At 27.5% G+C, this 72,089-nt stretch overlaps 2 protein-coding genes and 1 long non-coding RNA gene across 7 annotated transcripts; 2 read left to right on the forward strand and 1 right to left on the reverse strand.

The window, feature by feature from the left end:
* Nucleotides 1-33,690: 33,690 nt before the first annotated feature.
* On the reverse strand, nt 33,691-41,427 carry LOC103314477 (uncharacterized). 5 transcript variants are annotated; one of them, XR_010335855.1, is made up of 10 exons: nt 37,431-41,427; nt 37,169-37,381; nt 35,957-37,111; nt 35,122-35,909; nt 34,757-34,957; nt 34,635-34,703; nt 34,515-34,576; nt 34,344-34,457; nt 34,208-34,266; nt 33,691-34,159 (listed from the first exon to the last, which is right to left on the reverse strand). XR_010335855.1 is itself a non-coding variant. In XM_064359636.1 (6 exons), exons 1-6 carry the CDS (start codon nt 35,339-35,341, stop codon nt 34,087-34,089), a joined length of 954 nt encoding a protein of 317 aa, XP_064215706.1. In that variant the 5' UTR covers nt 35,342-35,515; the 3' UTR covers nt 33,691-34,086. The 5 variants fall into 5 exon arrangements, 1 of the variants encoding a protein (XP_064215706.1); XR_010335853.1 differs by having other exon boundaries at nt 34,757-35,909; nt 37,169-37,357; nt 37,431-41,421; XR_010335854.1 differs by having other exon boundaries at nt 33,691-34,164; nt 34,757-35,909; nt 37,431-41,421.
* Nucleotides 41,428-49,840: 8,413 nt separating this feature from the next.
* On the forward strand, nt 49,841-55,174 carry LOC135267425 (uncharacterized). Its single transcript, XR_010335856.1, has 5 exons — nt 49,841-50,049; nt 50,103-50,976; nt 51,029-51,319; nt 51,374-54,919; nt 54,985-55,174. It is a non-coding gene; the product is annotated as an uncharacterized LOC135267425 (long non-coding RNA).
* Nucleotides 55,175-63,763: 8,589 nt separating this feature from the next.
* LOC135267430 (uncharacterized) lies at nt 63,764-68,778 on the forward strand. Its single transcript, XM_064359637.1, has 2 exons — nt 63,764-65,567; nt 65,622-68,778. Exons 1-2 carry the CDS (start codon nt 63,764-63,766, stop codon nt 66,395-66,397), a joined length of 2,580 nt encoding a protein of 859 aa, XP_064215707.1. The 3' UTR covers nt 66,398-68,778.
* The last annotated feature ends 3,311 nt before the right edge of the window (nt 68,779-72,089 follow it).

Below are 72,089 nucleotides of genomic sequence, written 5' to 3' on the forward strand. Positions count from 1 at the left end.
AAAATTGATAGGAGTAACTGTTTTCGAGATATAAGCTAGAAACCAAAACACTGTTACCTTATTAAGCGTTTGCATATAAGCAAATTTAGTACTATTAGTATTATTATCATTAATGTTATTGTTATTAATATGACGACTAAAGACGACTCTGAAACCTTTAGTGACTTTTATGTCTTTTTTTTTTCCTCTACTAAAGTGTTAGACCCAATTAAATTAGTTTAATTTCAGTTTTTCAAACATTTTATTTTAAAGCAAATTTTTGTTAAATATTATTTATATCCAACTCTATAACTCGCTTATGGTTGGTCCTACATGAAAAATGCAAATAACGATTTTGTAGGAAATTTTATCAGCTTTAATTTTGAAATAAAGATAAAAATTGATAGGAGTAACAGTTTTCGAGATATAAGCAAAAAACCAATAAGAAAACTGTAACTGTTACTGAACAAAAATGTAATTCAGTTTTCAATGTTTGAGACGAAGACGAAAATGCAGCATTTAAAATCGACTCTGAAGACTTCAGTGACTTTTATGTCACCTCCTTTTTCTTCTAATAAACTATTGGACCCAATAAATTAAGTGTATTTTAAATCCCAAGACATTTTCTGTTAAAACACTTTTTTTTTAAATATTAATTATTTTCAAACTTATATCTCACTTATGGTTAGTCCTACATGAAAAATGCAAATTACTATTTTGTAGGAAATTTTATCAGCTTTAATTTTAGTAAATAGATAAAAATTGATAGGAGTAACTGTTTTCGAGATATAAGCAAGAAACCAAAAAACTGTTACCTTAATTAAGCGCTTGCATATAAGCTAATTTTGTACTAAAAACAACCCTGAAGATTTTGGTGACTTTATGTCTTTTCCTTTTTCCTCTACTAAAGTGTTAGACCCAATTAATTTAGTTTAATATCGGTTTTTCAAACATTTTATTTTAAAGCAAATTTTTGTTAAAGATTATTTATATCCAACTCTATAACTCGCTTATGGTTGGTCCTACAAGAAAAATGCAAATAACGATTTTGTTGGAAATTTTATCAGCTTTAATTTTGAAAGAAAGATAAAAATTGATAGGAGTAACAGTTTTCGAGATATAAGCAAAAAACCAATAAGAAAACTGTAACTGTTACTGAACAAAAATGTAATTCAGTTTTCAATGTTTGAGACGAAGACGAAAATGCAGCATTTAAAATCGACTCTGAAGACTTCAGTGACTTTTATGTCACCTCCTTTTTCTTCTAATAAAGTATTGGACTCAATAAATTAAGTGTATTTTAAATCACAAGACATTTTCTGTTAAAGCACTTTTTTTTAAATATTAGTTATTTTCAAACTTATATCTCGCTTATGGTTAGTCCTACATGAAAAATGCAAATAACTATTTTGTAGGAAATTTTATCACCTTTAATTTTGGTGAAAAAGTAAAAATTGATAGGAGTAACTGTTTTCGAGATATAAGCAAAAAACAAAAAAACTGTTACCTTAATTAAGCGCTTGCATATAAGCAAATTTAGTACTACTAGTATTGTTATTATAAATGTTATTGTTATTAATATGACGACTAAAGACAACTCTAAGACTTTAGTGACTTTTATGTCTCCTCCTTTATCCTCTACTAAAGTGTTAGACACAATTAATTTAGTTTAATTTCAGTATTTCAAACATTTTATTTTAAAGCAAATTTTTGTTAAATATTATTTATATCCATCTCTATAACTCGCTTATGCTTGGTCCTACAAGGAAAATGCAAATAACTATTTTGTTGGAAATTTAATCAGCTTTAATTTTGAAAAAAAGATAAAATTTGGTAGGAGTAACTGTTTTCGAGATATAAGCAAAAAACCAATAAGAAAACTGTAACTGTTACTGAACAAAAATGTAATTCAGTTTTCAATGTTTGAGACGAAGACAAAAATGCAGCATTTAAAAACGACTCTAAAGACTTCAGTGACTTTTATGTCACCTCCTTTTTCTTCTAATAAAGTATTAAACCCAATAAATTAAGTGTATTTTAAATCACAAGACATTTTCAGTTAAAACACTTTTTTTTTATTATTAATTATTTTCAAACTTATATCTCGCTTATGGTTAGTCCTACATGAAAAATGCAAATTACTATTTTGTAGGAAATTTTATCAGCTTTAATTTTAGTAAAAAGATAAAAATTGATAGGAGTAACTGTTTTCGAGATATAAGCAAGAAACCAAAAAACTGTTACCTTAATTAAGCGCTTGCATATAAGCTAATTTTGTACTAAAAACAACCCTGAAGATTTTGGTGACTTTATGTCTTTTCCTTTTTCCTCTACTAAAGTGTTAGACCCAATTAATTTAGTTTAATATCGGTTTTTCAAACATTTTATTTTAAAGCAAATTTTTGTTAAAGATTATTTATATCCAACTCTATAACTCGCTTATGGTTGGTCCTACAAGAAAAATGCAAATAACGATTTTGTTGGAAATTTTATCAGCTTTAATTTTGAAAGAAAGATAAAAATTGGTAGGAGTAACAGTTTTCGAGATATAAGCAAAAAACCAATAAGAAAACTGTAACTGTTACTGAACAAAAATGTAATTCAGTTTTCAATGTTTAAGACGAAGACGAAAATGCAGCATTTAAAATCGACTCTGAAGACTTCAGTGACTTTTATGTCACCTCCTTTTTCTTCTAATAAAGTATTGGACTCAATAAATTAAGTGTATTTTAAATCACAAGACATTTTCTGTTAAAGCACTTTTTTTTAAATATTAGTTATTTTCAAACTTATATCTCGCTTATGGTTAGTCCTACATGAAAAATGCAAATAACTATTTTGTAGGAAATTTTATCACCTTTAATTTTGGTGAAAAAGTAAAAATTGATAGGAGTAACTGTTTTCGAGATATAAGCAAAAAACAAAAAAACTGTAACCTTAATTAAGCGCTTGCATATAAGCTAATTTAGCACTACTAGTATTGTTATTATAAATGTTATTGTTATTAATATGACGACTAAAGACAACTCTAAGACTTTAGTGACTTTTATGTCTCCTCCTTTTTCCTCTACTAAAGTGTTAGACACAATTAATTTAGTTTAATTTCAGTATTTCAAACATTTTATTTTAAAGCAAATTTTTGTTAAATATTATTTATATCCATCTCTATAACTCGCTTATGCTTGGTCCTACAAGAAAAATGCAAATAACTATTTTGTTGGAAATTTAATCAGCTTTAATTTTGAAAAAAAGATAAAATTTGGTAGGAGTAACTGTTTTCGAGATATAAGCAAAAAACCAATAAGAAAACTGTAACTGTTACTGAACAAAAATGTAATTCAGTTTTCAATGTTTGAGACGAAGACAAAAATGCAGCATTTAAAAACGACTCTAAAGACTTCAGTGACTTTTATGTCACCTCCTTTTTCTTCTAATAAAGTATTAAACCCAATAAATTAAGTGTATTTTAAATCACAAGACATTTTCAGTTAAAACACTTTTTTTTATTATTAATTATTTTCAAACTTATATCTCGCTTATGGTTAGTTCTACATGAAAAATGCAAATAACTATTTTGTAGGAAATTTTATCACTTTTAATTTTGGTGAAAAAGTAAAAATTGATAGGAGTAACTGTTTTCGAGATATAAGCAAAAAACAAAAAAACTGTTACCTTAATTAAGCGCTTGCATATAAGCAAATTTAGTACTACTGGTATTGTTATTATAAATGTTATTGTTATTAATATGACGACTAAAGACAACTCTAAGACTTTAGTGACTTTTATGTCTCCTCCTTTTTCCTCTACTAAAGTGTTAGACACAATTAATTTAGTTTAATTTCAGTTTTTCAAACATTTTATTTTAAAGCAAATATTTGTTAAATATTAAAAACTATAAAATGGCTTAGATTGCCTAAAAACACAGATCACACATGATCTTTTGCATAGAAATAAGAAAACGCTCATGTAACACACAAAATAAGCTCCATTTTTCCTTATTAAAAGTATTATTATTATTATTACTTATGTTACTATTACTATTATTATTATTATTATTATTATTATTATTATTATTATTATTATTATTATTATTATTATTATTATTATTATTATTATTATTATTATTATCATTATTATTATTATTATTATTATTATTAACTTTTGTATAGTAAATGTTTTTATACCAGTTTTAAAATGAGTTATTAATTTTATTCAATTTCTTGCCTAAAAACACAGATCACAGATTATTTCTTGCATGGAAATGAGTAAACGCTCATATAACACACAAAATAAGCTTCATTTTTGCATAGAAAACTAAGCTTACTTTTATTACTATTATTATTATTATTACTATTATTATTATTATTATTATTATTATTATTATTATTATTATTATTAACTTTTGTATAGTAAATGTTTTTATACCAGTTTTAAAATGAGTTATTAATTTTAGATAATTTCTTGCCTAAAAACACAGATCACAGATGATTTCTTGCATAGAAATGAAAAAACGCTCATATAACACACAAAATAAGCTTCATTTTTGCTTAGAAAACTAAGCTTACTTTTATTACTATTATTATTTTCATTATTATTATTATTAATATTATTATTATTATTACTATTATTATTATTATTATTATTATTATTGTTATTATTATTATTATTAAAAACTTATATTAAACAGACAGAAAACGTCGTATTCTGTCACAAAAAAACGAATTACGTTATAGACTTGACGAGAACGGCGTATCTCGGACACTTATAGGACTCTTATAAGGTCAAAAAGTATCAGTTTGGATTAAAACAAATTATTTTTGTTGAGTCTCAGTCTGAATTGTTTATCAGTTTAAACAAAAACGGCTTATTTTAGACGATCTTTTGCTTTGAACAAGAAAACTTACATCGAACAGACTAAAAACGTATTAATCTGGCCTAAAAGAGCAATTTATGTATCACTTTGGATAAAGGCAGCTAATCCTATTCGTTTCATTGCTTAAAATAGACAAAATTGTTAATAAATCTAACAAAAACGCTGTATTCTAGCACAAAATACTAATTACATTATAGTTTCGACGAGAATAGCTTATTTGGAATGATTCTATGCTTCCAAACGAGTAAATTTTTATTAAACAGATGCCAAACATAATGTTTTGTCCTATAAAGACATTTTATATTGCAGTTTGTATTAAAACAAAATATTTTCGTTGATTCTTTGTTAGAAGCAGCAAACCTAACATTAAAGAATCTGAAAACTTTGTATTCGGACACAAACCACCGAATTTTGTATCAGTTTAGACAAAAACGGTTGATTTTCGACAATATTTTGCTTTGAACAAGAAAACTTATATCAAACTGACTAAAAACGTCTTATTTTAGCACAAAACAAAAGATTTGCGTTATAGTCTTAAAGCTGATTCATGCCACAGTTTGGATAAAAACCAATTATTTTTGTTAATTCATTGTTACAAACAAGAAACCTTACATCAAAGAAACTGAAAACCCCTTATTTAGGCACAGAAATTCGAATTACGTTTCAGTCTGGACAAAAACTGCTTACTTTAGACGATCCTTTGTTTTGAATACAAAAACTTACATTAAAAAGATTAAGAACGTCTTATTCTGGCTGAAAACTGCAAATTATATATTACTCTAGATAAAAGCAATTTATCCTGATTACTCCTTTACTTAGAATAGAGTAAACTTGTATAAAACTTAATGAAAACTTTAAATTTCGTCTCAAAGAAATAATTTACGTTATAGTTTTGACCAGCACTGTTTATTTCAAACGATTTTATGATTCGAAACTAATGAACTTTTATGGGGCAGATGCAAAACCACATATTACAATATAAAGCGTTGTTTTAAAGCAAATTATTACCTTTTGCAACAAGAAATTTCACGTCAAAGAAACTGAAAACATCGTATCCATGCACAAATATCGAATTACGTATCAGTTTAGGCAAATACAGCTTATTTTAAACGATTCCTTGCTATAAACAAGAAAAATTTTATCAAACATATTGAAAATGTCTTATTCTTGAAAATAAGAGCAAATTATGTATCAGTTTTAACAAAAGCGGATTACTCTGTTAGATTCTATGCTTAGAGTAGAGTAAACTACTATAAAACGTAATGAAAACTTTATATTCAAGCTCAAAAGAACAAATTACGTTATAGTTTTGAGAAAAAAAAATTGAACAAGTGCAAAAGCTAATACTTTGCTTTAAAATAACGATTTATGTGGTAATATGGTATTTTGCATCTGTACTATAAAAGTTTACTCGTTTCGCTCCATTGAATCATTCGAAATAAATTATTTTGACACAACAACGAAAATAATTATTTGTTTAAACTGTAACATGTCGTTTATATAAAACGAACTAAGACGTTTGGCATCTGTTTAGTGAAAGTTTTCTCGTTTGGGGCATAAAATCGTTTGAAATTAACAGTTCTGGTCAAAACTAAACGTAAATTATATCTTTGAGACGAAATTTAAAGTTTACATTAAGTTTTATACAAGTTTGCTCTATTCTAAGCAAAGGAGTAATCAGGATAAACTGCTTTTATCCAAAGTAATACATAATTTGCAGTTTTGAGCCAGAATAAGACGTTTTTAATGTTTTTAATGTAAGTTTTCGTGTTCAAAAGAAAGAATCCTCTAAAATAAGCAATTTGTGTCCAGACTGAAACGTAATTTGATTTTCTGGGCTTGAATAAGAGGTTTTCAGTTTCTTTGATGTAAGGTTTCTTGTTTGTAACAATGAATAAACGAAAATCATTGGTTTTAATCCAAACTGTGAACTCTTAATTTCAAACGATTTTATGCCCCCAAACGAGAAAACTTTCACTAAACAGATGCCAAACGTCTTAGTTCGTTTTATAAAAACGACTTATGTTACAGTTTAAACAAAAACAAATTATTTTCGTTGTTGTTGTGTCAAAATAATTTATTTCGAATGATTCAATGGAGCGAAACGAGTAAACTTTTATAGGACAGATGCAAAATACCATATTACCACATAAATCGTTATTTTAAAGCAAAGTATTAGCTTTTGCACTTGTTCAATTAAAGTTTGCTTACTTCGAAATATGTAGTCGTCCGAAATAATTTTTTTTGTCAAAACTATAACGTAATTTGTTCTTTTGAGCTTGAATATAGAGTTTTCATTACGTTTTATAGTAGTTTACTCTACTCTAAGCATAGAATCAAACAGAGTAATCCGCTTTTGTTAAAACTGATACATAATTTGCTCTTATTTTCGAGAATAAGACATTTTCAATATGTTTGATAAAATTTTTCTTGTTTATAGCAAGGAATCGTTTAAAATAAGCTGTATTTGCCTAAACTTATACGTAATTCGATATTCGTGCATGGATACGATGTTTTCAGTTTCTTTGACGTGAAATTTCTTGTTGCAAAAGGTAATAATTTGCTTTAAAACAACGCTTTATATGGTAATATGTGGTTTTGCATCTGCCCCATAAAAGTTCTTTAGTTTCGAATCATAAAATCGTTTGAAATAAACAGTGCTGGTCAAAACTATAACGTAAATTATTTCTTTGAGACGAAATTTAAAGTTTTCATTAAGTTTTATACAAGTTTACTCTATTCTAAGGAAAGGAGTAATCAGGATAAATTGCTTTTATCTAGAGTAATATATAATTTGCAGTTTTCAGCCAGAATAAGACGTATTTAATCTTTTTAATGTAAGTTTTTGTATTTAAAACAAAGGATCGTCTAAAGTAAGCAGTTTTTGTCCAGACTGAAACGTAATTCGAATTTCTGTGCCTGAATAAGGGGTTTTCAGTTACTTTGATGTAAGGTTTCATGTTTGTAACAATGAATTAACGAAAATAATTGGTTTTTATCCAAATTGTGGCATGAATCGTTTTTAAAAGGCGAAATAAGATGTTTTTCCGCTGTACAGTGAAAGTTTACTTGTTTCAAAGCATAGAACCGTTTGAAATTAACAGCTCTCGTTAAGACTATAACGCAAATCTTTTGTTTTGTGCTAAAATAAGACGTTTTTAGTCAGTTTGATATAAGTTTTCTTGTTCAAAGCAAAATATTGTCGAAAATCAACCGTTTTTGTCTAAACTGATACAAAATTCGGTGGTTTGTGTCCGAATACAAAGTTTTCAGATTCTTTAATGTTAGGTTTGCTGCTTCTAACAAAGAATCAACGAAAATATTTTGTTTTAATACAAACTGCAATATAAAATGTCTTTATAGGACAAAACATGATGTTTGGCATCTGTTTAATAAAAATTTACTCGTTTGGAAGCATAGAATCATTCCAAATAAGCTATTCTCGTCGAAACTATAATGTAATTAGTATTTTGTGCTAGAATACAGCGTTTTTGTTAGATTTATTAACAATTTTGTCTATTTTAAGCAATGAAACGAATAGGATTAGCTTCCTTTATTCAAAGTGATACATAAATTGCTCTTTTATGCCAGATTAATACCTTTTTAGTCTGTTCGACGTAAGTTTTCTTGTTCAAAGCAAAAGATCGTCTAAAATAAGCCGTTTTTGTTTGAACTGATAAACAATTCAGACTGAGACTCAACAAAAATAATTTGTTTTAATCCACACTGATACTTTTTGACCCTATAAGAGTCCTATAAGAGTCCGAGATACGCCGTTCTCGTCAAGTCTATAACGTAATTCGTTTTTTTGTGTCAGAATACGACGTTTTCTGTCTGTTTAATATGTTTTTAATAATAATAATAATAACAATAATAATAATAATAATAATAATAATAATAATAATAATAATAATAATAATAATAATAATAATAATAATAATAATAATAATAGTAATAATAATAATAATAATATTAACAATAATAATAATGAAAATAATAATAGTAATAAAAGTAAGCTTAGTTTTCTAAGCAAAAATGAAGCTTATTTTGTGTGTTATATGAGCGTTTTCTCATTTCTATGCAAGAAATCATCTGTGATCTGTGTTTTTAGGCAAGAAATTGTCTAAAATTAATAACTCATTTTAAAACTGGTATAAAAACATTTACTATACAAAAGTTAATAATAATAATAATAATAATAATAATAATAATAATAATAATAATAATAATAATAATAATAATAATAATAGTAATAATAATAATAATAGTAATAAAAGTAAGCTTAGTTTTCTAAGCAAAAATGAAGCTTATTTTGTGTGTTATATGAGCGTTTTCTCATTTCTATGCAAGAGATCATCTGTGATCTGTGTTTTTAGGCAAGAAATTGAATAAAATTAATAACTCATTTTAAAACTGGTATAAAAACATTTACTATACAAAAGTAAATAATAATAATAATAATAATAATGATAATAATAATAATAATAATAATAATAATAATAATAATAATAATAATAATGATAATAATACTTATAATAATGAATTTCTTTCTAAATTAAAGCTTAGTTTTTCTAAGCAAAAATGATGCTTATTTTGTGTTATCTAAGCGTTTTCTCATTTCTATGCAAGAGATCATCTGTGATCTGTGTTTTTAGGCAAGAAATTGTCTAAAATTAATAACTCATTTTAAAACTGGTATAAAAACATTTACTATACAAAAGTTATAATCGGTTTTTAATAATAATAATATTAATAATAATAATAATAATAATAGTAATAATAATAATAATAATAATAGTAATAATAATAATAAAAATAATAATAATAATAATAATAATAATAATAATAATAATAGTAATAGTAACATAAGTAATAATAATAATAATACTTTTAATAAGGAAAAATGGAGCTTATTTTGTGTGTTACATGAGCGTTTTCTCATTTCTATGCAAAAGATCATGTGTGATCTGTGTTTTTAGGCAATCTAAGCCATTTTATAGTTTTTAATATTTAACAAAAATTTGCTTTAAAATAAAATGTTTGAAAAACTGAAATTAAACTAAATTAATTGTGTCTAACACTTTAGTAGAGGAAAAAGGAGGAGACATAAAAGTCACTATAGTCTTAGAGTTGTCTTTAGTCGTCATATTAATAACAATAACATTTATAATAACAATACTAGTAGTACTAAATTTGCTTATATGCAAGCGCTTAATTAAGGTAACAGTTTTTTTGTTTTTTGCTTATATCTCGAAAGCAGTTACTCCTATCAATTTTTACTTTTTCACCAAAATTAAAGGTGATAAAATTTCCTACAAAATAGTTATTTGCATTTTTCATGTAGAACTAACCATAAGCGAGATATAAGTTTGAAAATAATTAATAATTAAAAAAAGTGTTTTAACAGAAAATGTCTTGTGATTTAAAATACACTTAATTTATTGGGTCCAATACTTTATTAGAAGAAAAAGGAGGTGACATAAAAGTCACTGAAGTCTTCAGAGTCGATTTTAAATGCTGCATTTTCGTCTTTGTCTCAAACATTGAAAACTGAATTATATTTTTGTTCAGTAACAGTTACAGTTTTCTTATTGGTTTTTTGCTTATATCTCGAAAACAGTTACTCCTATCAATTTTTATCTTTCTTTCAAAATTAAAGCTGATAAAATTTCCTACAAAATAGTTATTTGCATTTTTCATGTAAGACTAACCATAAGCGAGATGTAAATTTGAAAATAATTAATATTTAAAAAATAAGTGCTTTAACAGAAAATGTCTTGTGATTTAAAATACACTTAATCTAATGGGTCCAATACTTTATTAGAAGAAAAAGGAGGTGACATAAAAGTCACTGAAGTCTTCAGAGTCGATTTTAAATGCTGCATTTTCGTCTTTGTCTCAAACATTGAAAACTGAATTATATTTTTGTTCAGTAACAGTTACAGTTTTCTTATTGGTTTTTTGCTTATATCTCGAAAACAGTTACTCCTATCAATTTTTATCTTTCTTTCAAAATTAAAGCTGATAAAATTTCCTACAAAATAGTTATTTGCATTTTTCTTGTAGGACCAACCATAAGCGAGTTATAGAGTTGGATATAACTAATCTTTAACAAAAATTTGCTTTAAAATAAAATGTTTGAAAACCCGAAATTAAACTAAATTAATTAAGACTAACACTTTAGTAGAGGAAAAAGGAGAAGACATAAAAGTCACCAAAGTCTTGAGAGTCGTTTTTAGTCGTCATATTAATAACAATAACATTAATAATAATAATACTAATATTACTAAATTTGCTTTTATGCAAGCGCTTAATTAAGGTAACAGTGTCTTGCTTATATCTCGAAAACAGTTACTCCTATCAATTTTTATCTTTTTACTAAAATTAAAGCTGATAAAATTTCCTACAAAATAGTTATTTGCATTTTTTATGTAGGACTAACCATAAGCGAGATATAAGTTTGAAAATAATTAATATTAAAAAAAAAAGTGCTATAACAGAAAATGTCTCGTGATTCAAAATACACTTAATTTATTGGGTCCAATACTTTATTAGAAGAAAAAGGAGGTGACATAAAAGTCACTGAAGTTTTCAGAGTCGTTTTTAAATGCTGCATTTTCGTCTTGGTCTCAAACATTGAAAACTGTATTACATTTTTGTTCAGTAACTGTAACAGTTTTCACTTTGGTTTTTTGCTTATATCTCGAAAACAATTACTCCTATCAATTTTTATCGTTCTTTCAAAATTAAAGCTGATAAAATTTCCTACAAAATAATTATTTGCATTTCTTTTGTAAGACCAACCATAAGCGAGTTATAGAGTTGGATATAAATAATCTTTAACAAAAATTTGCTTTAAAATAAAATGTTTGAAAAACCGAAATTAAACTAAATTAATTGAGTCTAACACTTTAGTATAAGAAAAAGGAGAAGACATTAAAGTCACCAAAGTCTTCAGAGTCGTTTTTAGTCGTCATATTAATAACAATAACATTAATAATAATAATACTAATAGCACTAAATTTGCTTATATGCAAGCGCTTTATTAAGGTAACAGTTTTTTGGTTTCTTGCTTATATCTCGAAAACAGTTACTCCTATCAATTTTTATCTTTTTACTAAAACTAAAGCTGATAAAATTTCCTACAAAATAGTTATTTGCATTTTTCTTGTAGGACCAAGCATAAGCGAGTTATAGAGATGGATATAAATAATATTTAACAAAAATTTGCTTTAAAATAAAATGTTTGAAATACTGAAATTAAACTAAATTAATTGTGTCTAACACTTTAGTAGAGGAAAAAGGAGAAGACATAAAAGTCACTAAAGGTTTCAAAGTTGTCTTTAATCGTCATATTAATAACAATAACATTAATAATAATAATACTAGTAGTACTAAATTTGCTTATATGCAAACGCTTAATTAAGGTAATAGTTTTTTGGTTTCTTGCTTATATCTCGAAAACAGTTACTCCTATCAATTTTTATCTTTTTACTAAAATTAAAGCTGATAAAATTTTCTACAAAATAGTTATTTGCATTTTTCATGTAGGACTAACCATAAGCGAGATATAAGTTTGAAAATAATTAATATTTAAAGAAAAAGTGCTTTAACAGAAAATGTCTTGTGATTTAAAATACACTTAATTTAATGGGTCCAATACTTTATTAGAAGAAAAAGGAGGTGACATAAAAGTCACCAAAGTCTTCAGAGTTGTTTTTAGTACTAAATTTGCTTATATGCAAGCCCTTAATTAAGGTAACAGTTTTTTGGTTTCTTGCTTATATCTCGAAAACAGTTACTCCTATCAATTTTTATCTTTTTACTAAAATTAAAGCTGACAAAATTTCCTACAAAATAGTTATTTGCATTTTTCATGTAGGACTAACCATAAGCGAAATATAAGTTTGAAAATAATTAATATTTAAAAAAAGTGCTTTAACAGAAAATGTCTTGTGATTTAAAATACACTTAATTTATTGGGTCCAATACTTTATTAGAACAAAAAGGAGGTGACATAAAAGTCACTGAAGTCTTCAGAGTCGATTTTAAATGCTGCATTTTCGTCTTTGTCTCAAACATTGAAAACTGAATTATATTTTTGTTCAGTAACAGTTACAGTTTTCTTATTGGATTTTTGCTTATATCTCGAAAACAGTTACTCCTATCAATTTTTATCTTTTTACTAAAATTAAAGCTGACAAAATTTCCTACAAAATAGTTATTTGCATTTTTCATATAGGACTAACCATAAGCGAAATATAAGTTTGAAAATAATTAATATTTAAAAAAAGTGCTTTAACAGAAAATGTCTTGTGATTTAAAACACACTTAATTTATTGGGTCCAATACTTTATTAGAACAAAAAGGAGGTGACATAAAAATCACTGAAGTCTTCAGAGTCGTTTTTAAATGCTGCATTTTCGTTTTCGTCTCAAACATTGAAAACTGAATTACATTTGTTTTCAGTAACTGTAACAGTTTTCACTTTGGTTTTTTGCTTATATCTCGAAAACAGTTACTCCTAACAATTTTTATCTTTTTACTAAAATTAAAGCTGATAAAATTTCCTACAAAATAGTTATTTGCATTTTTCATGTAGGACTAACCATAAGCGAGATATAAGTTTGAAAATAATTGATATTTAAAAAAAAAGTGCTTTAACAGAAAATGCCTTGTGATTTAAAATACACTTAATTTATTGGGTCCAATACTTTATTAGAAAAAAAAGGAGGTGACATAAAAGTCACTGAAGTCTTCAGAGTCGATTTTAAATGCTGCATTTTCGTCTTTGTCTCAAACATTGAAAACTGAATTATATTTTTGTTCAGTAACAGTTACAGTTTTCTTATTGGATTTTTGCTTATATCTCGAAAACTGTTACTCCTATCAATTTTTATCTTTCTTTCAAAACTAATGCTGATAAAATTTCCTACAAAATCGTTATTTGCATTTTTTTTGTAGGACCAACCATAAGCGAGTTATAGAGTTGGATATAAATAATATATAACAAAAATTTGCTTTAAAATAAAATGTTTGAAAAACTGAAATTAAACTAAATTAATTGTGTCTAACACTCTAGTAGAGGAAAAAGGAGGAGACATAAAAGTCACTAAAGTCTTAGAGTTGTCTTTAGTCGTCATATTAATAACAATAACATTTATAATAACAATACTAGTAGTACTAAATTTGCTTATATGCAAGCGCTTAATTAAGGTAACAGTTGTTTTGTTTTTTGCTTATATCTCGAAAACAGTTTCTCCTATCAATTTTTACCTTTTCACCAAAATTAAAGGTGATAAAATTTCCTACAAAATAGTTATTTGCATTTTTTATGTAGAACTACCCATAAGCGAGATATAAGTTTGAAAATAATTAATAATTAAAAAAGATTGTGATTTAACAGAAAATGTTTTGTAATTTAAAATACACTTAATTTTATGGGTCCAATACTTAATTAGAAGAAAAAGGAGGTGACAGTAAATGCTGCATTTTCGTCTTCGTCTCAAACATTGAAAACTAAATTACATTTTTGTTCAGTAACAGTTACAGTTTTCTTATTGGTTTTTTGCTTATATCTTGAAAACAGTTACTCCTATCAATTTTTATCTTTTTTTCAAAATTAAAGCTAATAAAATTTTCTACAAAATAGTTATTCGCATTTTTTTTGTAGGACCAACCATAAGCGAGTTATAGAGTTGGATATAAATAATCTTTAACAAAAATTTGCTTTAAAATAAAATGTTTGAAAAACCGAAATTAAACTAAATTAATTGTGTCTAACACTTTAGAAGAGGAAAAAGAAGAAGACATAAAAGTCACCAAAGTCTTCAAAGTTGTTTTTAGTACTAAATTTGCTTATATGCAAGCCCTTAATTAAGGTAACAGTTTTTTGGTTTCTTGCTTATATCTCGAAAACAGTTACTCCTATCAATTTTTAAATTTTTACTAAAATTAAAGCAAGCTGATAAAATTTTGTACAAAATAGTAATTTGCATTTTTCATGTAGGACTAACCATAAGCGAGATATAAGTTTGAAAATAATTAATATTTAAAAAAAAAGTGCTTTAACAGAAAATGTCTTGTGATTTAAAATACACTTAATTTAATGGGTCCAATACTTTATTAGAAGAAAAAGGAGGAGGCATAAAAGTCACTGAAGTCTTCAAAGTCGATTTTAAATGCTGCATTTTTGTCTTTGTCTCAAACATTGAAAACTGAATTACATTTTTGTTCAGTAACAGTTACAGTTTTCTTATTGGTTTTTTGCTTATATCTCGAAAACAGTTACTCCTATAAAAATAAAAATAAATAAAATGTTTGAAAAACCGAAATTAAACTAAATTAATTAAGACTAACACTTTAGTAGAGGAAAAAAGAGAAGACATAAAAGTCACCAAAGTCTTGAGAGTCGTTTTTAGTCGTCATATTAATAACAATAACATTAATAATAATAATACTAATATTACTAAATTTGCTTATATGCAAGCGGTTAATTAAGGTAACAGTTTCTTGCTTATATCTCAAAAACAGTTACTCCTATCAATTTTTATCTTTTTACTAAAATTAAAGCTGATAAAATTTCCTACAAAATATTTATTTGCATTTTTTATGTAGGACTAGCCATAAGCGAGATATAAGTTTGAAAATAATTAATATTTAAAAAAAAAGTGCTTTAACAGAAAATGTCTTGTGATTTAAAATACACTTAATTTATTGGGTCCAATACTTTATTAGAAGAAAAAGGAGGTGACATAAAAGTCACTGAAGTCTTCAGAGTCGTTTTTAAATGCTGCATTTTCGTATTCGTCTCAAACATTGAAAACTGAATTACATTTTTGTTAAGTAACTGTAACAGTTTTCACTTTGGTTTTTTGCTTATATCTCAAAAACACCAAAATAGTTATTTACATTTTTCTTGTAGGACCAAGCATAAGCAAGTTATAGAGTTGGATATAAATAATATTAAACAAAAATTTGCTTTAAAATAAAATGTTTGAAAAACCGAAATTAAACTAAATTAATTGTGTCTAACACTTTAGTAGAGGAAAAAGGAGGAGACATAAAAGTCACTATAGTCTTCAGAATCGGCTTTAGTCGTCATATTAATAACAATAACATTAATAATAACAATACTATTAGTACTAAATTTGCTTACATGCAAGCGCTTAATTAAGGTAACAGTTTTTTTGTTGTTTGCTTATATCTCGAAAACAGTTACTCCTATCAATTTTTATCTTTCCTTCAAAATTAAAGCTGATAAAATTTTTTACAAAATAATTTTTTGCATTTTTTTGTAGGACCAACTATAAGCGAGTTATAGAGTTGGATATAAATAATCTTTAACAAAAATTTGATATAAAAATAAAAAAAGATAAAAATTGATAGGGGTAACTGTTTTCGAGATATAAGCAAGAAACCAAAAAACTGTTACCTTAATTAAGCGTTTGCATATAAGATAATTTAGTACTAATAGTATTATGATTATTAATGTTATTGTTAATAATATGACGACTAAAGACGACTCTGAAACCTTTAGTGACTTTTATGTCTTCTTCTTTTTCCTCTACTAAAGTGTTAGACACAATTAATTTAGTTTAATTTCAGTATTTCAAACATTTTATTTTAAAGCAAATTTTTGTTAAATATTATTTATATCCATCTCTATAACTCGCTTATGCTTGGTCCTACAAGAGAAGTGCAAATAACTATTTTGTAGGAAATTTTATCAGCTTTAATTTTAGTAGAAAGATAAAAATTGATAGGAGTAACTGTTTTCGAGATATAAGCAAGAAACCAAAAAACTGTTACGTTAATTAAGCGCTTGCATATAAGCAAATTTAGTACTAAAAACAACTCTGAAGACTTTGGTGACTTTATGTCTTCTTTTTCCTCTACTAAAGTGTAAGACCCAATTAATTTAGTTTAATATCGGTTTTTCAAACATTTTATTTTAAAGCAAATTTTTGTTAAAGATTATTTATATCCAACTCTATAACTCGCTTATGGTTGGTCCTACAAGAAAAATGCAAATAACGATTTTGTAGGAAATTTTATCAGCTTTAATTTTGAAAGAAAGATAAAAATTGATAGGAGTAACAGTTTTCGAGATATAAGCAAGAAACCAATAAGAAAACTGTAACTGTTACTGAACAAAAATGTAATTCAGTTTTCAATGTTTGAGACGAAGACGAAAATGCAGCATTTAAAATCGACTCTGAAGACTTCAGTGACTTTTATGTCACCTCCTTTTTCTTCTAATAAAGTATTGGACCCAATAAATTAAGTGTATTTTAAATCACAAGACATTTTCTGTTAAAGCACTTTTTTTTTTAATATTAGTTATTTTCAAACTTATATCTCGCTTATGGTTAGTCCTACATAAAAAATGCAAATTACTATTTTGTAGGAAATTTTATCAGCTTTAATTTTAGTAAAAAGATAAAAATTGATAGGAGTAACTGTTTTCGAGATATAAGCAAGAAACCAAAAAACTGTTAACTTAATTAAGCGTTTGCATATAAGCAAATTTAGTACTATTAGTATTATTATTATTAATGTTATTGTTATTAATATGACGATTAAAGACGACTCTGAAACCTTTAGTGACTTTTATGTCTTCTTCTTTTTCCTCTACTAAAGTGTTAGACACAATTAATTTAGTTTAATTTCAGTATTTCAAACATTTTATTTTAAAGCAAATTTTTGTTAAATATTATTTATATCCATCTCTATAACTCGCTTATGCTTGGTCCTACAAGAATAATGCAAATAACTATTTTGTAGGAAATTTTATCAGCTTTAATTTTAGTAAAAAGATAAAAATTGATAGGAGTAACTGTTTTCGAGATATAAGCAAGAAACCAAAAAACTGTTACCTTAATAAAGCGCTTGCATATAAGCAAATTTAGTACTATTAGTATTATTATTATTAATGTTATTGTTATTAATATGACGACTAAAAACGACTCTTAAGACTTTGGTGACTTTTATGTCTTCTTCTTTTTCCTATACTAAAGTGTTAGACTCAATTAATTTAGTTTAATTTCGGTTTTTCAAACATTTTATTTTAAAGCAAATTTTTGTTGAAGATTATTTATATCCAACTCTATAACTCGCTTATGGTTGGTCCTACAAGAAAAATGCAAATAACGATTTTGTTGGAAATTTTATCAGCTTTAATTTTGAAAAAAAGATAAAAATTGATAGGAGTAACTGTTTTCGAGATATAAGCAAAAAACCAATAAGAAAACTGTGACTGTTACTGAACAAAAATGTAATTCAGTTTTCAATGTTTGAGACGAAGACGAAACTGCAGCATTTAAAAACGACTCTGAAGACTTCAGTGACTTTTATGTCACTTTCTTTTTCTTCTAATAAAGTATTAGACCCAATAAATTAAGTGTATTTTAAATCACAAGACATTTTCTGTTAAAGCACTTGTTTTTTAAATATTAATTATTTTCAATCATATATCTCGCTCATGGTTAGTCTTACGTGAAAAATGCAAATAACTATTTTGTAGAAAATTTTATCAGCATTAATTCAAGTAGAAAGATAAAAATTGATAGGAGTAACTGTTTTCGAGATATAAGCAAGAAACCAAAAAACTGTTACCTTAATAAAGCGCTTGCATATAAGCAAATTTAGTACTATTAGTATTATTATTATTAATGTTATTGTTACTAATATGACGACTAAAAACGACTCTGAAGACTTTGGTGACTTTTATGTCTTCTCCTTTTTCCTATACTAAAGTGTTAGACTCAATTAATTTAGTTTAATTTCGGTTTTTCAAACATTTTATTTTAAAGCAAATTTTTGTTAAATATTATTTATATCCAACTCTATAACTCGCTTATGGTTGGTCCTACAAGAAAAATGCAAATAACTATTTTGTAGAAAGCTTTATCAGCTTTAATTTTAAAAGAAAGATAAAAATTGATAGGAGTAACTGTTTTCGAGATATAAGCAAGAAACCAAAAAACTGTTACCTTAATAAAGCGCTTGCATATAAGCAAATTTAGTACTATTAGTATTATTATTATTAATGTTATTGTTATTAATATGACGACTAAAAACGACTCTCAAGACTTTGGTGACTTTTATGTCTTCTTCTTTTTCCTATACTAAAGTGTTAGACTCAATTAATTTAGTTTAATTTCGGTTTTTCAAACATTTTATTTTAAAGCAAATTTTTGTTGAAGATTATTTATATCCAACTCTATAACTCGCTTATGGTTGGTCTTACAAAAGAAATGCAAATAACTATTTTGTAGGAAATTTTATCAGCTTTAATTTTAGTAAAAAGATAAAAATTGATAGGAGTAACTGTTTTCGAGATATAAGCAAGAAACCAAAACACTGTTACCTTAATTAAGCGTTTGCATATAAGCAAATTTAGTACTATTAGTATTATTATCATTAATGTTATTGTTATTAATATGACGACTAAAGACGACTCTGAAACCTTTAGTGACTTTTATGTCTTTTTCTTTTTCCTCTACTAAAGTGTTAGACACAATTAAATTAGTTTAATTTCAGTTTTTCAAACAAGTTATTTTAAAGCAAATTTTTGTTAAATATTATTTATATCCAACTCTATAACTCGCTTATGGTTGGTCCTACATGAAAAATGCAAATAACGATTTTGTAGGAAATTTTATCGGCTTTAATTTTGAAATAAAGATAAAAATTGATAGGAGTAACAGTTTTCGAGATATAAGCAAAAAACCAATCAGAAAACTGTAACTGTTACTGAACAAAAATGTAATTCAGTTTTCAAAATCGACTCTGAAGACTTCAGTGACTTTTATGTCACCTCCTTTTTCTTCTAATAAAGTATTGGACCCAATAAATTAAGTGTATTTTAAATCACAAGACATTTTCTGTTAAAGCACTTTTTTTTAAATATTAGTTATTTTCAAACTTATATCTCGCTTATGGTTAGTCCTACATGAAAAATGCAAATTACTATTTTGTAGGAAATTTTATCAGCTTTAATTTTAGTAAAAGATAAAAATTGATAGGAGTAACTGTTTTCGAGATATAAGCAAGAAACCAAAAAACTGTTAACTTAATTAAGCGTTTGCATATAAGCAGATTTAGTACTATTAGTATTATTATTATTAATGTTATTGTTATTAATATGACGACTAAAGACGACTCTGAAACCTTTAGTGACTTTTATGTCTTTTTCTTTTTCCTCTACTAAAGTGTTAGACACAATTAAATTAGTTTAATTTCAGTTTTTCAAACAAGTTATTTTAAAGCAAATTTTTGTTAAATATTATTTATATCCAACTCTATAACTCGCTTATGGTTGGTCCTACATGAAAAATGCAAATAACGATTTTGTAGGAAATTTTATCGGCTTTAATTTTGAAATAAAGATAAAAATTGATAGGAGTAACAGTTTTCGAGATATAAGCAAAAAACCAATAAGAAAACTGTAACTGTTACTGAACAAAAATGTAATTCAGTTTTCAAAATCGACTCTGAAGACTTCAGTGACTTTTATGTCACCTCCTTTTTCTTCTAATAAAGTATTGGACCCAATAAATTAAGTGTATTTTAAATCACAAGACATTTTCTGTTAAAGCACTTTTTTTTAAATATTAGTTATTTTCAAACTTATATCTCGCTTATGGTTAGTCCTACATGAAAAATGCAAATTACTATTTTGTAGGAAATTTTATCAGCTTTAATTTTAGTAAAAGATAAAAATTGATAGGAGTAACTGTTTTCGAGATATAAGCAAGAAACCAAAAAACTGTTAACTTAATTAAGCGTTTGCATATAAGCAGATTTAGTACTATTAGTATTATTATTATTAATGTTATTGTTATTTATATGACGACTAAAAACGATTCTGAAGACTTTGGTGACTTTTATGTCTTTTTCTTTTTTCTCTACTAAAGTGTTAGACACAATTAATTTAGTTTAATTTCAGTATTTCAAACATTTTATTTTATATCAAATGTTTGTTAAAGATTATTTATATCCAACTCTATAACTCGCTTATGGTTGGTCCTACAAGAAAAATGCAAATAACTATTTTGTAGAAAGCTTTATCAGCTTTAATTTTAAAAGAAAGATAAAAATTGATAGGAGTAACTGTTTTCGAGATATAAGCAAAAAACCAATAAGAAAACTGTAACAGTTACTGAACAAAAATGTAATTCAGTTTTCAATGTTTGAGACGAAGACGAAAATGCAGCATTTACAAACGACTCTAAAGACTTCAGTGACCTTTCTGTCACCTCTTTTTTCTTCTAATAAAGTATTGGACCCAATAAATTAAGTGTATTTTAAATCACAAGACATTTTCTGTTGAAGCACTTTTTTTAAATTTTAATTATTTTCAAACTTATATCTCGCTTATGGTTAGTCCTACATTAAAAATGCAATTAACTATTTTGTAGGAAATTTTATCAGCTTTAATTTTAGTAAAAAGATAAAAATTGATAGAAGTAACTGTTTTCGAGATATAAGCAAGAAACCAAAAAATTGTTACCTGAATTAAGCGTTTGCATGTAAGCAAATTTAGTACTATTAGTATTATTATTATTAATGTTATTGTTATTAATATGACGATTAAAAACAATTCTGAAGACTTTGGTGACTTTTATGTCTTTTTCTTTTTTCTCTACTAAAGTGTTAGACACAATTAATTTAGTTTAATTTTAGTATTTCAAACATTTAATTTTTAAGCAAGTTTTTGTTAAATATTATTTATATCCAACTTTATAACTCGCTTATGGTTGGTCCTACAAGAAAAATGCAAATAACTATTTTGTAGGAAATTTTATCAGCTTTAATTTTAGTAAAAAGATAAAAATTGATAGAAGTAACTGTTTTCTAGATATAAGCAAGAAACCAAAAAACTGTTACCTTAATAAAGCTCTTGCATATAAGCAGATTTAGTACTATTAGTATTATTATTATTAATGTTATTGTTATTTATATGACGACTAAAAACGATTCTGAAGACTTTGGTGACTTTTATGTCTTTTTCTTTTTCTCTACTAAAGTGTTAGACACAATTAATTTAGTTTAATTTCAGTATTTCAAACATATTATTTTTAAGCAAGTTTTTGTTAAATATTATTTATATCCAACTTTATAACTCGCTTATGGTTGGTCCTACAAGAGAAATGCTAAAAACTATTTTGTAGGAAATTTTATCAGCTTTAATTTTGAAGAAAAGATAAAAATTTATAGGAGTAACTGTTTTCGAGATATAAGCAAAAAACCAAAGTGAAAATTGTAACCGTTACTGAACAAAAATGTAATTCAGTTTTCAATGTTTGAGACGAAGACGAAAATGCAGCATTTAAAAACGACTCTGAAAACTTCAGTGACTTTTAAGTCACCTCCTTTTTTTTCTAATAAAGTATTGGACCCAATAAATTAAGTGTATTTTAAATCACAAGACATTTTCTGTTAAAGCACATTTTTTTTAAATATTGATTATTTTCAAACTTACATCTCGCTTATGGTTAGTCCTACATAAAAAATGCAAATAACTATTTTGTTGGAAATTTTATCAGCTTTAATTTTAGTAAAAAAATAAAAATTGATAGGAGTAACTGTTTTCTAGATATAAGCAAGAAACCAAAAAACTGTTAACTTAATTAAGCGTTTGCATATAAGCAAATTTAGTACTATTAGTATTATTATTATTAATGTTATTGTTATTAATATGACGATTAAAGACGACTCTGAAATCTTTAGTGACTTTTATGTCTTCTTCTTTTTCCTCTACTAAAGTGTTAGACACAATTAATTTAGTTTAATTTCAGTATTTCAAACTTTTTATTTTAAAGCAAATTTTTGTTAATTATTATTTAAATCCATCTCTATAACTCGCTTATGCTTGGTCCTACAAGAAAAATGCAAATAACTATTTTGTAGGAAATTTTATCAGCTTTAATTTTAGTAAAAAGATAAAAATTGATAGGAGTAACTGTTTTCGAGATATAAGCAAGAAACCAAAAAACTGTTACCTTAATAAAGCGCTTGCATATAAGCAGATTTAGTACTATTAGTATTATTATTATTAATGTTATTGTTATTAATATGACGACTAAAAACGATTCTGAAGACTTTGGTGACTTTTATGTCTTTATCTTTTTTCTCTACTAAAGTGTTAGACACAATTAATTTAGTTTAATTTCAGTATTTCAAACATATTATTTTTAGGCAAGTTTTTGTTAAATATTATTTATATCCAACTTTATAACTCGCTTATGGTTGGTCCTACAAAAGAAATGCAAATAACTATTTTGTAGGAAATGTTATCAGCTTTAATTTTGAAAGAAAGATAAAAATTGATAGGAGTAACTGTTTTCGAGATATAAGCAAAAAACCAAAGTAAAAACTGTTACCGTTTCAGAACAAAAATGTAATTCAGTTTTCAATGTTTGAGACAAAGACGAAAATGCAGCATTTAAAATCGACTCTGAAGACTTCAATGACTTATATGTCACCCCCTTTTTTTTCTAATAAAGTATTGGACCTAATAAATTAAGTGTATTTTATATCACAAGACATTTTCTGTTAAAGCACTTCTTTTTTAAATATTAATTATTTTCAATCTTATATCTCGCTTATGGTTAGTCCTACATAAAAAATGCAAATAACTATTTTGTAGGAAATTTTATCAGCTTGAATTTTAGTAAAAAGATAAAAATTGATAGGAGTAACTGTTTTCGAGATATAAGCAAGAAACCAAAACACTGTTACCTTAATTAAGCGTTTGCATATAAGCAAATTTAGAACTATTGGTATTATTATTATTAATGTTATTGTTATTAATATGACGATTAAAGACGACTCTGAAATCTTTAGTGACTTTTATGTTTTCTTCTTTTTCCTCTACTAAAGTGTTAGACACAATTAATTTAGTTTAATTTCAGTGTTTCAAACATTTTATTTTAAAGCAAATTTTTGTTAAATATTATTTAAATCCATCTCTATAACTCGCTTATGCTTGGTTCTACAAGAAAAATGCAAATAACTATTTTGTAGGAAATTTTATCAGCTTTAATTTTAGTAAAAAGATAAAAATTGATAGGAGTAACTGTTTTCGAGATATAAGCAAGAAACCAAAAAACTGTTACCTAATAAAGCGCTTGCATATAAGCAGATTTAGTACTATTAGTGTTATTATTATTAATGTTATTGTTATTAATATGACGACTAAAAACGATTCTGAAGGCTTTGGTGACTTTTATGTCTTTTTCTTTTTTCTCTACTAAAGTGTTAGACACAATTAAATTAGTTTAATTTCAGTATTTCAAACATTTTATTTTAAAGCAAATTTTTGTTAAATATTATTTAAATCCATCTCTATAACTCGCTTATGCTTGGTCCTACAAGAAAAATGCAAATAACTATTTTGTAGGAAATTTTATCAGCTTTAATTTTAGTAAAAAGATAAAAATTGATAGGAGTAACTGTTTTCGAGATATAAGCAAGAAACCAAAACACTGTTACCTTAATTAAGCGTTTGCATATAAGCAAATTTAGTACTATTGGTATTATTATTATTAATGTTATTGTTAATAATATGACGATTAAAGACAACTTTGAAACCTTTAGTGACTTTTATGTCTTCTTCTTTTTTCTCTACTAAAGTGTTAGACACAATTAAATTAGTTTAATTTCAGTTTTTCAAACATTTTATTTTAAAGCAAATTTTTGTTAAATATTATTTATATCCAACTCTATAACTCGCTTATGGTTGGTCCTACAAGAAAAATGCAAATAACTATTTTGTAGGAAATTTTATCAGCTTTAATTTTGAAAGAAAGATAAAAATTGATAGGAGTAACTGTTTTCGAGATATAAGCAAGAAACCAAAAAACTGTTACCTAATAAAGCGCTTGCATATAAGCAGATTTAGTACTATTAGTGTTATTATTATTAATGTTATTGTTATTAATATGACGACTAAAAACGATTCTGAAGGCTTTGGTGACTTTTATGTCTTCTTCTTTTTCCTCTACTAAAGTGTTAGACACAATTAATTTAGTTTAATTTCAGTATTTCAAACATTTTATTTTAAAGCAAATTTTTGTTAAATATTATTTAAATCCATCTCTATAACTCGCTTATGCTTGGTCCTACAAGAAAAATGCAAATAACTATTTTGTAGGAAATTTTATCAGCTTTAATTTTAGTAAAAAGATAAAAATTGATAGGAGTAACTGTTTTCGAGATATAAGCAAGAAACCAAAACACTGTTACCTTAATTAAGCGTTTGCATATAAGCAAATTTAGTACTATTGGTATTATTATTATTAATGTTATTGTTAATAATATGACGATTAAAGACAACTTTGAAACCTTTAGTGACTTTTATGTCTTCTTCTTTTTTCTCTACTAAAGTGTTAGACACAATTAAATTAGTTTAATTTCAGTTTTTCAAACATTTTATTTTAAAGCAAATTTTTGTTAAATATTATTTATATCCAACTCTATAACTCGCTTATGGTTGGTCCTACAAGAAAAATGCAAATAACTATTTTGTAGGAAATTTTATCAGCTTTAATTTTGAAAGAAAGATAAAAATTGATAGGAGTAACTGTTTTCGAGATATAAGCAAAAAACCAAAGTAAAAACTGTTACCGTTTCAGAACAAAAATGTAATTCAGTTTTCAATGTTTGAGACGAAGACGAAAATGCAGCATTTAAAATCGACTCTGAAGACTTCAGTGACTTTTATGTCACTCTCTTTTTCTTCTAATAAAGTATTAGACCCAATAAATTAAGTGTATTTTAAATCACAAGACATTTTCTGTTAAAGCACTTTTTTTTTAAATATTAATTATTTTCAATCATATATCTCGCTTATGGTTAGTCTTACATAAAAAATGCAAATAACTATTTTGTAGGAAATTTTATCAGCTTTAATTTTAGTAAAAAGATAAAAATTGATAGGAGTAACTGTTTTCGAGATATAAGCAAGAAACCAAAAAACTGTTACCTTAATAAAGCGCTTGCATATAAGCAAATTTAGTACTATTAGTATTAATATTATTAATGTTATTGTTATTAATATGACGACTAAAAACGACTCTGAAGACTTTGGTGACTTTTATGTCTTCTCCATTTTCCTATACTAAAGTGTTAGACTCAATTAATTTAGTTTAATTTCGGTTTTTCAAACATTTTATTTTAAAGCAAATTTTTGTTAAATATTATTTATATCCAACTCTATAACTCGCTTATGGTTGGTCCTACAAGAAAAATGCAAATAACTATTTTGTAGGAAATTTTATCAGCTTTAATTTTGAAAAAAAGATAAAAATTGATAGGAGTAACTCTTTTCGAGATATAAGCAAAAAACCAATAAGAAAACTGTGACTGTTACTGAACAAAAATATAATTCAGTTTTCAATGTTTGAGACGAAGACGAAACTGCAGCATTTAAAAACGACTCTGAAGATTTCAGTGACTTTTATGTCACTTTCTTTTTCTTCTAATAAAGTATTAGACCCAATAAATTAAGTGTATTTTAAATCACAAGACATTTTCTGTTAAAGCACTTTTTTTTTAAATATTAATTATTTTCAATCATATATCTCGCTTATGGTTAGTCTTACATGAAAAATGCAAATAACTATTTTGTAGGAAATTTTATCAGCTTTAATTTTAGTAAAAAGATAAAAATTGATAGGAGTAACTGTTTTCGAGATATAAGCAAGAAACCAAAAAACTGTTACCTTAATAAAGCGCTTGCATATAAGCAAATTTAGTACTATTAGTTTTATTATTATTAATGTTATTGTTATTAATATGTCGACTAAAAACGACTCTGATGACTTTGGTGACTTTTATGTCTTTTCCTTTTTCCTATACTAAAGTGTTAGACTCAATTAATTTAGTTTAATTTCGGTTTTTCAAACATTTTATTTTAAAGCAAATTTTTGTTAAATATTATTTATATCCAACTCTATAACTCGCTTATGGTTGGTCCTACAAAAAATGCAAATAACTATTTTGTAGGAAATTTTATCAGCTTTAATTTTGAAAAAAAGATAAAAATTGATAGGAGTAACTGTTTTCGAGATATAAGCGAGAAACCAAAAAACTGTTACTTTAATTAAGCGTTTGGATATAAGCAAATTTAGTACTATTAGTATTATTATTATTAATGTTATTGTTATTAATATGACGACTAAAGACGACTCTGAAACATTTAGTGACTTTTATGTCTTCTCCTTATTCCTCTACTAAAGTGTTAGACACAATTAATTTAGTTTAATTCCGGTTTTTCAAGCATTTTATTTTAAAGCAAATTTTTGTTAAATATTATTTATATCCAACTCTATAACTCGTTTATGCTTGGTCCTACAAGAAAAATGTAAATAACTATTTTGTTGGAAATTTTATCAGCTTTAATTTTGAAAAAAAGATAAAATTTGATAGGAGTAACTGTTTTCGAGATATAAGCAAAAAACCAATAAGAAAACTGTAACTGTTACGGAACAAAAATGTAATTCAGTTTTCAATGTTTGAGACGAAGTCAAAAATGCAGCATTTAAAAACGACTCTGAAGACTTCAGTGACTTTTATGTCACCTCCTTTTTCTTCTAATAAAGTATTGGACCCAACAAATTAAGTGTATTTTAAATCACAAGACATTTTCTGTTAAAACACTTTTTTTTAATTAATAATTATTTTCAAACTTATATCTCGCTTATGGTTAGTTCTACATGAAAAATGCAAATAACTATTTTGTAGGAAATTTTATCACCTTTAATTTTGGTGAAAAAGTAAAAATTGATAGGAGTAACTGTTTTCGAGATATAGGCAAAAAACAAAAAAACTGTTACCTTAATTAAGCGCTTGCATATAAGCAAATTTAGTACTACTAGTATTGTTATTATAAATGTTATTGTTATTAATATGACGACTAAAGACAACTTTAAGACTTTAGTGACTTTTATGTCTCCTCCTTTTTCCTCTACTAAAGTGTTAGACACAATTAATTTAGTTTAATTTCGGTTTTTCAAACATTTTATTTTAAAGCAAATTTTTGTTAAATATTAAAAACTATAAAATGGCTTAGATTGCCTAAAAACACAGATCACACATGATCTTTTGCATAAAAATGAGAAAACGCTCATGTAACACACAAAATAAGCTCCATTTTTCCTTTTTAAAAGTATTATTATTATTATTACTTTTGTTACTATTACTATTATTATTATTATTATTATTATTATTATTATTATTATTATTATTATTATTAATATTATTATTATTATTATTATTATTATTATTATTAAAAACTTATATTAAACAGACAGAAAACGTCGTATTCTGACACAACTTAAAACACAGATCACACATGATCTTTTGCATAGAAATGAGAAAACGCTCATATAACACAAAATAAGCTTCATTTTGGCTTAGAAAACTAAGCTTACTTTTACTACTACTATTATTTTTATTTTTATTATTATTATTATTATTACTATTATTATTAATATTATTATTATTATTATTATTATTATTATTATTATTATTATTATTATTATTATTATTATTATTATTATTATTATTATTATTAATATTATTATTATTAAAGACCTATTATAACTTTTGTATAGTAAATGTTTTTATACCAGTTTTAAAATGAGTTATTAATTTTAGACAATTTTTGCCTAAAAACAGATCACAGATGATCTCTTGCATAGAAACGAGAAAACGCTCAGATAACACAAAATAAGCATCATTTTTGCTTAGAAAAACTAAGCTTTAATTTAGAAAGAAATTTATTATTATAAGTATTATTATCATTATTATTATTATTATTATTATTATTATTGTTTCTTTTATTACTATTATTATTATTATTATTATTATTATTATTATTATTATTAACTTTTGTATAGTAAATGTTTTTATACCAGTTTTAAAATGAGTTATTAATTTTATTCAATTTCTTGCCTAAAAACACAGATCACAGATGATCTCTTGCATAGAAATGAGAAAACGCTCATATAACACACAAAATAAGCATCATTTTTGCTTAGAAAAACTAAGCTTTAATTTAGAAAGAAATTCATTATTATAAGTATTATTATCATTATTATTATTATTATTATTATTATTATTATTATTATTATTATTATTATTATTATTATTATTATTATTACTATTATTATTATTATTATTATTATTACTATTATTATTATTATTATTATTAACTTTTGTATAGTTAATGTTTTTATACCAGTTTTAAAATGAGTTATTAATTTTAGACAATTTCTTGCCTAAAAATACAGATCACAGATGATTTCTTGCATAGAAATGAGAAAGCGCTCATATAACACACAAAATAAGCTTCATTTTTGCTTAGAAAACTAAGCTTACTTTTATTTCTATTATTATTTTTATTATTATTATTATTATTATTATTATTATTATTATTATTATTATTATTATTATTATTATTATTATTATTATTATTATTATTATTATTATTGTTATTATTATTATTATTATTATTATTATTATTGTTATTATTATTATTATTATTAAAAACTTATATTAAACAGACAGAAAACGTCGTATTCTGACACAAAAAAACGAATTACGTTATAGACTTGACGAGAACGGCGTATCTCGGACTCTTATAGGACTCTTATAGGGTCAAAAATTATCAGTTTGGATTAAAACAAATTATTTTTGTTGACTCTCAGTCTGAATTGTTCATCAGTTCAAACAAAAACGGCTTACTTTAGACGATCTTTTGCTTTGAACAAGAAAACTTACATCGAACAGACTAAAAACGTATTAATCTGGCATAAAAGAGCAATTTATGTATCACTTTGGATAAAAGCAGCTAATCCTATTCGTTTCATTGCTTAAAATAGACAAAATTGTTAATAAATCTAACAAAAACGCTGTATTCTAGCACAAAATACTAATTACATTATAGTTTCGACGAGAATAGCTTATTTGGAATGATTCTATGCTTCCAAACGAGTAAATTTTTAATAAACAGATGCCAAACATCATGTTTTGTCCTATAAAGACATTTTATATTGCAGTTTGTATTAAAACAAAATATTTTCGTTGATTCTTTGTTAGAAGCAGCAAACCTAACATTAAAGAATCTGAAAACTTTGTATTCGGACACAAACCACCGAATTTTGTTTCAGTTTAGACAAAAACGGTTGATTTTCGATAATATTTTGCTTTGAACAAGAAAGCTTATATCAAACTGACTAAAAACGTCTTATTTTAGCACAAAACAAAAGATTTGCGTTATAGTCTTAAAGCTGATTCATGCCACAGTTTGGATAAAAAACAATTATTTTTGTTAATTCATTGTTACAAACAAGAAACCTTACATCAAAGAAACTGAAAACCCCTTATTTAGGCACAGAAATTCGAATTACGTTTCAGTCTGGACAAAAACTTAATAAAACTTAATGAAAACTTTAAATTTCGTCTCAAAGAAATAATTTACGTTATAGTTTTGACCAGAACTGTTAATTTCAAACGATTTTATGCCCCCAAACGAGAAAACTTTCACTAAACAGATGCCAAACGTCTTAGTTCGTTTTATAAAAACGACATGTTACAGTTTAAACAAAAAAATTATTTTCGTTGTTGTGTCAAAATAATTTATTTCGAATGATTCAATGGAGCGAACTGTAACTGTTACTGAACAAAAATGTAATTCAGTTTTCAATGTTTGAGACGAAGACGAAAATGCAGCATTTAAAATCGACTCTGAAGACTTCAGTGACTTTTATGTCACCTCCTTTTTCTTCTAATAAACTATTGGACCCAATAAATTAAGTGTATTTTAAATCCCAAGGCATTTTCTGTTAAAACACTTTTTTTTTAAATATTAATTATTTTCAAACTTATATCTCGCTTATGGTTAGTCCTACATGAAAAATGCAAATAAGTATTTTGTAGGAAATTTTATCAGCTTTAATTTTAGTGAAAAGATAAAAATTGATAGGAGTAACTGTTTTCGAGATATAAGCAAGAAACCAAAAAACTGTTACCTTAATTAAGGGCTTACATATAAGCAAATTTAGTACTAAAAACCACTCTGAAGACTTTGGTGACTTTTATGTCACCTCCTTTTTCTTCTAATAAAGTATTGAACCCATTAAATTAAGTGTATTTTAAATCACAAGACATTTTCTGTTAAAGCACTTTTTCTTTAAATATTAATTATTTTCAAACTTATATCTCGCTTATGGTTAGTTCTACATAAAAAATGCAAATAGCTATTTTGTAGGAAATTTTATCAGCTTTAATTTTAGTAGAAAGATAAAAATTGATAGGAGTAACTGTTTTCGAGATATAAGCAAGAAACTGTTATCTTAATTAAGCGCTTGCATATAAGCAAATTTAGTAATATTAGTATTATTATTATTAATGTTATTGTTATTAATATGACGATTAAAAACGACTCTCAAGACTTTGGTGACTTTTATGTCTTCTCCTTTTTCCTATACTAAAGTGTTAGACTCAATTTATTTAGTTTAATTTCGGTTTTTCAAACATTTTATTTTAAAGCAAATTTTTGTTAATGATTATTTATATCCAACACTATAACTCGCTTATGGTTGGTCTTACAAAAAAAATGCAAATAACTATTTTGTAGGAAATTTTATCAGCTTTAATTTTGAAAAAAAGATAAAAATTGATAAGAGTAATTGTTTTCGAGATATAAGCAAAAAACCAAAGTGAAAACTGTTACAGTTACTGAACAAAAATGTAATTCAGTTTTCATTGTTTGAGACGAAGACGAAAATGCAGCATTTAAAAACGACTCTTAAAACTTTAGTGACTTTTATGTCACCTCCCTTTCCTTCTAATAAAGTATTGGACCCAATAAATTAAGTGTATTATAAATCACAAGACATTTTCTGTCAAACACTTTTTTTTTAAATATTAATTATTTTCAAACTTATATCTCGCTTATGGTTAGTCCTACATAAAAAATGCAAATAACTATTTTGTAGGAAACTTAATCAGCTTTAATTTTTGTAAAAAGATAAAAATTGATAGGAGTAACTGTTTTCGAGATATAAGCAAGAAACTGTTGCCTTAATTAAGCGCTTGCATATAAGCAAATTTAGTAATATTAGTATTATTATTATTAATGTTATTGTTATTAATATGACGACTAAAAACGACTCTCAAGATTTTGGTGACTTTTATGTCTTCTCCTTTTTCCTCTACTAATGTGTTAGTCTTAATTAATTTAGTTTAATTTCGGATTATCAAACATTTTATTTTAAAGCAAATTTTTGTTAAAGATTATTTATATCCAACTCTATAACTCGCTTATGGTTGGTCTTACAAAAAAAATGCAATTAACTATTTTGTAGGAAATTTTATCAGCTTTAATTTTGAAAAAAAGGTAAAAATTGATAGGAGTAACTGGTTTCGAGATATAAGCAAAAAACCAATAAGAAAACTGTAACTGTTACTGAACAAAAATGTAATTCAGTTTTCAATATTTGAGACTAAGACGAAAATGCAGCATTTAAAAACGACTCTGAAAACTTCAGTGACTTTTATGTCACCTTTTTTTTCTTCTAATAAAGTATTGGACCCATTAAATTAAGTGTATTTTAAATCACAAGACATTTTCTGTTAAAGCAATTTTTTTTTAAATATTAATTATTTACAAACTTATATCTCGCTTATGGTTAGTCCTACATAAAAAATGCAAATAACTATTTTGTAGGAAATTTTATCAGCTTTAATTTTAGTGAAAAGGTAAAAATTGATAGGAGTAACTGTTTTCGAGATATAAGCAAGAAACCAAAAAACTGTTACCTTAATTAAGGGCTTACATATAAGCAAATTTAGTACTAAAAACAACTCTGAAAATTTTGGTGACTTTTATGTCACCTCCTTTTTCTTCTAATAAAGTATTGGACCCATTAAATTAAGTGTATTTTAAATCACAAGACATTTTCTGTTAAAGCACTTTTTCTTTAAATATTAATTATTTTCAAACTTATATCTCGCTTATGGTTAGTTCTACATAAAAAATGCAAATAACTATTTTGTAGGAAATTTTATCAGCTTTAATTTTAGTAAAAAGATAAAAATTGATAGGAGTAACTGTTTTCGAGATATAAGCAAGAAACTGTTACCTTAATTAAGCGCTTGCATATAAGCAAATTTAGTACTATTAGTATTATTATTATTAATGTTATTGTTATTAATATGAGTAGGATATAAGCGCCGATGTCGTCACAAATTCGGTTTAAATTCTCACGTTAGATGGCGCCACGGTACGGTCTGCAAGCTTTTCGCTAGATGGCGCTGCCGTCAGTCAGCGCCGCCGCCGCCTTCAATCAAAGATGGCGCTGGTGGCCTCCATTTTAATTATTTTTTTTTATTTTTTAAACTTCCCGCCAATATCAGATGATGATGATGATGATGGCCGACCGACGCAACACACCACACACCCCCGCGCGTTTGCGAATTTTGGGGTTGTGAAATTTTTGGTTTTTGGGGTTGTGAAATTTTGAATATATGATTTTTGAAATGTGCAATTTTGAATACATGAAGTATACAAAACATGCTGTATTGAGTTAAGCAAAATATCAGAAAATCACGCTTGTCACTAATAACTAATAAAGGAAAGTCATTATTTTATCGATAAGGAAATCGAGCAAAACATGCTGTATTGAGTTAAGCAAAATATCAGAAAATCACGCTTGTCACTAATAACTAATAAAGGAAAGTCATTATTTTATCGATAAGGAAATCGAGGTTAAAATCCTGATTAGGATTATTATTTTTTTTGCTTTCAGAAAAAAAAACAATAATATGTAACACATTATGTATTTATAAAATAATATTTTACATTAATATGAGTATTTTAAAAATAATATATTAAAACAAAACAACATACAATATATCATATATTTACATACGGTACAAACGAGGTAGGTAGGTATAGGTAGGGTAGGTATAGGTAGGTTTTTTTATTTTTTTTATTTTTTTTTATTTTTTTTTTTTTGTCAAGCCGAAGGTTTTTTTGCGGGGGGTTGAGAGAGGTGATCTGGTCTGTGTCTAGGATTTTCCCCTAACAACCCCCCAATAACCTTCGGCTTGACTTTTTGTTTTTAGACTGGCTAATAATAATAAAGTTAAAAAAAGATTATGACGACGTCTAACAACAGTGGTGTGGATTTTTGGACTTCTGGAGATCGTCCTCTGTCCTAAAGCCTGAATCCTGTTGATGATGTGAAGCGCAGTGGTCCTCCCCTGTTGGCGATGATTCCATCTGTTGAACTGAACTTAAAAAGAAAAAAAACTAAACATATAAAATGAAAAACTTACTTATCCTAAAAAAATCAGCGGTCTTTTTGTTGTTGTCCTTCTCACATCTATCGGTTGATCTGAGAATGAAAAGAAAAAATTATATTTGGAATTATTAAATAAATATACTTATTTTATATGTAAAATGGAAACTTACTTTTCCTGAAAAAAATTAGAGGTTTCCTTTGCTGGTGTCATAAGTCCTAATGGTAGGCTTGTAGATGATGATGATGATGTTAATGATACGCAATTCATCAGTCCGTCAGTAGATCTAGAAGAAAAAATAAAATCAAAAGTTTCTTATTGTACATACAAGATAAAAACTTACGTATCCTGAAAAGAAGTTGATTTATTTTTTTCAAAGTGGCTTTTTAATCTTCGGAACATAGCCTAAAACAATTGCTATTATTATTATTATTTATAAATGGATATTTAAAATTGATTATACATCTTTGTCTTCTACAGTAGCGTTTTCTTTCAAATTTATATATATTTTTGGATTTGAATTACTCGATTTCTAAAATAAAATATTAAGTAACAAATTAATAAAACGAATAAAGTTTTCCTTACCTGTATAGCAAGCAGTTTTTCTGATATATTTTCTTTTAATCGTAGTTCATATTTTAGAGCCCGTTCTACCGTTTTTGCTTTTTGAAATGATAAATCTTTACTGGATAATACCATTTCAACTAATTGTATTTTTAACCCTCCGTTGATTTCGATTGGAAAATATGCGATTTTACATATATTTATATCAAATTCACTAATTATCTGCAGAGCATTTATTATGATATTATCCCAAGGTCGCTTTACGTATATAAAATTAAATAAGATATTTAGATTCGACGTCTCCATTTCGAAATATGTGATAATATTTGAATTGTTTATGTTATAGTATTTTGTGAGATCAGTGATCTCTTCTTTACGTGGATTACCTTCTATATAAATATCCACGTCTGTATACGCTGTTGTGTAGCCTTTTATGAATGCTGCGTATCCTCCACTCAAAAAAGATTTCCGTCCATTTGAATTTAAATTTGCTAACGTCTTCCATACTTTTTGGAGAATTATTTTTTCTTTAAGGTCGTATACACTGCTTAAGAATTCTTCAAGTTCTAGTGTAGTTAATCGAAATTCAATATTTGGTAACGACATTATAACGACATTATATATATATATATATATTTTTAAGACAGTTTTTCGACTACACTACGTTTGACTAGACACTACTCGAAATACCATGTACATGAACGTCTTTATATAAAGTTGGGTTGAACAACAGGATGAGACATGAAAACCACAATTTCCGTTGATAAATAAATTTTAATTAGGGGCAAGATAGTAATTGATAAGATAAAAATCACAAATCACAGTAACAAAGACTAATCACAATAACAAAGTTATAGACAAGACAGTAATTGATAAGATAAAAAACCACAAACCACAATAAATATCACACGTGTAACCCTATGACTAACAGAAATAGAATGTTTCTAACCACAATTTCCGTTGATAAATAAATTTTAATTAGGAGCAAGATAGTAATTGATAAGATAAAAAACCACAAATCACAATAATATTACACGTGTAACCTTGTGACTAACAAGAAGGGAATGTTCATTAATAATTTATTATTTCATTATTACATGTTGTTATAATTGTATTTTACTAATTGTATATTTTTATTTAATTCTTGTAGAATAAGGTACCTATAAGCCTAAAACTAAAAAAATATACATAAATATTGAATTTATTTTTCGTAATACTTACAGACATGTTTAATATACTTCTCTACAATGTCCATGCTTGTCAGCTTGGTAACCTGGAAGACATTTGTTTTTATTGTGGGGTAAAGGTTCTATTTTAACATCATCTATTTCAGTATTCTCATAAGAATCAATTTTTTCGTTGGTTTGTTTTTTATTTGTATTTTTCATTTTTTTGCTGTTAGTTATAGTTTTTGGTATGGTCGTTCTTTTTTTATCTAATGTATTATATTCTTTTTCCAATTTTTTAATTCGATTCGTTAGTTCATTAGTATTATTCATTAACATTTTCCATTTGATATCAATTTTATTATTCATATGAGTGTCAAGTATAGTTGTAATTTTATTGTTCATTCTTTTATCTAGCACATTGGTAATTGAATTAATAATATTGTTAATATTTTTAAGTTTACTATCTAAGATTCCTATTTTACTGTTCATCTCTTTATCATATTGTTTAAACTTCTCAAATACTTTATGTAAATCAAATAAAATTTGTTCCATTTTATTAAAATGATTTTCAATTATTTCCTTATTGATTATTAAGTTGGTTTTCTCTTTTTTAAATAGATTATCTATTATATTTATTTTTTTAGTTATATCGAAAATATGTTTTTCTATATTGTTTATTGATTTATTTAATTTATCATCAATTTCAATAGGTATTATATTATTAATTATGTTCTCAAACTTATCATTTAGGATTTTACGAGTATATTGTTCCATTTTATTAAAATGATTTTCAATTATTTCCTTATTGATTGTTAAGTTGGTTTTCTCTTTTTCAAAGAGATTATTTATTTTGTTTATTTTTTTAGTTAAATCGAAAATATGTTTTTCTATTTTGTTTATTGATTTATTTAATTTATCATCAATTTCAGTGGGTATTATATTATTAATTATGTTCTCAAATTTATCATTTAGGATATTACGAGTATATCCTGATGATATTGAGTTACGTCCGAACAAGTCGATAACCATTATAAAACTGATTAAAACAAGATAAATTTTAATGTTATATATAAGTTTGGAAGGAATAATAATAAAAATACAAAATAAGGATTAGATTTTTTATTTTTTGTAATTAATATACACGCTTGATTTTGAAAGTTATAAAATTTATAAAAAAACATTATCCAATTGATATACAACACCAATGCTGAAAATCAAAAAATGAATATAATTTTAATATTAAATGCTAAAAATATTGTTTTACCTGAAATACATATTAATAAAGAAGAAATTAAAATGGAAGTGTCAGTTTTGTTAGTCCTTAGGAATGTAAAGAATAAACTTAGACCGTAGTGAAGTATCGATACTGCTAATCCCATTAAAGCTCCATAATACCCAGCCATTGTAATATATGTTTTTTTGGAAAAACACATTATCATTATTATTAAAAATCCTATTGCATTAAAAGCGTAAGTAACTGAAAAAATCAGAATTGAAATCTAAAAATTAAATTTATTATCACTTACAAAAAAACGATAAAAGAAGTGAAAAGTCATCGCCTTTTTTAATTACTCGTACGTCCCAAGAAATATCTTTATTAATTTCCTCCTCTTCATTATTTTGGTTTTTTTTGTTCTTTTCATTCTTTTCGTTTTTTTTGTTCTTTTCTTTAACGTTGAAACCTGTATTTAATTTTGTCATCGTGTTTTGTGTTAAAAACCCCAAGATGTTCTGATACATGGAAACAGTTGTTTTTTTTTATATAATATTTCTTATCTGCAGTTGGTTCTAAATTTATACTCGAAAGATAATGACTCATACTTATTGAATTTTCATTTAAAATTACTATAATTAAATTAAATTAAACTAAACTAAATTAAACTAAATTAAACTAAATTGAACGAATCTAATCTAAATTAAGATTATGGAAACATGGTAATTGCTTCTGATATTGCATTATAACTTCCGACTCGATCTTGAATAATTATATAGTAGGCTTTTGTATGAATTGGAAAATTTTCTGAACTTTCAATTTCGATTGTGGCATCCATTTCGGAAGAGAAAGCATTTTCGTGTACATTAGTCGTACAGTCAATTATAAATAAAGGTGAATTTTTATATTCATTATAATTTAAAAATGGTTGATGGCGATTTTTTTGATAATAGGTTTTATAAAACTCAGTATAAGCATCATAAGCTTCTTCATAATAATTTTTTGTAAAATCAAGTCTCCACTTATCGTAAGGAATATATCTGCTGTTAATTTTTAATCTTATATTTTGTAAGTTAATATGATCAAAATGAGTGCTATTTTTTCGTGAATTAAAATCTCGTTCAGTTTGAAAAAATACAATAATCCAATTAGGACGTTCAACACGTTGAATGGTTTGAATTTTCCATGAAGTTGTTTTAGCGTCTGGTAAATCCTTAGACTGTATTTCCCATTTTTGAAAAGCTAATGGAATTGCACGATTTTTTTTTATTGAATCAAGTAACTGAAGTTGAATTTTAGCAGCAGGATAAACATGTAAAGCTACTAAATTCATATCTGTTATAGTAATTCGAGCTTTTCTTACTCCTGTACTCACATAACAATTATCATCTGTTCTAGATCTTACTAAACTTATTTTATGAGTGCCACACATAATACGTTCATAAGTAAATGGTAAATTTAACATTTGAGATAATTTTAATTTAAGAGAAAACTTTTTAGTTCTCGGATCAAATGTATAAAGTTGATCATTTAAAGTTTTTGTCCATCCTAGAGACTGATATTCCTCAAATTCATTTTTCATAAAACAAAGATATGTTTTAACTGTTGAAACCAAACCAACTTGGTCTACACTATCTATTTCAGTATTATTAAGGTAATATGAAATAGAATCAAATAAAAATGGACCGATATTATTGGTTAAAGTAACTTGACCAAATGCTTCTTCAGTTGTGTTTGCAGGAAGTGGATCCCATTCTAAGGTACAATTGATTTTAATATATGATTTTTTCCATAATATCCATACGTTTTCTTGATTAATAATAAAATTTATGCGATCATTATTTCTAAATAGTTGATTTTGAGGATTATATGTGTGTTCTTCTGTCCTTTCAATACTTTCGTCTTGTGTAGGTTTTCGAAAGATTTGGAGTACGTTTGATATTAACGACATTGTAACCTAATGATTTTAAAATCTTGATACTTTTTGAGGTTAATTTTGTTTTCGATTTTAAGGTTAGTTTTTTTGTAGATTTTAAGTTTTTTGAAGAACCACTTGTTATAGCTAATGAACGGCTAGATGGTTCATTTGGTACTGATAAGAAACTGGTGGAACTCTCATCTTTATAGATTAATCTCATATTCAATATTATTTTCTTTCAATTTTTAATGCTAATTGAATATTGATTGTTTGCCCGTTAAAATCAATTAATTCACTGTTTTGATCAACAAGTTTTAGGGTAATATTTTCTATGACTTGTTGTCTATCTATAGGTAAATAAATATGATTTTGGGGACTTATTACAATTTGTTCAGCTGGACTTACAGTAATTGGACTTTGATATAAACTATGATATAAATTTCCGTTTAAATATGAGCCTTCTATTATATTACAGTCTACCCTTATTGAATTTGCCTTGATAATATTTACAGGTAAATCGCTTTCATGTAATTGATTTGCTTGTAATATTTTATTGGAAAAGCCTAGGATTTTAGAAATTGAATCAGCTGGCGTAAAGTCTATTTCGTATATGCTTTTTATTTCACACTTTAATGTATTTATATTTGGTTTTAATGAAAAAAATGTATTTCTTTCTTTCTCACTTACTTCACTTCCAACTAAATTATCTTGAATGTATTTTTCGATATCTGAAATTTCAAATGTTCCTTTAGGAAGACGAATTACGTTTTGTGTTCTAACAATTTGATTATTTGAAGGATTTTTGGTTATTGTGTTATAATATAACTTATCAGTACCATCTTCAATATTTGGTATGTGATTATAAGTATCTAATCCAATTAGTGCTAGAGAATATATATAATTATTATCAATATAAATTGGTGGTGACAGATTAACACTCAAAACACTTTTCGTATCAGTAAATAAAAGAAGAACAAACATGACAACTGTTAGAATGAAACTGATTTAATTTAATTATGTTTCATATTATATAGAAATTTTAAACACAAATGTCCACAATTATAGGTTAGATTTTGAAATTTATCATGGTTATAATAAATTTTACAGTTTTTAAAATAATTAATTAGGGATTTTGGTGGCTTAAAGTTGCCAAAACTATCAAAATAATGCACAATTTTTTTATTTTTTTTATAAGCTACCCAATGTGTGCCTTCTCCTTTATTATCATCAAGATTTACTATTCCACTTTCATAATTAAAACAATGTTGTGGTAATTTATCTTTCATAAATACACCTCGAAAATCTGTAAGTTTTAAGATTTTAGCATATTTTAGTAAATTTTGATTAGTTAATGCTTTCTTGGGTAGCTTTATTGGGAGTTTTTTGAAAATTTTTTTAAAAATAAGCCATATCCTTTTCGCAAACGTTTTAAATATAGACCGCTTCCTTTTTTTCCAATAGCTATTGCTTCCATAGTTTTATTATGCCGTTGTGCTTCTTCTAATTTTTTCTGTGCACTTTTTGCATTATTTACTGCACGAGCCACTGTAGCAGCACCAGCACCTAAACTTCCAAGTGCACTAAGTCCACCAAAAATTAAAGGTAAAAGTGGTATAAGTCCTCCTTTTTTAATAGGGATAATTCTAGGGACTTTAATATTTTTTTTCCCTCCTGCTGCTTTAACTGCTGCTCGTGCGTGTTTTAGAATAGTACTTATTTTATGATTTTCTGTTAAACCACTTTTTCTTAGACTATTAATAATACCAGCTTGAAATCCAATTCGTTTTTTTGTATTACATCTTTTTCTTAAATTCATTTTTGTCTTTCCATTATGTTGTTGTTGTTGTTGTTGTTGTTGTTGACGTGTTTTTTTCATTCCTCTTCCACATTTACGAGTTCTTTTTATTCCTCTTTGGCATTTACGAGTTTTTTTCTTCTTAATTGTTTTCTTCTTTGTTGTTCTTTTAATACCCATTCCGAGTTTTCTTTTTAGTTTCATAATATTTGTTACCAACCACGCACTTGCTTTTTCACCAAATTTAGCGTCTTTTGATATTACACGTGACCAGGCTTTGTTTTCCAAAATTTGATCAGCTTTATGTCTATCTTTCAAATTATTTGATTTAGAGTATTCTATATCGTGAACTTTACAATACTGATCAAGTTTATTTATTCCTGGATCTTGTCGATTAAGTCTTTTTGCTAACTTTGTACCAGGACCACAGTATTGATACCCCGGAAGGTGCAATTCGATCGGTAACTTGTTTATGCTGCTATTAAGTAAACCTTCACCTCTCGCCATTAAGCACTAACTGACTAAATTAGTAAAACAAACATCAATTTATAGTGTTGCAGATAAAAAATTTGTTTAGTATCAGTTCATAGTCCATTGTAACAAGAATACTAATTATGCGTGTCATTAAACAAAAATTTTCCTTACCGGTTATCAATTATGAAAATATTAATACAAGCGAATTAAAATTACATTATAAACATGGTCGATTGTTTCCAAATTCAATTCGTTGTATAATATGTGGACCATCCGGAAGTGGAAAAACAAATATAATGTTAAGTTTAATTTTTCATCCGAATGGATTGAAATTTGAAAATTTGTATATATATTGTAAATCACTATACCAGATAAAATATCAGTTACTTAAATCAGTTTTAAATAAAGTTAAAGAAATAGGGTATTACCAATATGATGATAATGAAAAAATAATATCCCCAAACAAATGTAAAACAAATTCTATTTTTATATTTGACGATGTTGCCACATCTAATCAGAATAAAATAAGATCGTTTTTTTGTATGGGACGTCATCGAGGATTAGACATGTTTTATTTATCACAAACATATGTTAAAATTCCTAAACATTTATTACGTGACAATGTAAATTTTTTAATTTTATTAAAACAAGATGAAAAAAATTTAAAATATATATACGAAGAACATGTTGGAACAGATATGAGTTTTGCAAAATTTAAAAACATATGCGATGAATGTTGGAAAAATAAATATGGTTTTCTTGTTATAAATAAAGAAGATGAAATTACAGCTGGTCGTTATCGGAAAGGTTTCGATCAATTTATTTTAATATAATATATAAATATACCTTATTATTGAAAACATAATCAGTAGTAAATAAACCATCGAAATGGATACTACATTATCTCCGCAAAAAAAACGTATCAAAAAAAAAATATTAGAAACTGCAAATGTTGTTAGAAACAAATATAAAGCAATTAGAAATTATCAAAGAAATCAAGATGAATCGTTAAATCAATTTTTTAAACCTGTTTCAAATACGCTTACGAATATTGTTTCACATTTAACAAAACCTCGAGAACAAGATAAGATAAAAAAAGACATGGACGAAGATCATCTAAAAAAAGAAGATAACCATGTTGATTCTAAATATGATGATGGTGATGATGATGATGATGATGATGATGATGATGATAAAGATAAGATTAAAAAAGAAGATAAAGGAGATAACAGTAATGATTCTGATACTGATAATATTGAAAAAGATGATATAATACAGCAGACGTTAAAATTATTGAAAACAAACAAACATGATAAAATCTATGGTCCAAAAATAAATCCTATTAATGACAGTATGAAATTAGGAAGAAAAGTTTTGAAAATTAAAAATAACGGTTTTTTACAAATAGGTAATGATATGTTTCAAGGTACTGATGGACTTTATGAATTAGTATTTCATAAACGCCCAAATGAAAAAAAAATTTCTATTAATGATATGAATAATTATTTAAGAATTATTAAACTTACAAATTTGCATCGAATTGATCCTGAGAATAAATTTAGTCGAATAAAAGGAAGTAAAAATTATAAATATTTAAAATACATAAAACCATTAGTTAAGAAAAATCCTACAAAACTTCAAACAATTTCAAAACAAACAGGAAAAGGGTTAATGTCTCCTACTTTATCAAAACGAAACTTCAAATTAAATCGCATACGAAATTGTATATATAACGAAAAACCCGTTGAAGTGAAATATTGGAATGATATAAATGAATTAGTAACAAGATTAGCATATTTACATGGGGAATTACAGGCTGGAAATGATAATAATATTAATGAAATATATGAAATTGAAGATGAATTAAGAGAAGAAGGGGTTATATATTAAAAAGCACAGTAAAAAAAAATCATTTATCGTTAAGATGCCTATCGATGTGTTCGGGCGTGAAACATCATTACATAGAAATTTAGCAGGTTTAACTGGTACAAATCAACGGAAGCAAATTGTGTACGCGTTTAAGTTTACAAAAGACGGTGATTACGACATGGAAAATAAAAAAATTACAAATGTGCAATTACCAGTAAAAGCAATGGATGTAGCAAATAAAAAATATATTGATAATATTGAAAACGTTTTTACGGAAAAATTTCAAATTTTGCAAGATGATCTAACAAACAAAAATTTACAATTTTTACAATTAAAAAGAAAATTTTTGGATTATTTATTAAGAGAAAAAGGATATGTTAAAGCATTAAAGGACTTAAATGGAAATATTGCTGAAGGTGATCGAATTTGGAATGAAAAATACAAAATTATTAATAATACTTTAGAACAACAAAATAACAGTTTAAAAACATTACAACAGGGCATTAAAGAAAAAGTGGATAATATTCATTCGGAAATTCAGCATGTACAAAATCAATTCATTGAAGTAAAAAATGAGTGGTCAAAAATAATTGAATCCCACACAAATGCTATTAATATGTTGGTTAAACAAATTAATGATCATTTATCATTAGATATTAGCCGATTAAGAACCACAAATCCCTCACAATTATCATCATCATCATCACCATCTTCTCCATTGTCAAAGAAGAAAAAGAAGAACAAAAGAAGTTTAGAGCCGGTCGTTGATGATAAAGTTAGTGAAAGTGTTGAAACAGTGTATCAAAAAAAGAAGAAAAAAGAAGTGAACTAGACTCAACAGGTATAAAAAATGAAAAAATTAGCAAAGCAAAATTTCAGTGTAAAAGAACAAATTGTAAATGAACTTTTTTCTAACGCTCGTCGCAACTTTAAAAGAAGACATACTATTATTAAACATTTAAATGATCTCTGGCAAGCTGATATAGCTGATTTTCAAAAGTATTCAAAACAAAACAGAGGATATAAATACATATTAGTTGTTATCAATTGTTTTTCTAAATTTGTTTGGTTAAAACCCTTAAAAACAAAATCAGCTCCGGAGGTGACAAAAGCAATGAAATCCATTTTATTAGAAAATAAAAAACAACAATTAACTCCAGAGAATTTACAAACGGATGCTGGAACTGAATTTTTTAATTCAAATTTTAAAAAACTAATGCAACAATTTAAAATTAACCACTATCGTACATTTAGCATTAAAAAAGCTGCAATAGCTGAACGCGTAATTCGTACAATTAAAACAAAAATATTCAAATTATGTTTATTATTAGGAACATATAAATGGATTGATAAAATTGAAAAAATTGCTAAAGAATATAATGCGTCAAAGCATCGTACAACTGGAAAAGCTCCTATTGAAGTAAATAGTTCAAATCAGCATGAATTAATGAGTAAATATAATAGATTAAAAATTGTTGATTCTAATCAAAAATTTAAAATTGGAGATTTTGTGCGTATAAGCAAAGAAAAATTTTTATTTGAAAAAGGATATACCCCTAACTGGAGTACAGAAATTTTTAAGATAATAAAAGTAAATCTGACAAATCCGGTGACATACCTATTGGAAGATTTAGAAGGTCAACCAATAAAAGGAGGATTTTATCAAGCAGAACTAAAAAAAACAAATTTCAAGGACGAATATTTGGTAGAAAAAATATTAAACCGCAAAGGAGATAAAGTTCTTGTACGGTGGTTAGGGTTTCCAACTGATAAGGATAGCTGGATAGGTATAAAAGAATTATTGTGAGGGTGTTTATTTTAGTCACATGCACACTTTTAATAATAATGAGTACTAATAATACATTATTAGCTCAAGTATTAGAATGTGAACAAATAATTCTTTATCTTCGAAATCTCATGCGACAAGAACTTTTGAAAATACACCGAATGGATTTATTTGAAATTTATGGACATCTACCAGAGTTTTATCAAGATGATGATAATATAAGGAGCGCGTTACCCTGTTTGGAACATTATGTGTTAAGTGCTGATGTAGATGTAAACGACGGACCACCACCATCAGCTGAATCGTGTTTTCTTTGTAAGAGTGCAAACACTGCAAACAAAGAGTGAAGATGAATCCGAATTTTCTAATTGTTTTTGGAACTTTGTTTCAAAACATAGTGTATATTTATTACCATCCTCCAACCAAGGACATCGTCGAATCATACATTTGTTTCAATAAATTAAATTCTACATGGCCTGAAAATTGGTATGAACTTCATCAAAATCAAACTTCGTTAAACATAGTGTATGAAATGAAAATCCCAAGTGACCACCTACTCAACAATAATGAAACGAATGTGGTGAACCAAACAGTGACAACGGAATTTCTGTCATCTTTTGTAATTCCTTACAAATTACGGCTGGTTTTTAAAAACAGACAGTATCATGATACGGATTGGAAATACTTACTTAAAAGTGATAAAATCGATATCATGTTAAGTTCTCAACAATATAAAAATTTATCTGCATCTTCTATAGTAACCAAAAATAAATTATCACATTATGATGACTTTTTTAAAAGATTTAATACAATTGAAAACATAACTAAAGCTAATAATTTAATAAGTAACCAAAATTTTACCTTTTTTTTAATTTGTGTAATAGTAGGAGTTACAGTGTTATTAGGTATAGTAATTAATGTAATTTTATATTCTTTGTTACACCGTTTTACTAGTAGGAATTATGATGTTTGTAATCGTAATAATGTATGATGTAGTTTTATATACTTTTCTGTTATATAAACTTATGTTCTTGTAAAAATAAACTTTATAAATGAAACTAGTTTAAATTTGTTTTTATTTGTTAATTTCTTGTTCCTTATTTTTCCTGCCTCCTATTTTTACATTTTTGTAATTTTTAAATTTTAAGTACAGACTTTTAAATTTTCGCGATTTTAGATTTTTGAATTTGCCACCAATATTTGAAATATCCGCCATTTTGAAAAATCTAAATTCCCCCCTCCACCATAAACGTGACTGCTGTGACGTCACACGCGACGTTATTATGTTTTGATTGGCTGTTTTATTAAATATATTTTTTTGAAGGGAGAGAAGATTAAGTATTTTAAAAAAATATTCCTATTTTGCTTAGTTTCACGAAAGTAATACATCTGAAAACATGACGCGAATTATTATCGTTATTATTATAACTTTAATTGGGTATTCATCTTGTAAAAGTGTTGTTAGTGAAGTGAACGGTAATGATGATAATACAAACTGTACAAACCGATATTTATCTCAGTACTTAACAAATTTTGGATATCTACAACGTGAAAATCAAACTGAAGAAAACAGAACTTTTGAAGAGTTAAAATTTAATGAAAATAATTTTTCTGATGCCTTACTAGAATTTCAACGTACATATAATTTACCTTCTACCGGAAAAATTAACAACGAAACACTCAATTTCATAAAACAGCCGAGATGTGGAATGAAAGATGTATTATCTGAATATACATTGCATTTAACAAAGTGGAATAAAACCTCATTAAATTGGATGATATATACAAATAGTCGTTTTGAACGCAAAGTAGCTGTAAGGGCATTTGAGATTTGGCAAAAACATACTAGTTTAAAATTTTTTGAAACTCGTCAACCTGAAAATGCTAATATATTTATCGTATTTACATCGACTGAGCATACATTTTATATAATGAATAATATTCAAAAATGTTTTGCAAATTTTGATGGAAAAGGTAATGTGTTAGCTCACGCATATTTTCCCGATGGTGTAACTAATTTTACGGAAATACATTTAGACTCAAGTGAAAATTGGTCCTACAAAATACATGATGAAGATAATTTTTCACAACAAAATGATTCAGTTAATTTATTAGTAGTTTTATTACATGAAATAGGTCATACATTAGGACTTTCTCACAGTACAAATAAAGATGCTATAATGTTTCCTTATTATAAGTTAAGTAAATCTCTTAATACTTTAGATCTTCATGTAGATGATATATATGGTATAACAAGTTTATATGGTTACCCAATTTTAACTGACCCAAAAGTGATTCACAATTCGAGTACCACATATTCAATAAAAAATCTAACAACATCATTATCATCATCAACAACAACAACAACAACAACAACAACAACAACAACAACAACAACAACAACAACACCATCAACAACAACAAAAATACAAATAAATAAAATACCTTTAATTCCTGATTTATGTTCGCTAAAAAAATTTAATCATTTTTTAATTATTCAAAGTCATTTATATATTATTTATAATGAATGGTTTTGGATAATAGATTTTAATAATATGAAAGATTACGGTCAACCAATGAAAATTATAACTTGGCTAACATTTTTACCTAAAAATTTTACTAAAATTACTGCTATTGCTAGACGACCTTCCTCCGATGAAATTTTATTAATTATAAATGATATGATTTATATTGTTTCTTTGCCAAATTGGAGTCTTAAATATGGATATCCTAAAAAAATTTCACAAGAATTTAAATTAAATGTACCTATCAGAGCAATGGTTAACAATTATGATGGACAATTATATCTTTTTTCTGATGATAAATATGTAACAATAAACACTCATCATAATTATAGATCAAATTTAGGACTTATATCAAAAGATTTTAATGGTATACCAAATAAAATTACAGGAGCAATTCGTTTTACAAACGGAAAAATATATTTTTTTACTAAAAAAAATTACTATGAGTATGATGAATTTACTAATACTTTAATTAGAGCTGGCAAAAAGGATTTATCAATTTTTGGAATTAATTGTCCTAACGAACCAATCTTATTACAATTAAAGAATTTAATCTCTTCACTTATTCATTTTAATACAAAATATGAGGAAGCAAACGATGAGGATGAGAATGAGTAATTTTGATAAGATTAGTTAACCGCAAACGTAGATAAACAGATGTAAAAAATTGAATTATTAATTTTTTTAAGGTTAATTAACCATAAATATAAATAGATACATTTTTTGATAAATTTCAACTATAAAAACAGTCTGATTGAATTTAGGTGTTAATCTTAAAGTGACTGCGTTAATATGAAACCAAATCGACTAGAACTTCTATGTCAGAAATGTATTATAGAAAATTGTTGGAATAATCGAGAGAAGTTATATCAAGTTTTGAAATATTTACATGCGATGATACCAACGAAAATTTTTCATGAATTCTTAATCGCATTACCAACGATAAGGTGGCAGAAAATTTTCGAGAACAAGAAACCATATTATGCAAAAAATCCTGGTTCAGATGAAGATTTCATCGAAGGTCTTGAAATCTACGAGAATAATAACAGAAAATTGATGGATTATAAATACGATAAATATATTGATGATGATAATTTGTACTTGCATATCATGTTTGAAGTTGCAGTTTACGATTTGTATTTACCTTTTTTTGGTGCATCAACAATGTGTTTAAAAGGTAATTATTATAAATTTAAAAGTGTAAACAAAAAGTTTCGTTATTGTATAGACTGTTATAAGTTTTATAAGAATTTATATAAAAATGTACAAGATTCATGTATTTTTTCGTTTAAACAATGTTATGAACATACTATAATAAGAACAATTGATTTTGGAAATTACGTTAAGGATGATTTATTTTGGTGTGCATTATGTATTAAAAAACCTTTGTTTGCTAACACTTCATCAACTTGTAGAAAAACTTGTAAGTTGAAATAAAACTATAATTTTATTACAAGTGTTTTATTTGATTTTTAGATAAATACAATAATACAATACAATACAGATAACAGATATTTTAAAAATTAATATGATACTTTCCATATATCAATATGAAGTATCGTTCTATTACATATTATATCTAATCTTACTTTAAACGTATAATTTAAAAAATGTACTATTTTTATATAGTGTTCTTGATCGTCTAGTGGCGGATCTCCTACATTGATGAAGGCATTGATGTTGTAGATCTAATGGTATAACTACATCTTCAATTATGTTTTTTATGATGAGTGTTTCATCTGAAAATTAAAAAAATATATATATAATTAATTGTATGTAATAAAATAATCAAACATTTTAACTTACCGACAGAAAGATCATTGTTGCCCATGAATATCAAATTCATTGTGATGATGGAATATTCAACATGTAAAACTAATCACTGTTTAAAGTGGATCGCATATATATAGGAATGAATCCCCTCTATAACACATTTATCAAAGAAAAACAAGAATTTCTGTGGTCGTGATGCAAAATAACAAACAAAATTTTATTTTTTTCCTTCAAATATACATGATTAGATACGATATGATATCAATAATCAAAATGTGGTTTAATCTTCTTCCTAACTTGAAAACAAACAAACAGAAACAAAAACAAAAACAGGAAATTCTTAGATATAATATGATTTTATGAAAAAAAGTGGAAGTAATTAGTTTTTTCGTTTATTATTATTATTATTATTATTATTATTATTATTATTATTATTATTATTATTATTATTATTATTATTATTACTTGTATATTAACTTGTTCTAACTCGTTCTAACTTGTCTTATTAAGATAAGTTAGGAATTTGTTGTTTACCATAAAAACAGGATGTTCTTAGATAAGATAAGATAAGATTTTGTGGTTAACCACAAATGGAATTACGTAGGTTTACCTTGTTCTAACTTGTTTTATTACGATAAGATATGTTTATTAACGTGTTCAGACTTGTCTTCTTATTAAGAAAAGATATTTAAGAAGTGGATGTTATCATTTGATTCAGTTGGCTTCCACGAGTTATTCGGTAAACAAGTGAGTGATACCATTTTTTTAAATTCTTCTTCACAAAAGAAATAAGTAAGTGAGTTTTTGAAATTTTATTATTTACTTAAATTTATTTTTTATAATAGAAATGGAAAATAATCTTCCAAATTATTATATAAATAATTATGACCCAGAACCTCTAATTGTTGATGAACCCTCAGCTTCAACAAATCTTGAAGACCCTTCAGGCAGTGAAAACAATCCTTCAGGCAGTGAAAACAATGAAGTTGGTCCAGATGAAATTTTATTACAATTAAATCAACGAGGTGCATGTGAATTGCCTCCACTTATTAAAATTGATTCTCTAATTCAGAAGAAAGAATATAAAATAAGAAATCTCATAAGATTGAAAACAAAAACAGGATGGGGCGTTATATGCGAAATTGATGAGGGTAACTTCTTTATTCCTCAAAGAATTGTATCAATTTTAAATAACAGAGCCATAAAATATCTGTTAAGTGGAAAAGGTTCCGTAATAATTTACTTAGGAAAAAAAAATACGGGACAGGTGAACTGGGCTAATATTGTCGAGTTTAAAAAGATCACATAATTATGTCTGCTACTCCGTTAACAACATTATCATCATCATCATCATCACCACCACCTCCATCACCATCAACATCAGCTTCCTCTTCTTTGACGTCGACTTTCGCATTATCAACTATAAATTTAGAGAAATTTATTGAAATTCTACGATGTCCAAAAAAATATAAAATTTTTTTACAAAACGCTATTTCCGATTATGATTATAAAACCTTTAAAAATTTTATTAGAAACAAGGAAAAAATTTTAGAAAATAATCAACAACAAGCAACAAGTTTAGGAGAGAAAAAAAAATATGAATACTACATTTCAAGAGTAAAAACTTTATTCACGCACTTTCAAGAAAAAATATCCTCTTCAACAAAATATGGAAAAGGTTTACAACAAGATATACGTCAGAAAATTTCCTTTGTTAAAGTAAGTATTTTTTTTAAATTAAGAAATTAATTTAATTAATTTATATTTTTAGATTTCATCAGCTTTTAATAATCGGCTACGAACTTATTTAATCAGCAATAATTATTACATAGAACCGAAATATTTTTTTGAACATTGCAAGGAAATTCTAATTATCAAATTTGAAAAAATTTTACGAAAATTAGGAGCTTTTAAAATTAACATTATATTAAATTGTATTTATCAATTAAAAGTAACTAAAGAACATGCCTTTCGAAGTTTTAACACCCAGAATCAATCAGTCTTTCACTCTGAAGAAATACCTTCAATTTTAGAAAATTTATTTGATGCTATATTAAATCAGGTAAAATATAAGTAATAACATTTATTTTTTTGTTAATTTTTATGAAATTTACAGATGGATGATTTCACTGAAAATAAGTCTGGTGAAGCATTAGAAAGTATTGAAAATTTGATGATTTCCATAAACAAATTATCGATATTTAATATATCGCAAAATGAAGAAGAAGAAGAAGATACCACCTCCCATTCTAGTGACTCTGGGGGAACATACATTCCTCTTCCTATTGAGCTGAAACGAAAAGGTTCTTGTTTTATTAATATTTTTAATAATGATAATTATTGTTTTGTTTATTCTATCTTGGCTGCACTTTTTCCTGTTAATCACTCTAAATATGAGAGAGTTGAATCTTATCCTAGTAATGTTCATGAAATTTTAAACTTAAAAAATATTGAAATGCCTGTTAAAATAAAAGATATTTCCAAATTTGAAAAACAGAATCCTACTATTTCTATTAATGTATTTAAATTCAACGAAAAAACCCGACAAATTGATGGTCCTATTTATCATACAAAAAATGTAAAAGAAAAACATATAAATTTATTATATTTAACTAAAAATAATATTAACACTAATGGTCATTATTGCTTAATTACTAATCTTGCAAAAGCATGTGGAAGCAGCATAAGTAAAAATGAGCATCAAATATTTTTTTGTGATCGTTGTTTACAACATATTCCTTCGAAATCAAAAGATAAAATTGATAGACATAAACGGGATTGTTCAACATTTCCTGCAGTTAAAACAAGCTTACCTGAACCGAATTCTCCAGAAAGTCTTTTACATTTTTCACAGTTTAAGTCATTGCTACGTTTACCATTTGTTATATATGCAGACTTTGAATGTTTAACAGTTCCATTAGATACTTGTTACCCCAATACAAAAAATTCTTTTACGAATCCATATCAAAAACATGTTGCATATAGTATAGCATATTTTATTAAATGTTCTTTTGATAGTAAATTAGATAGTTTTAAGACTTATAGAGGAGAAAAGCCTCAAGAGTGGTTTATTTCAGAATTAAAAGAAATTTGCAAATTTGTAAATAAAATATTGTTAAAACAAAAGAAAATACTAAATAAACCTCTATCAGAATTAGAAAAAGAGTTACATGAAACAACTAATAATTGTAATTTATGTGGTTACAATTTTACAGATAATAATAAAAAAGTTATACATCATAACCATTTAACTGGTGAATTTATTTCTACAATATGCAATAATTGTAATTTACAAATTCAAATTTCAAATAAGTTGCCAGTTTTTTTACATAATTTGTCTGGATATGACGCTCACCTTTTTATTACAGAATTTATTAATAATTTTTCAAATACTGAAATAATACCATTGAATCATGAAAATTATATTTCATTTTCAGGAATACATTGTAACATGAAAATTACGTTTTTAGATTCTTTTCGCTTTCTACCTACATCATTAGATAAACTTGTATCTTTTTTAAAGCCAAATCAGTTTTCTCTTATGAAAGCTTTTTTCCCCAATGTTACAGATAATGTTTTTCAATTATTATTAAAAAAAGGAGTATTTCCGTATGATTATATCACTTCCTTATCTGTCTTCGAAGATACCCAATTACCAACAAAACCACAATTTTTTAATCGAATGATAAATAAACATATTTCAGATAAAGATTATTTTCATGCACAGAATGTTTGGGAAAAATTTGGAATTAAAACTTTAGGAGAATACTCCGATTTATATTTAAAATGTGATGTAATTCAATTAGCTGATGTTTTCGAAAATTTTCGCGACTTAACAATGAAATATTACCAACTTGATGCTGCATCCTTCTATACTAGTCCAGGCCTTTCATGGGCAGCTGCTTTAAAAATCACAAAAGTTAAACTTGAATTGTTTACCGATAGTGAAATGTTTTTGTTCATCGAAAAATCAATACGCGGAGGAATTACTCAAGCGGTACATAGATATGCTGAATGTAATAATACACATTATTCAAAAACATATGATCCTACAAAACCTATAGATTATCTTTTTTATATCGATGCTAACAATTTATATGGCTGGGCTTTAAGTCAAAAGTTACCTATTGGAAATTTTCATTGGTTATCAACAAATGAAATTAATGAAATTTTCGCTGAGCCTCAAAAATTAAATACTAATGATAACAAAGGGTTTATTTTAGAAGTTGACTTATATTATGATAAAAGTATACACGATGAACATGATGATTTTCCTTTTTGTCCTGAACCACGAAATTCAAAGTTAATGTGTACGTTATATGATAAACAAAATTACGTTATACATTATAAAAATTTGTTACAGTGTATAAAATATGGTTTACAAATTAAAAAAATTCATCGAGTTTTAACATTTGACCAAGACGCATGGTTAAAACCTTATATTGAATTTAATACAAAATTGCGTATGGAAGCTAAAAATGAATTCGAGAAAGGATTTTTTAAACTTTTAATAAATTCTATCTTTGGAAAAACATTAGAATCAGACCGGAAAAAACGTAAAATTGTATTAGTAAAAAATTGGAAACAAGCCAGAAAATACATTCTAAAACCAGAATTTAAAAACGTTAAAATACTAAATAAGAATTTAGTTAGCATCGAATTAAATAAAACCGAAATCAAAATGAAAAGGCCAATCTACGTAGGATTTACGGTTTTAGAATTATCAAAAATTATTATGTACGATTTTCATTACGATTTTATTAATAAGCAAATAAAAAATTATTTTCAATCAAAATTATTATATATGGATACTGATAGTTTTATTTATAAAATGACATGTAAAAAAGAAAATTATTCGCTTTATGATCTAATACGAGATTTTGCAAATTCAAAATTTGATACTAGTGATTATGATGTAAATAATATTTGGAATATTCCTCTTGTAAATAAAAAAATTCCAGGATTAATGAAAGATGAATTGAATGGTAAAATTCTTACAGAGTTTATTACTCTAAGACCAAAAGTTTATGATTATAAAGTGAATGGAGAAGTAAAAGAGCCTAAAATAAAGGGAATTAAAAAAAGTGCAGTCATTATAGATTTTGTAGATAATGTTGATAATGATAGTTATAGGATTACTAATACTAGAAAAATAGAATTTAACGATATATATGAATGTTTATTTAATAATACAGTAGGTTATGTTAATTTTAATACTATAAGATCAATTAATCATGAACTATTTTCTGTAAATATTAATAAGTTAGGATTAAATGCATTAGATAATAAGAGATATATTTTAGATGATCTAATTAGTACTCACGCTTGGGGGCATTATTCAATTCCTTAACCCCTTCTAAGTTTTTGTAAAATTTAATACTTTTTTTAAATATTTTTTCCAAATATTAATAAAATATTTGTTTGTTCTATTTCCTGTTTTATTTTTTATCGAACCTAATACGTATTTACTTAGATAAACATTAGCGTTGTAAACAACTCCCCCCACTCGAACCCTCTATCTATACCAAACAGTATAAAAGTCAACATGCTGTTTTTCAACTGTATCAGTGTCTTTTGTCTTATTGAGTTAAAAGGTACTATTATTAAAAACTAAAAAAAAAAATGGAAAAAGTACGTGAACCATCAATATACAATACTCCCGGTAAGTTTAATCATTTTTTAATAGTTTAGTTGGAAATTATTTTTTTTGTGTTTTTTTTAATTTAGATGAAATTGTCGTATGTCCATACGACTCCAATCATAAGGTGCTATGGTTTAGGCTTGAGCGGCACATATGGAAGTGCCATCAAGCCGAAAAAAGAAAAAAGGAAGACCAAGCAAAGCAGAGCGGAGATCACCCCTCTCAAGTTTCGCTTTGACAAAAAAATAAATAAATAAAAAACTACATATACTAGAATTTTTTTTTTTCAGAAAAAAATTACTCCTTATTCCTGTTCTCCCATTAATACAATTTAGCGTAGTAGGAGGTAGTTAGATAAACACTAGAGCGATTTTTTCTGTTCTCCTAATAATCCATTTAAAATTGCTTAACTCAATACAGCATGTTTTGTATACTTCATGTATTCAAAATTGCACATTTCAAAAATCATATATTCAAAATTTCACAACCCCAAAAACCAAAAATTTCACAACCCCAAAATTCGCAAACGCGCGGGGGTGTGTGGTGTGTTGCGTCGGTCGGCCATCATCATCATCATCATCTGATATTGGCGGGAAGTTTAAAAAATAAAAAAAAATAATTAAAATGGAGGCCAGCAGCGCCATCTTTGATTGAAGGCGGCGGCGGCGCTGACTGACGGCAGCGCCATCTAGCGAAAAGCTTGCAGACCGTACCGTGGCGCCATCTAACGTGAGAATTTAAACCGAATTTGTGACGACATCGGCGCTTATATCCTACTAATATGACGACTAAAGACGACTCTAAAACCTTTAGTGACTTTTATGTCTTTTTCTTTTTCCTCTACTAAAGTGTTAGACACAATTAATTTAGTTTAATTTCAGTATTTCAAACATTTTATTTTAAAGCAAATTTTTGTTAAATATTATTTATATCCATCTCTATAACTCGCTTATGCTTGGTCCTACAAAAAAAATGCAAATAACTATTTTGTAGGAAATTTTATCAGCTTTAATTTTAGTAAAAAGATAAAAATTGATAGGAGTAACTGTTTTCGAGATATAAGCAAAAAACCAAAAAACTGTTACCTTAATAAAGCGCTTGCATATAAGCAAATTTAGTACTATTAGTATCAAGCGTTCATTAAAAAAAAAACTCGCAGCATGCGTTGAATTTTTTACGTATTTCTTAGCTAGTGCCTATGGTACAAATTTGGCATTGTATTGTTGGTTGCCTATTAAACCAGAACCTGACATTTTTTCGTTCCCGCCAGTTTCTACCAAAACGAGCTTGGTTTTTGTGTGATTTTCTGTGGTTGTTGCTTCTGTTTTCCGAACATAAAAAAACAGTATTTTTCAATACTAAATTTCGTGTTTTCTTGATTTGTAATCATGGTGTATACCAGTGAACAAAAAGCCTTTTTGTTGGAAAGTTATTTCCGAAATGGAGAGAAAGTGAACGGTGTTTGGAAATATTCAATTCAACCGTGCCTGGAGGAATTTCGAGAAGCTTTTCCTGAGGTTATCGTCTATGAAGAATTTAAAAACCCTTTTCACTGAAATGTGAGCTTGTCTCGTGGAACTGCGTCCACCTCGCGTACAACAGAACATTTTCATGAAGCTGTGGAAGAACCTCTTCATCCAGAAAAATAGGTGTTTGGGCGGCTATCAGCAAAAGAAGAATTGTCGGTCCAATTTTGTTTCAAGGTTGAGTGTTTTTTCGTAATGTTAGAGCTAAAACTACAGTTTGATGTAGTTTTCAGGAACACTAACTGCAGTACGTTATCGCGAAGAAATTCTTACGCCTTTTATCGAAGAACTTCACGATGAAGAATTACAAGATGGTTTGTTTCAACAAGATGGTGCAACAGCGCATTGCACAGCAGAAACTTCAGACTTTCTGAGAACGTTTTTTGATGACAGAATAATTAGCAGGAATACAGCAAATGATTATCCCCCAAGATCATGTGATTTAACGCCTTGCGACTTTTATCTTTGGCCACGCATTAAAAATTCAATTTTTGTTACACCAATTCCAACTATTGATGAATTAAGACGACGCATTCAACAGAAAATTAATGAAATTAACGAAAATCCACTTGAACTGACTAATGGGTTAAACAGTGTTCGAAGGCGTTGTGTTATGTGTGTTGAGCAACAAAGAAGACATTTCCAACAGTTTTTATAGTTAATAAATAAATATTTTTACGAAAATGTGTTATTTTTTAATTGTCAAAAAGTAAGGTTATGAAATCTTTCAATTTGACAAGTAAGTGCACGAATTAATCATAGACATACAAAACAATTGTTTTTTAATTTCAAAGCACTCTAGAGTTTTTTTTTAAATGAACGCTTGATATTATTATTATTAATGTTATTGTTATTAAAATGACGACTAAAAAAGACTCTAAAGACTTTGGTGACTTTTATGTCTTCTCCTTTTTCCTATACTAAAGTGTTAGACTCAATTAATTTAGTTTAATTTCGGTTTTTCAAACATTTTATTTTAAAGCAAATTTTTGTTGAAGATTATTTATATCCAACTCTATAACTCGCTTATGGTTGGTCTTACAAAAGAAATGCAAATAACTATTTTGTAGGAAATTTTATCAGCTTTAATTTTAGTAAAAAGATAAAAATTGATAGGAGTAACTGTTTTCGAGATATAAGCAAAAAACCAAAAAACTGTTACCTTAATAAAGCGCTTGCATATAAGCAAATTTAGTACTATTAGTATTATTATTATTAATGTTATTGTTATTAAAATGACGACTAAAAAAGACTCTAAAGACTTTGGTGACTTTTATGTCTTCTCCTTTTTCCTATACTAAAGTGTTAGACACAATTAATTTAGTTTAATTTCAGTATTTCAAACATTTTATTTTAAAGCAAATTTTTGTTAAATATTATTTATATCCATCTCTATAACTCGCTTATGCTTGGTCCTACAAGAAAAATGCAAATAACTATTTTGTAGAAAAATTTATCAGCTTTAATTTTAGTATAAGATAAAAATTGATAGGAGTAACTGTTTTCGAGATATAAGCAAGAAACCAAAACACTGTTACCTTAATTAAGCGTTTGCATATAAGCAAATTTAGTACTATTAGTATTATTATTATTACTCGTAATGTTATTGTTATTAATATGACGACTAAAGACGACTCTGAAACCTTTAGTGACTTTTATGTCTTTTTCTTTTTCCTCTACTAAAGTGGTAGACACAATTAAACTAGTTTAATTTCAGTTTTTCAAACATTTTATTTTAAAGCAAATTTTTGTTAAATATTATTTATATCCAACTCTATAACTCGCTTATGGTTGGTCCTACAAGAAAAATGCAAATAACGATTTTGTTGGAAATTTTATCAGCTTTAATTTTGAAAGAAAGATAAAAATTGATAGGAGTAACAGTTTTCGAGATATAAGCAAAAAACCAATAAGAAAACTGTAACTGTTACTGAACAAAAATGTAATTCAGTTTTCAATGTTTGAGACGAAGGCGAAAATGCAGCATTTAAAATCGACTCTGAAGACTTCAGTGACTTTTATGTCACCTCCTTTTTCTTATAATAAAGTGTTGGACCCAATAAATTAAGTGTATTTTAAATCCCAAGACATTTTCTGTTAAAACACTTTTTTTTCAAATATTAATTATTTTCAAACTTATATCTCGCTTATGGTTAGTCCTACATGAAAAATGCAAATTACTATTTTGTAGGAAATTTTATCAGCTTTAATTTTAGTAGAAAGATAAAAATTGATAGAAGTAACTGTTTTCGAGATATAAGCAAGAAACCAAAAAACTGTTACGTTAATTAAGCGCTTGCATATAAGCAAATTTAGTACTAAAAACAACTCTGAAGACTTTGGTGACTTTATGTCTTCTTTTTCCTCTACTAAAGTGTAAGACCCAATTAATTTAGTTTAATATCGGTTTTTCAAACATTTTATTTTAAAGCAAATTTTTGTTAAAGATTATTTATATCCAACTCTATAACTCGCTTATGGTTGGTCCTACAAGAAAAATGCAAATAACGATTTTGTAGGAAATTTTATCAGCTTTAATTTTGAAAGAAAGATAAAAATTGATAGGAGTAACAGTTTTCGAGATATAAGCAAAAAACCAATAAGAAAACTGTAACTGTTACTGAACAAAAATGTAATTCAGTTTTCAATGTTTGAGACGAAGACGAAAATGCAGCATTTAAAATCGACTCTGAAGACTTCAGTGACTTTTATGTCACCTCCTTTTTCTTCTAATAAAGTATTGGACCCAATAAATTAAGTGTATTTTAAATCACAAGACATTTTCTGTTAAAGCACTTTTTTTTAAATATTAGTTATTTTCAAACTTATATCTCGCTTATGGTTAGTCCTACATAAAAAATGGAAATTACTATTTTGTAGGAAATTTTATCAGCTTTAATTTTATTAAAAAAATAAAAATTGATAGGAGTAACTGTTTTCGAGATATAAGCAAGAAACCAAAAAACTGTTAACTTAATTAAGCGTTTGCATATAAGCAAATTTAGTACTATTAGTATTATTATTATTAATGTTATTGTTATTAATATGACGATTAAAGACGACTCTGAAACCTTTAGTGACTTTTATGTCTTCTTCTTTTTCCTCTACTAAAGTGTTAGACACAATTAATTTAGTTTAATTTCAGTATTTCAAACATTTTATTTTAAAGCAAATTTTTGTTAAATATTATTTATATCTATCTCTATAACTCGCTTATGCTTCGTCCTACAAGAATAATGCAAATAACTATTTTGTAGGAATTTTTATCAGCTTTAATTTTAGTAAGAAGATAAAAATTGATAGGAGTAACTGTTTTCGAGATATAAGCAAGAAACCAAAAAACTGTTACCTTAATAAAGCGCTTGCATATAAGCAAATTTAGTACTATTATTATTATTATTATTAATGTTATTGTTATTAATATGACGACTAAAAACGACTCTCAAGACTTTGGTGACTTTTATTTCTTCTCCTTTTTCCTATACTAAAGTGTTAGACTCAATTAATTTAGTTTAATTTCGGTTTTTCAAACATTTTATTTTAAAGCAAATTTTTGTTGAAGATTATTTATATCCAACTCTATAACTCGCTTATGGTTGGTCTTACAAAAGAATTGCAAATAACTATTTTGTAGGAAATTTTATCAGCTTTAATTTTAGTAAAAAGATAAAAATTGATAGGAGTAACTGTTTTCGAGATATAAGCAAGAGACCAAAACACTGTTACCTTAATTAAGCGTTTGCATATAAGCAAATTTAGTACTATTAGTATTATTATCATTAATGTTATTGTTATTAATATGACGACTAAAGACGACTTTGAAACCTTTAGTGACTTTTATGTCTTTTTCTTTTTCCTCTACTAAAGTGTTAGACACAATTAAATTAGTTTAATTTCAGTTTTTCAAACATTTTATTTTAAAGCAAATTTTTGTTAAATATTATTTATATCCAACTCTATAACTCGCTTATGGTTGGTCCTACATGAAAAATGCAAATAACGATTTTGTAGGAAATTTTATCGGCTTTAATTTTGAAATAAAGATAAAAATTGATAGGAGTAACAGTTTTCGAGATATAAGCAAAAAACCAGTAAGAAAACTGTAACTGTTACTGAACAAAAATGTAATTCAGTTTTCAATGTTTGAGACGAAGACGAAAATGCAGCATTTAAAATCGACTCTGAAGACTTCAGTGACTTTTATGTTACCTCCTTTTTCTTCTAATAAACTATTGGACCCAATAAATTAAGTGTATTTTAAATCCCAAGACATTTTCTGTTAAAACACTTTTTTTTAAAATATTAATTATTTTCAAACTTATATCTCGCTTATGGTTAGTCCTACATGAAAAATGCAAATTACTATTTTGTAGGAAATTTTATCAGCTTTAATTTTAGTAAAAAGATAAAAATTGATAGGGGTAACTGTTTTTGAGATATAAGCAAGAAACCAAAAAACTGTTACCTTAATTAAGCGCTTGCATATAAGCAAATTTAGTACTAAAATCAACTCTGAAGACTTTGGTGACTTTATGTCTTCTCCTTTTTCCTCTACTAAAGTGTTAGACCCAATTAATTTAGTTTAATATCGGTTTTTCAAACATTTTATTTTAAAGCAAATTTTTGTTAAAGATTATTTATATCCAACTCTATAACTCGCTTATGGTTGGTCCTACAAGAAAAATGCTAATAACGATTTTGTAGGAAATTTTATCAGCTTTAATTTTAAAAGAAAGATAAAAATTGATAGGAGTAACAGTTTTCAAGATATAAGCAAAAAACCAATAAGAAAACTGTAACTGTTACTGAACAAAAATGTAATTCAGTTTTCAATGTTTGAGACGAAGACGAAAATGCAGCATTTAAAATCGACTCTGAAGACTTCAGTGACTTTTATGTCACCTCCTTTTTCTTCTAATAAAGTATTGGACCCAATAAATTAAGTGTATTTTAAATCACAAGACATTTTCTGTTAAAGCACTTTTTTTTAAATATTAGTTGGGTCTAACACTTTAGTAGAGGAAAAAGAAAAAGACATAAAAGTCACTAAAGGTTTCAGAGTCGTCTTTAGTCGTCATATTAATAACAATAACATTAATGATAATAATACTAATAGTACTAAATTTGCTTATATGCAAACGCTTAATTAAGGTAACAGTGTTTTGGTTTCTAGCTTATATCTCGAAAACAGTTACTCCTATCAATTTTTATCTTTTAACTAAAATTAAAACTGATAAAATTTCCTACAAAATAGTTATTTGCATTTCTTTTGTAAGACTAACCATAAGCGAGTTATAGAGTTGGATATAAATAATCTTCAACAAAAATTTGCTTTAAAATAAAATGTTTGAAAAACCGAAATTAAACTAAATTAATTGAGTCTAACACTTTAGTATAGGAAAAAAGAACAAGACATAAAAGTCACCAAAGTCTTCAGAATCGTTTTTAGTCGTCATATTAATAACAATAACATTAATAATAATAATACTAATAGTACTAAATCTGCTTATATGCAAGAGCTTTATTAAGGTAACAGTTTTTTGGTTTCTTGCTTATATCTCGAAAACAGTTACTCCTATTAATTTTTATCTTTTTACTAAAATTAAAGCTGATAAAATTTCCTACAAAATAGTTATTTGCATTTTTCTTGTAGGACCAAGCATAAGCGAGTTATAGAGATGGATTTAAATAATATTTAACAAAAATTTGCTTTAAAATAAAATGTTTGAAATACTGAAATTAAACTAAATTAATTGTGTCTAACACTTTAGTAGAGGAAAAAGGAGAAGACATAAAAGTCACTAAAGATTTCAGAGTCGTCTTTAATCGTCATATTAATAACAATAACATTAATAATAATAATACTAATAGTACTAAATTTGCTTATATGCAAACGCTTAATTAAGTTAACAGTTTTTTGGTTTCTTGCTTATATCTAGAAAACAGTTACTTCTATCAATTTTTATCTTTTGAATAAAATTAAAGCTGATAAAATTTCCAACAAAATAGTTATTTGCATTTTTCTTGTAGGACCAACCATAAGCGAGTTATAAAGTTGGATATAAATAATATTTAACAAAAACTTGCTTAAAAATAAAATGTTTGAAATACTGAAATTAAACTAAATTAATTGTGTCTAACACTTTAGTAGAGAAAAAAGAAAAAGACATAAAAGTCACCAAAGTCTTCAGAATCGTTTTTAGTCGTCATATTAATAACAATAACATTAATAATAATAATATTAATAGTACTAAATCTGCTTATATGCAAGCGCTTTATTAAGGTAACAGTTTTTTGGTTTCTTGCTTATATCTCGAAAACAGTTACTCCTATGAATTTTTGTCTTTCTTTCAAAATTAAAGCTGATAAAATATTCTACAAAATAGTTATTTGCATTTTTCTTGTAGGACCAACCATAAGCGAGTTATAGAGTTGGTTATAAATAATATATAACAAAAATTTGCTTTAAAATAAAATGTTTGAAAAACTGAAATTAAACTAATTTAACTGTGTCTAACACTTTAGTAGAGGAAAAAGGAAAAGACATAAAAGTCACTAAAGGTTTCAGAGTTGTCTTTAGTTGTCATATTAATAACAATAACATTAATAATAATAATACTAATAGTACTAAATTTGCTTATATGCAAACGCTTAATTAAGGTAACAGTGTTTTGGTTTCTTGCTTATATCTCGAAAACAGTTACTCCTATCAATTTTTATCTGTTTACTAGAATTCAAGCTGATAAAATTTCCTACAAAATAGTTATTTGCATTTTTCATGTAAGACTAACCATAAGCGAGATATAAGTTTGAAAATAATTAATATTTAAAAAAAGTGCTTTAACAGAAAATGTCTTGTGTGTTAAGTGAAGGGGGCGCTGCTGGTGAAATTGGCGGGAAATGATGACGCGTGAGGCGCGTACGGGCAACGCCTAGTTAGTTGGAAGGACACTGTGGCAGTGTCAATGTCGTTGTTGAATCTAATTTGCTAATAAATTAGTTTTTGGGTGAATTCCGAGTTTCATTTGCAGAGCAGCGGTAGGATATTGCTCAAATAATCGTTTCCGATAGAGAGTGGTGAATTGTGGTGATTTTGTGAGGAATTTGTGGGTCGCCAAGGCAAGGGCCAAAAATTGAAGTTTTGGGAATCTGTACCGTTTCATTCGTAACAAAATTGTGTTTTACGACTTGAAATCGAACAAATCAATCGGGTGCTAGCCGAATTTATCTGGTTTTTCTGATTTCTGACGAGTTCTAGGAGTTACGCAACCACACGCTGTCAATTTTCATTTGGGTGTGGCTCAAAAGGCGCGAAAAGTTTTCTAATGAGATTTTCGCAATGGGGCGTCACAGGTATCGAGGAAATGTGGACTCGGACGACTCGGACTCAAGTGACGATGAGCCACGGCCCAAAAGGTCCACGCCTGGGGTCTCCACTACAGTAAATTCACCCCCAGTTTCGGCCGAATCCGCTAGAATCGCGAGACTTGAGCAACTCGTGGAAAACTTGAATCGACGTTTGCTAAACCGCAATTTTGAGCACACATCAGGACAAGTTGGCATTAAAAGTGACTTGATTCCTGAATTCGCTCCAGGAAACCCCAATTTTAGTACCACTAAGTGGTTGCATAAAATTGACCAGTTGGCTCTCGTGAACGGTTGGGACGAACGTACAACGATTTACGGCATGATAAGTCGACTCAAGGGGTTGGCCAAGGAGTGGTACGACAATCTCGATCCCTCAGCATACGACCGGAGCTGGGATGAATGGAAACGTTTGTTACAAGCCACCTTCCCCGATCACCACGATTATGCTTCCACACTTCGTAAGCTAGTGAATAGGGTGAAGGAAGATGGTGAAACCTGGGCACAATATTATTTTGGGAAATTAAATCTGTTGCAGGCTTGTGACATAACAGGAACGAATGCAGTCTCCTGTCTTATTGATGGAATGACTGACGTGACTCTCAGAAATGGGGCTAGAGCAGGGCGTTACGTTACACCCGAAAGCTTGTACGCTGAGTATTTGTCGACTCTGAGATCCGAAGGTGACAAGCGGGATACGCTCGCAAAGCAGGCGCCTCGGGAAAGGAGGAGGTTCCTTCCAAGTCGAGTCGAAGCACAAAAACTGTATTCGTCAGTTCGGTGTTACAATTGTCGTAATCGAGGACATGTTGCGACAAAGTGCCCGAAACCAAGAATTGAGTGCAAGAAATGTGGTCGCATTGGACATGTGGATGCTGAGTGCCGACGTGGTAACTTAGTAAAAGAAAACATGTCTAAGCAGGCACTAACGACAAGTGTAGCTGACGCAAGTAATAATAAGAATTATTACATAGACATTAAGGTCAATGGTAAGCCGACGCGAGCTTACATTGACTCAGGAGCTGAACCGGTCCTTGTCAAGCAAAGTGTTGCTAGAGAATTGGGACTGATGTGGCAGCCAAGTTTACATTTGATTCGTGGTTATGGCCAGGGAATCACCAAAGTGCATGGGGAAGTCGAAGTAGAGCTAGAAGTGGATCTTGTCAAGGCAAACGTAAAAGCTTTGATCGTCGAAGACAGTGCACAACGTGTGCCTGTCATAGTGGGACAGACCTTCCTTAATGCGGGTGCTAATACGATTATAGCAAATGAGGAAGCTGTGAGAGTAGTTGACGGAAACAACGAATCGATCCAAGCATTTCTAGGCCAACTTCCGACACGAAAAGTTGCACTTTGGGCGGAAGAGGAAACAGTGATCCCTCCTCAATCCATTGGTTGCATACGAATCAAGGCAAAAGACGATGGGTGGAAAGGAGCTTATTACGTTGAAGGGTGTCAACGTCCGAGACCAGGGTTCGAACACGTTGTTCATCGGTGTGTCACATGTGATGGAGGCCTAGTGACCGTTCGCAATCTATCGCACCAAGATCTGGTATATCGAAAGGCGCAAATCGTTGCGAGAGCTGAGCCTTGCGAGCAGGAAAGGACAGCTACGACGGTGAGTGTGTTTTCTGTGGGGAAGGTTGAGGTAAAGAGTTTTCAACGGTGGGAACTTCTTACACAAGTCAATAAGAATCTAGACCCGGCTCAGTTCGAGCAATTGTTACAACTCGTTAACGAATTTCGAGATTGTTTTGCACGAAATGTAGCGGAAATAGGTGCCACAACTGCGGCAGAAATGAAGCTAACTTTGACTGATGATAAACCTGTAGTTTATCGTCCTTATCGGTTATCGCATCACGAAAGAAGAATTGTTCGAGATATAGTAAATGACTTGTTAGGTAGCGGAGTCATACGAGAATCAGACTCGCCATATTCGAGTCCCATACTGTTGGTGCGGAAGAAAGATGGGCAACACCGTATGTGTGTTGACTATCGGCAATTAAATTCGAAAACAATCAAAGATCGCTTTCCGTTACCACGAGTAGACGAACATTTGGATAAACTAAACGGTGCAAAGTTTTTCACCACACTAGATCTCGCGAGTGGGTACTATCAGATCCCAATGGCCACCGAATCGATTCCAAAGACAGCATTTGTTACGCCTGATGGGCATTACGAGTTTGTCCGCATGCCTTTTGGTCTAGCCAACGCTCCGGCAGTGTTTCAGCGAGCTATGAATAAGGTGTTGGGTCCATTACGGTTTCAGACCGCTTTTTGTTACATAGATGATCTTCTGATACCTTCCAAAGACTTTGAAACAGGTCTTAACAATTTACGAACGGTGTTTCAATTGCTTCGACAGTTCGGATTGACTCTAAAGCTGAGTAAATGTTGCTTCTTTGGAAGTCAAATAGAGTATTTAGGGCATGAGATCAGTGCGGAAGGCATTAAGCCAGGCGAGACAAAAATCAAAGCGGTGACAGCTTTTCCCAAACCAACAGACGTACACAAACTTAGGCAATTCTTAGGTTTGTGTGGGTACTTTCGAAAAAAGGCAGTGCATTTGTTTGGGAAGAAGCACAAGAGCGGGCTTTTCAGACTTTAAAAGACATCTTGACGAGCAGACCAGTTCTTGCAATTTACGACGCGGAAGCTGAAACGGAGTTACACACTGACGCTTCTAAAGTTGGAATTGGTGGCATTCTGTTGCAACGACAAGGTAATGGATCTTTGCGTCCAGTTATGTTTTTCAGCCGACAGACGACCAAAGAGGAACAAAGGTACCACTCGTACGAGCTAGAAACGCTAGCGGTGGTCTGTTCTCTCAAACATTATCGAGTATACTTGTTGGGGCTTCAATTCAAGGTGATCACAGACTGTAATGCTTTACGAACAACCCTTACCAAGAGAGATTTGATTCCACGAATTGGGAGATGGTGGTTGTTGACTTCTGAGTTCGACTTTACTGTAGAATACAGACCTGGCAGTAAAATGAGTCACGTTGACGCTTTGAGTAGAAATCCGGTATTAGATCCTTCGGAGCCTTCAGTGGAAGTCTTGCATATTAATGTTAACGATGATGATTGGATTTTAGCTGTTCAAATGAAGGATGCGAGATGCGCATTGTTGAAGGAAATATTGGAAAAATCACCGACGAACGCTGAAGAGCGTGCCATTCACAAAGAGTATAAACTAAAAGATGGTCGAGTATTCAAACAGACTGAGTCAGGATTAAAATGGGTCGTACCAAAAGCGGTAAGACGCCAGATTTTATTAGCACACCACGATGGAATTGGCCATTTATCGAATGAGAAAACTTTGGCATCTGTGTCGAAATCTTATTGGTTTCCTTCAATGCGGAGGTATGTTCATAAATATATTTCTAGCTGCTTGGAGTGTCTCTACAATAAGGAAGCCGGAGGAAAGCAGCCAGGATTTTTGAATCCCATACCTAAGAATTCGCAACCATTTGACACATTGCACATGGATCATTTGGGACCATTTGTAAAGAGCAAATCACATAATTCTTATCTTTTAGCTATTATCGATGCATTTACTAAATTTGTCTTTCTCAGGGCCGTGCCTAATACTAAGGTGGGCCCTGTTTTATCATTTTTAGCTTCTCTTACAGGAATGTTTGGTGTACCTAAACGTATAATAGCCGATCGTGGGGCTTGTTTTTCTAGCAAAAAGTTTAAGACACATTGTACCGATTTAAACGTTAAATTAGTACTAACCGCGACTGCCACACCACGGGCTAATGGCCAGGTGGAGCGATTAAATCGTACGATTTTATCTCAGCTTGCTGCTAGCTCGAGAGAAGAAGAGAAATGGGATGACTTTGTGAGTAGAATTAGTTGGGGTATTAATTCTACGCCGAATTCGACTACGGGCAAAAGTCCATACGAATTGTTGTTGGGGTATACACCTCGACATGCTAATGACTCAATCCTCACCAACGTGGTGACAGAGGGTGTTCATGATGGCGATTTGCCACGGACACGAGCAGACGTTGCTCAGCGTGTCGAAAAGGAACAGCAGAAGCAAAAGGAGCGTTATGACAAGCGACGCTGTGCCCCAAAGAGATTTAATGCAGGTGATCTCGTGTTGGTACGCACCACGCGAGTTTCAAACGAGGGCAAAAGTCGGAAGCTGTTACCTAAATATTCGGGACCGTACCGAATTCAGCAAGTGCTCGACTACGATAGGTATGTCGTGACGGACATGCCGGGGGCGACGCGTTCCCAAAAACGATATGAGGGTGTCCATTCAGTGGACAAATTGAGACATTACGTTGTCGCCACGACGAGTGGAGACGAAACAATGGACGATGTCAGTGACGAATGACTGAGTTCGCTGTGAAGCTGAGTGAAGTTCAACGTGAACTCACGATTTTGGGCCCAAATGTTGTTTTTAAGCGCTTTACGTTGAAACTCATGAGTTAATGATTTGTTGTTGTTGTTATTGTTCTTGTTCTTGTTATTGTTCTTCTACTTATTCTTGAGGTTACTGATCTTGTTGGTGTTGGTGTTCTTATTGTTGTTGTTGTTGGTGTTCTTATTGTTGTTCTTAATTAATTCTCAACGTGAGAAACACGATTATGATTATTTTCAGATTCATTCTCAACGTGAGAAACACGATTATGATTATTTTCAGATTCATTCTCAACGTGAGAAACACGATTATGATTATTTTCAGGTTGTTTATAAATAGTTCTTAAGTGGGACTCGGGCTGTAGATGATACTACGGCTCGGATACATGGTACTGGTTAATTACTTGTTTTAGAAACACCGGTGGTTCCCCGAGGACGTGGAACACGGAAGCGTGGCCGACTGTTAAGTGAAGGGGGCGCTGCTGGTGAAATTGGCGGGAAATGATGACGCGTGAGGCGCGTACGGGCAACGCCTAGTTAGTTGGAAGGACACTGTGGCAGTGTCAATGTCGTTGTTGAATCTAATTTGCTAATAAATTAGTTTTTGGGTGAATTCCGAGTTTCATTTACATGTGTTTTAAAATACACTTAATTTATTATGTCCAATACTTTATTAGAAGAAAAAGGGAGTGACATATAAGTCACTGAAGTCTTCAAAGTCGATTGTAAATGCTGCATTTTCGTCTTCGTCTCAAACATTGAAAACTGAATTACATTTTTGTTCTGAAACGGTAACAGTTTTCACTTTGGTTTTTTGCTTATATCTCGAAAACAATTACTCCTATCAGTTTTTATCTTTTTTTCAAAATAAAGCTGATAAAATTTCCTACAAAATAGTTTTTTGCATTTTTCTTGTAGGACCAACCATAAGCGAGTTATAAAGTTGGATATAAATAATATTTAACAAAAACTTGCTTAAAAATTAAATGTTTGAAATACTGAAATTAAACTAAATTAATTGTGTCTAACACTTTAGTAGAGAAAAAAGAAAAAGACATAAAAGTCACCAAAGTCTTCAGAATCGTTTTTAGTCGTCATATTAATAACAATAACATTAATAATAATAATACTAATAGTACTAAATTTGCTTATATGCAAGCGCTTTATTAAGGTAACAGTTTTTTGGTTTCTTGCTTATATCTCGAAAACAGTTACTCCTATCAATTTTTATCTTTTTACTAAAATTAAAGCTGATAAAATTTCCTACAAAATAGTTATTTGCATTTTTCATGTAAGACTAACCATTAGCGAGATATATGATTGAAAATAATTAATATTTAAAAAAAAGTGCTTTAACAGAAAATGTCTTGTGATTTAAAATACACTTAATTTATTGGGTCTAATACTTTATTAGAAGAAGAATAAAGTGACATAAAAGTCACTGAAGTTTTCAGAGTCGTTTTTAAATGCTGCAGTTTCATCTTTGTCTCAAACATTGAAAACTGAATTACATTTTGGTTCAGTAACAGTCACAGTTTTCTTATTGGTTTTTTGCTTATATCTCGAAAACAGTTACTCCTATCAATTTTTATTTTTTTTTTCAAAATTAAAGCTGATAAAATTTCCTACAAAATAGTTACTTGCATTTTTCTTGTAGGACCAACCATAAGCGAGTTTTAGAGTTGGATATAAATAATATTTAACAAAAATTTGCTTTAAAATAAAATGTTTGAAAAACTGAAATTAAACTAATTTAATTGTGTCTAACACATTAGTAGAGGAAAAAGAAGAAGACATAAAAGTCACTAAAGGTTTCAAAGTTGTCTTTAATCGTCATATTAATAACAATAACATTAATAATAATAATACTAATAGTACTAAATTTGCTTATATGCAAACGCTTAATTAAGGTAACAGTGTTTTGGTTTCTGGCTTATATCTCGAAAACAGTTACTCCTATCAATTTTTATTTTTTTACTAAAATTCAAGCTGATAAAATTTCCTACAAAATAGTTATTTGCATTTTTTATGTAGGACTAACCATAAGCGAGATATAAGATTGAAAATAATTAATATTTAAAAAAAAGTGCTTTAACAGAAAATGTCTTGTGATTTAAAATACACTTAATTTTTTAGGTCCAATACTTTATTAGAAAAAAAAGGGGGTGACATATAAGTCACTGAAGTCTTCAGAGTCGATTTTAAATGCTGCATTTTCGTCTTCGTCTCAAACATTGAAAACTGAATTACATTTTTGTTATGAAACGGTAACAGTTTTTACTTTGGTTTTTTGCTTATATCTCGAAAACAGTTACTGCTATAAATTTTTATCTTTTCTTCAAAATTAAAGCTGATAAAATTTCCTACAAAATAGTTTTTAGCATTTTTTTTTGTAGGACCAACCATAAGCGAGTTATAGAGTTGGATATAAATAATCTTTAAGAAAAATTTGCTTTAAAATAAAATGTTTGAAAAACCGAAATTAAACTAAATTAATTGGGTCCAATACTTTATTAGAAGAAAAAGGAGGTGACATAAAAGTCACTGAAGTCTTCAGAGTCGATTTTAAATGCTGCATTTTCGTCTTCGTCTCAAACATTGAAAACTAAATTACATTTTTGTTCAGTAACAGTTACAGTTTTCTTATTGGTTTTTTGCTTATATCTCGAAAACTGTTACTCCTATCAATTTTTATCTTTCTTTCAAAATTAAAGCTGATAAAATTTTCTACAAAATAGTTATTCACATTTTTTTTGTAGGACCAACCATAAGCGAGTTATAGAGTTGGATATAAATAATCTTTAACAAAAATTTGCTTTAAAATAAAATGTTTGAAAAACCGAAATTAAACTAAATTAATTGTGTCTAACACTTTAGTAGAAGAAAAAGGAGAAGACATAAAAGTTACCAAAGTTTTCAGAGTTGTTTTTAGTACTAAATTTGCTTATATGCAAGCCCTTAATTAAAGTAACAGTTTTTTGGTTTCTTGCTTATACCTCGAAAACCGTTACTCCTATCAATTTGTATCTTTTTACTAAAATTAAAGCTGATAAAATTTCCAACAAAATAGTTATTTGCATTTTTTATGTAGGACTAACCATAAGCGAGATGTAAGTTTGAAAATAATCAATATTTAAAAAAAAAGTGCTTTAACAGAAAATGTCTTGTGATTTAAAATACACTTAATTTATTGAGTCCAATACTTTATTAGAAAAAAAAGGAGGTGACTTAAAAGTCACTGAAGTTTTCAGAGTCGTTTTTAAATGCTGCATTTTCGTCTTCGTCTCAAACATTGAAAACTGAATTACATTTTTGTTCAGTAACGGTTACAATTTTCACTTTGGTTTTTTGCTTATATCTCGAAAACAGTTACTCCTATAAATTTTTATTTTTTCTTCAAAATTAAAGCTGATAAAATTTCCTACAAAATAGTTTTTAACATTTTTTTTGTAGGACCAACCATAAGCGAGTTATAGAGTTGGATATAAATAATCTTTAAGAAAAATTTGCTTTAAAATAAAATGTTTGAAAAACTGAAATTAAACTAATTTAATTGTGTCTAACACATTAGTAGAGGAAAAAGAAGAAGACATAAAAGTCACTAAAGGTTTCAAAGTTGTCTTTAATCGTCATATTAATAACAATAACATTAATAATAATAAGACTAATAGTACTAAATTTGCTTATATGCAAGCGCTTTATTAAGGTAACAGTTTTTTGGTTTCTTGCTTATATCTCGAAAACAGTTACTCCTATCAATTTTTATCTTTTTGTTAAAATTAAAGCTGATAAATTTTCCTACAAAATAGTTATTTGCATTTTTCATGTAAGACTAACCATTAGCGAGATATATGATTGAAAATAATTAATATTTAAAAAAAAGTGCTTTAACAGAAAATGTCTTGTGATTTAAAATACACTTAA

This window comes from Tribolium castaneum, unplaced genomic scaffold (assembly GCF_031307605.1).
Source record: "Tribolium castaneum strain GA2 unplaced genomic scaffold, icTriCast1.1 ptg000027l, whole genome shotgun sequence".
Lineage (NCBI taxonomy): Eukaryota > Metazoa > Arthropoda > Insecta > Coleoptera > Tenebrionidae > Tribolium > Tribolium castaneum.

Bases quoted from the DNA above. Each gene is read 5' to 3' on its own strand.
- LOC135267430 (XM_064359637.1), top strand. From the start codon at position 63,764: ATGGGGCGTCACAGGTATCGAGGAAATGTGGACTCGGACGACTCGGAC. The intron at 65,568-65,621 runs GTGCCACAACTG...ATAAACCTGTAG, and splicing joins ACGAAATGTAGCGGAAATAG to TTTATCGTCCTTATCGGTTA.
- LOC103314477 (XM_064359636.1), bottom strand. From the start codon at position 35,341: ATGTCGTTACCAAATATTGAATTTCGATTAACTACACTAGAACTTGAA. The intron at 34,704-34,756 runs GTAAGGAAAACT...ATTTTATTTTAG, and splicing joins AAAAACTGCTTGCTATACAG to AAATCGAGTAATTCAAATCC. The intron at 34,458-34,514 runs GTAAGTTTTTAT...TTTTTCTTCTAG, and splicing joins TCAACTTCTTTTCAGGATAC to ATCTACTGACGGACTGATGA.